Below are 72,089 nucleotides of genomic sequence, written 5' to 3' on the forward strand. Positions count from 1 at the left end.
CGCCCCTGCTCTTTGCGCTAGCCATACGAGCCATTTGCCCACACCAGTCAGAGCCCACAACCAAATAAAGGGGTTTCAGAGAGACAACAAGGTAGAGAAAATTCAACTCTATGCGGATTGACACCCTAGTTTTACTTGGGGGATAGGAACCAGTCATTGTGTTCTCTAATACAACTTACTAATTTGTTTGGTCGGGTGTCGGGCCTACAAACGAATACTTCCAAATCAGTACTATTTCTAGTGGATGACCCAGCACAGGGTGAGGTACTAACAGAAGCATCCTTTACAGGTGGTGGACCATTTACTTATCTAGGACTCCAAATTGCAATTACCAATCCCGTCAGTTTCAAGCTTGAAACATTGATACACTTATCAGGTGGACCCAGGGACATTTAAGAACATGGGAGTCACTCCCGAATTGTCCTGCTGGCAGAATACAACTAGTTAAAATGTTCGAGTTTACCCAAATGGCTATATAATACTTACCCTCATGGCACTCACCCATGTACCTACCTAAAAAAATATTCAACGGAGTAAACGGTATGATGAGTAAATTTATTTGGGGTTCCTCCCGACCAAGGTTGAGAATGGCCACCCTGATGCGACCAAAGGACGAAGGGGGTATGGCCCTTCCTGACTTATATATCTATTTTATTGCAGCGCAATTGGCGCATATCATGCCAATGGTACATCAGGACATCTCGCCACCACTATATAACCTGTGGGCAGTTACGGCCAAAAACCCTTGTACGCCCTGGGTCACTCTACTGGGGAACGACTCCCGAAAAGTTAAGTCACCTATGCTTACATTACAATCCAAAATTTTGAGAATAGCACATACACTGGTAAAATATAAAATGCTGGCCCCGCAGACCCCGATTTGGACAAATTTGGAGTTCCCTAGGCTGGCGTCTTGCCCCCCTCCGGGGACCTGGCTCAGACTTAGCCTAGTAACGGTAGCAGATGTGTGGGAGGAGGATCATATTATTCAGTTGCAAAAACTACAAGAAGATAGGGACCTTCCAAACACTCAATGGTTGGTGCATCGCAGGATCGGCTCATCTCTGTCAGAGTTCTTTAGACAACCCAATCGAGTTGTAGGTAACTCTCCAGTTATCGACGCTCTGGTTGAGTTGACTCATAGGAAGAAAATTTCTACTCTTTACAAACTATTAAGTAAACCTTTGTATGTGGATAGCGAGATACGAGCTCGGGGGCTTGGGAGACAGATTTGGGTCCTATATCTGACGACCAATGGGAGGGGGTGCTCCGTACCCCTAAAATAGTATCCCACTCTGATAGACATGGATTGATCCAATTATACCTAGTGCACAGAGCATACTACACGGTTCAGAGACTATATGCTATGCAAGCAGTGCCATCCCCCCTTTGCCCCAGATGTAAGGGGAAATAGCCACCTTGGTACATACATTATGGGGCTGCCCTGTTGTATTGAAGTATTGGGAAGAGGTGGCTTTATGCTTAGATAACATTATCCCGGACTGGGGTGAAGGCAACGCCAGAAATTGCCTGTTTGCACTCGACATCAATGAGTCACTAGATTTACATACCAAACTTTTTATTATCAAAGCACTGTTTCAAGCAAGACGCCTGCTTACACTTCACTGGAAGGACTTGCATGCACCCTCCCTGCAGGAATGGAGGAAAGCCATGAATGACTTGGCTGATTTTGAGCGGGTTATTTTGGACAGAAGAGGGCAAATGCTGAAACATATACAAATATGGAGACATTGGAATGGTTCACTACACCTAAATGCTACTTGAGGGGGGAAGGGTAAGGTGACCTGTGGGGATAAAATGTTGTGCCGTTAATGTGCACTTGCCTGTATGTACAATCACTGAAATGCAATGCTCACGTGTGCTGGAGATATATTTTGCTGTTTCTCTGTTTCAATAAAATCTTTCTTTGAGAAAAAAAAAAATAATAAATAAATAAACATGAACAATAACACGGCAAAAGAACATTTACCAATGGAGAAGTAACAGCAGCTGGGAATTAAGGATTTCCATGTATCCGAGTGTAACAGTGTGTTTTTAATTCCCACAGCACAGTTGACATTCCTGAGTTCAGATAATGAGTTATCAGACATACGTGCAGCGGGGAAACCTTGCTATGAACAGCACATCTAAAAAATGAACAGCTTTAATACTACCCAGACCTGCAAAACCTGTTGCTCTAGATGTTTCCTAGAGAGAGAAAAACCTACGGTATAATAAGATCTTTCCTGTCTCTTAATGATGATTACTGCTGAAAGAAGCAATAATTTCAACAGTAAGAATCTTATAAAGCTTTATTTAGGGGAGAAAGTAAAACAACAAATGCTCCTTCTCCTTTAAGAACCAATTCCCTGTCAGAACCCGACACAAGCTTAGAGGATTTCTGCACATAGGACACAATGGAATTCAGCAGTTCTATCCTGACAAACATTTCCAGCCAATGAGCAAAGTGTAAGCACTTAAAGGAGAAGGAAAAGGCTAAACCTAAATAAGCTTTATCAGAAAGGTCACCAGTAAATCCTCCAAAGTAGAAGTCCTCTGTCAAAAGAAACCTTGCATTTCTTTCATTCTATTGTGTACACATGCGGCTATCTGTATCAGACGTCCTGTTTTGAGCTTAAACCTCCAGGGCTCAAGGCTTGAGAGTTTGCTCCTCTCCTGCTTGCCTCCTCTCCCCCCCCCCCTGCTTTAATCTAAGCCCCAGAGCCTATGACAAGAGCAGGGAGAGACTCAGGCAAGAGTCGATGTCACACCAAGCCTAATATGGCCAGCTGCTATCCTAAACAAATATAGTGTTCTCACATGCATTATTGTGGCTAATCTATTGGCAATAAACTGCTTCATTAGCTTTCCTTCTCCTGTAAATAACTCATTGCTTGCTATTGGGTTATTATAATCATGTAAATTTGCACGCTATAATAAAATTATGAAGGCCACACTGTTTTTCCTGGCAGCACCACTGGCAACATGGAATGGTTAAAGGAGAGGAAAACTTTCCAGCACATTGCCATCTGGTATCATTCTCCTGGGGATTTCTTGTGTCGCATTAGGTGGGTGTCTGCATTGTATAGACATTTTTCTGACTTTACTATAGTAATATAGGGAATGAAAGATTATAGTACCACAGTGCTCTCATAGAAAAAAACACTGACCTGGGATAGAAATTAAGCAATTTTGTAACCCATCCCCAACTGTGAATATGTCTCCTTCTCCTTTAATTATTCTTATGGCAACAAAACACAGGGAATTGTAATGGACTCTTCTACATCATAGTCAATTGGATTTATCTGCAGGTAGAGAACCAAGCCAAACCCTCCCTCCACAGGACAATAAATGCCTGTGTGCCCCGCTCACTGATTATTCATACTTCATTGGAAACACTCAGATACAATAGAACCATCAGTTTAAGCTTTTCAGGGGACCACGAAAAATGATGTAAAATCTGGGAAAATGTAAAACCAGGGAAATGTGTTAAAACAACCTTTTCTTCAAGTACTCAAAGGATATAAGCACAGCAGTCGTCTTCCATTTGAAATACAACATTTACTGTGTTAATAACAAGGGGCATTATTATTATACTATGGGGGCGTGTGCAAGGCCTCTCTGATAGTCACATAAACAACCTAAAGCAATAAGTGATTAGTGAAGGACTGTATGAGGTGCAGACTAATTGGGACAGGCTACTTACAGACAGAATGTGGCAAAATATACATCTGGTTAGTATTTAAAAACCCATGACACTAATAATAACTAGGGATGCAATAAATCCACTATTTTGGATTCGGCCACAGCCCAGAATCCTTCTCGAAAGATACGGCCGAATACCGAACTGAATCCAAATCCTAATTTGCATTAGTATTCGGTCGGGCCTGGCAGAAAGATTCGGCCGAATCCTGCTAAAAAAGAAAGACTCCCGAACGGAATCCTGAATTCGGTGCATCCCTAATAATAACATTCTTAGAGGACAAACGGCAATTTTTGGACAAAATTGTTATATAAAATCCAGGAAAACAGTATTAGTATCAAGGAAAGCACCAATTAAAGTGCATTATAAATTGGTGGGACCACAACAAATTAACATAAAATGCAGGATAACGTAAAACCAGGGTATGTAAAATTGAGGGTTCACTTAATATAAAATGACACCACAGCCGGGCCAAGGAGTATGGGCTAGAGTCCTGCGCGGGTCCATTTTTTGGAACCCGTGCCCGCAACCTGCATTCTTTCCCACTTGGACCTGCAACCCGACCCGCAAGTACCTTATCCGCAATCCAGACCCGCTGACCATCAAGGATCAGGACTGCAGGGCTCTAACTTGGGCACCCAGGACAAGGGAAGTGATGTAGGGGCCACACTTGTGACACTGCTGCAAATTTGTGCCCTAAGAATTAAGGGAATTCATTTACAAAGCACATGACACAAGCCAAGAAACTTTGATGTTCTACAAGGGGTTGTGTATTTTATAAGAGCTGCTGTAGAGAGTCTCACCCTAACAACCCCCCACCACACAGGCACAATGTTATTAGAGCAACATTTCCAACGATTGACATATAATTTTAGGCAATTACATTCAAGGGAGAGTAAATCCCCTCACTATAATATGTGTTTCACTATTAATACCAGTGACATGATGGTATAACTCCTCCCCCCACAATACATTACCTCCCAACATTTTGGAAGTAAAAAGAGGGAACAACATTTTTTTTTCCCGCAAGTAGCGTCAGCAATTTTTTGACCACACCCCCTTTCTGTGGCCACACCCCCTAATTACCATGTTTGTTTTACAAAATTGGGCAGGTTATGAAAGTTTGAAAATATTTCTCCTTCTCCAAACTGTGTTTTTGTGTCTCAAAATTGTTACAAAGTATCTTATTTGGCACCTGTTAGCTGTTCTGGGCTCTCTGCTAAAAGCCAATTAAAGTGAGAAACTTTGTTTCTTTTTCTGGGCTGTTCAGTGCAGAGAAAAGAGGGACTTTCCTAGTACAAATGAGGGACTGCGGGGTTGAGCTGTCAAAAGAGGGGACTGTCCTCCGAAAAAGGGACAGTTGGGAGGTATGACATAGTTATGTAACTAAGAGCAGGACAAAATATGAGATACTACATGTTCATATAAACGTTAACTTCCCCTTTAAATTCTCCCCCAATGTATGTTGTTCGTATTAAAGTCTCTCTGGCACTGCCCGGGGAGAAACGTTTCCTAATAAAAGATCAGTAGCTATTAGGGAGCCTCTCACGCCGGCCATTATCGCCACATTGCCCAAAACTCGCAGCGATCACCGAGCTCAGAAGCAGCGGCACCACAGAGCTCAGCTGCCCCATCCCGTTGTCTGACTGGGGGCGGGGTTAGGGGGGACTGACCGAGATAAACGTCATGGCGCCGCGCTGTTCTTTCCACTGTACACGCAGCCCGGATACGCGCGGAACGATCTAGCCAATCAGAGTGTGATAACGTAATAGCCTAATCTGATTGGTAGTTGGTAGTGTTTACTTTCTCGCTGGCGCGTGGAGGAGAAGTAGTTGTGACAGGGACTGGAGATGGTGTACGTACTGCTCCTGAGTGCGCTTGGAACCTCCAATGGGCCTCCACACATAGGGGCAAGGGAGGGCACTTGCCCCCTGGAGCAGTAACATTAAAACATTTTATCAAAGAAAATCTGTGACCAGCTCGCCTGTGTGCGCGCCCCTGACGCAGCGCTGTTCCTCCAGCACCGGAAGTAAGCGCACAGCACCGGAAGTAAGCGCACAGCAGCCAGGAGGAGTAAGGCCGTGCTGGCTGGGGAGAGACAGTCGGCAGAGCGTCTGAACAGCTGTGGTGAGAGGGAGGGAGCGGCTAGACAAGGGAGGCTGCCGTGAGAGAACGGCCAGGAACTTCTCTGCCATCTCAGGAGTTACATATGGCTCCCCCCCAATTCTGACACAGTAAATGAATTGACTTTGCCATCAATAAGTAAATCGCCATGTGTTGCTCTTTCACTGCTCGGTCCTAAACTTAATAAAGTAAAATAGCTTATCATTGAACCAATAACCACCTTGAAGTATTGTTTTCACCAGACATTCTGGTAACCCCATCCCTTACTCCAAAGTATAAACAGCTGCCACTCACAAATCCCACACACGGGCACATGCACAAAATAATCTTTATTCCAAAAACATGTCAGACACAAGTTTAGGGCTGTAGTTAGGGTTACCACCTTTTTTGGAATAAAAATACCGGCCTTCCTATATATTAGATTATTTCCTATTAATAACATTGGGGGTCAAGCATCGTTTTTTCCTGGTCAAGCCGGTAAAATACTGGCCAGGTGGCAACGCCTAGCTGTGGCGCACTGGTGTTCTGACTTGGGTTGCCACCTTTTCTGGAGACAATCGCAGCCTTCCTATAGTTGTGATGTTTTTTCCTATTAATAAGCATCATTTTTACGGCCGGGAACCAGGTGGCAACCCCTTCTGACTGGTTAAATTGTGTTCATTTATGGTTTTCTATGACGGAACATGGCTATAAATGTTATCCCATCTGTAACCTCAGAGCAAGCTATGACTCTGTACCTATAACACCCAATATTGTCACATATTGAGCCCTATATGATTTTTATAATAAAGGATGCCTGTTCATGGGAAGTGTCTGCTATATATTTTTTTGGAGTAAGAAATTAACTCTGCTGCCAAACAATGTTAATATAATAAATGTGTAATGCAAGCGCCCACTCTTCCAGTCTCAAGGTAACACAACAGTTTATCTCAATTCTTCAGAATTGTGTGGCGTCAAAGTGATCAGTCAGGCATAATGAGTTGGCTAATGATCTCTTTGCTTTCTCCACCATTTCTTATTGACTGTTATACTCTCAGCCACTGTATTTCTGTCTTGTGCTCCCTGTTGCTAAACAAAATAATCTCGTTTCCATCGAGTTTTTGTCATCTTAAATGACATTTTATATAGGGATGAAAACAAACAGTTTGGACCAGTAGCACGTAGGATGCCTGTACCACTGCTTCTGTCCCAACTTGAAGCGCATGTCAAAATACCAAAAAAAAGAGGTGTGGTAAACAGGCTCATAAGCCACAGATACTGTGCTACAAGCTTTATTATAACAAACCTGTTAAAATAAACCTTGCAACACAGTATCTGCTGCTTCTGAGCCTGTTTTCACACTCTCTTTGGTATGTTTTATAGGGATGCACCAATCCACTATTTTAGGTTTCGACTGAATCCCCTTTGTAAAAGATTCAGCCGAATACTGAACCGAACCCCCCGAGACTGATTTAAAAACGTTCATGATATCTTAAAAGGGTTGTTCACCTTAACTTAAAGGGAGTGGTTCACCTTTAAGGTAACTTTTAGTGTGTTTATAGAATTACCAATCCTAAACAACTTTTCAATTGGTTTTCATCATTTATTTTTTGTAGGTTTTTAATTATTTGCCTTTTTCTTCTGACACTTTGCAGCTTTCAAACGGGCATCTCTGACCCCCTTCGAAAAAGCAAATGCTCTGTAAGGCTACAAATGTATTATTATTGTTACTTTTATTACTCATCTTCATTTCAGGCCTCTCCTATTCATATCCCAGTCTCTTTTTCAAATCAATGTGTGGTTGCTAGGGTAATTTGGACCCAGCTACCAGATTGCTTAAAATGCAAACTGGAAAGCCGCTGAATAAAAAGATAAATAACTCAAAAACTACAAATAATAAAAAAATGAAAACCAATTGCAAGTTCTCTCAGAATATCACTCTCTACATCATACTAACCGTTATCTCAAAGGTGAACATCCACTTTAACTTTTAGTATGATAGAGAGAGTGAAATTCTGAGACAATTTGCAATTGGTTTTTATTATTTGATCACCCTAGCAACCATGCATTGATTGAATAAGAGACTGGAATAATAAACAGGCCTGAATAGAAGGAAAAAAAAGTAGCAATAAATACATTTGTAGTCTTACATTTGTTTAGATGGAGTCAGTGACCCCCATTTGAAAGCTGGAAAAAGTCACAAGAAGAAGGCAAATTATTCAAAAACTATGCAAAAAAAAAAAGTCAAGGCCATTTGAAAACTTGCTTAGAATTAGCTGTTTTATAACAAACAAACAATTCACTTAATAGTGAATCACCCATTTAGACATTGTGAGAGCGACACCTCACAATATCATTCATTGATGTGATTTGGATAAAGCATGGCATGTGGAACAGACAGGACCGGATTTACATAGCATCCCCAGTGTTTCTGAACCAATGTGGGTGTGGTTGGGCAGCATGCCGCCCCCTTAAATCCTGCCGCCCTAGGCCCGGGCCTTTGTGGCCTCTCCACAAATCCGGGCCTGGGAAAGAGTTGTCAGTGGAACATCAAACACTCTGTGTGTGCCATAGGCTTTAAATGTCCAACCCTAGAGCTGAGTGAACAGCGGGGGGAGCTGGGGCCTTACTTCCCAGCCATGCAGAATTCAAGCAGCTTTGTTTATGACGATCCCTAAGCAGCCCAGACCACACTGAGCATGTGCACAATCTTAGTCTTGCAAATATGTTTAATAAAATTACAAGATGATGACCCCCTGTAGCCAACTTTGAAAGCATAAATGATTTGTTTGATTAGGCTTGTGGTGCAGTAAGTTCACGTTTATATTTAGTATACAAAATACAGCATAGACTTTACATGCCCTTTAACTTATGTCACCAAGATGTGTCCTTATGGTAGAAAATATGTATATAATGCAGCCTTCGGTCTGCACTGCAATGCTGGCTCTCACATGGCATTTTGCAGGTGTGACCTTTGGAGTGTTTGTGTTGGCCTGCACTGTGACGGGCCTGTACCTTGGAGCAACCTTTTACTGAGAACACTGACTTATGGTACAAGCTGGACAGAACACGTCTCCCTTGTGTGTTATTGTGCACGTGGACAGCTTTTCAACAAGGCCACTGCGGAGCAAGATTTCTAATGAGTTAACTATTTATATAGAACACAATTACTGAGGAGCAAATAACAGCAACAACGTGAATCTCTCCCATGTTTTATCTGTAAGACAACCAATAATAATAGATTAGCATCCAGCTGTTTAAGCTTTTTGTAACCTCTGCATCTCATTCCCTTGTGATCCCTTGGGTATGAAAATTGTCCATATTAGGAGATACTGAAGTGGGTTCCTTACCTAAAGTAATGGGATTTGGAGAATATCCTCCGGGCATTCCTGACCCAATTGCTATCACTATCCCTTCTGCCTGCCCAGTATTATACTGTCCTCAATGTGAGATTTCAATGCCACCAGCTTAATTGGCGAATAGTATCTAGAGATGGAAAGAATCTATCATTTTTGGATTTTGCCAACATGGAACTGAATTGAAAGCCTTGTTTGCATATTCAATGTGAGAACATTTAAAAAACGGAAAATATTATTAGCAAAAACTTGTCATATTTCAGTTGTCCAGTGGCAGTTAAGCCACATGACTTTATGGTTTGGATTCTGTATGAAATCTTGCAAAAAAATGCTAGGATTCAGCCAGATCCAACATATCCATAATCAGGTGCCATCCCTATTAAATATATCTTTGGTGACATAGGTAACAATGGATAATAGATGCGGCTTTAACTTAACTATTAGTTATGTTATAGAATGTGCCATTTTTAGCCACTTTTCAAATGGTCTTCCTTTTTGTGTTTTATTTGCCACCTTCCTGTCAAATGGGGTCAGTGAACCCATCAACAACAATCATACTGTTCTGTTAGGATTCAATTTTTATTGTTATTGTTACATTTAATTGTGTATTTTTTCTGTTCAGACCCTCTCCAAACACTTTCCAAAACATTACCTGTATTGATCGTGATGTTTGTTACTCCTTATATTCTATATATGTTAATTCATGATGTAGTTGTATAATCACATTTACTTTAACAGTGCCAACGCAATATGTTGGCGCTAATATAAATACATGTTAATATAATAATAATAATAATAATAAACATACCAGGTTATAATGGTATATAGAACCCCAGAAAGCAGCTTCTGAAACTCTAAACTAGAGAGCTGCTTATTAAAACTACATGCATTAAAAAAATCTACATCCCAGAAATGTATAATGATATTCTCTGCATTCTAGATTACATTTGGAACATATTTTATGCATACTGCTGTACAGGTTTGGGGACTGGTTTTCGCGACCTGGGGTCTTCCGGATAAGGGATCTTTCCCATAATCTGGCTCCTCCTACCTTAAGTCTACTAAAAAAGACAATTTAAACATTAAATTAACCCAATAGGAATGTTTTGCTTTCAATGAGGATTAATTAAATACTAACTGGGATAAAGTACAAGTTATTGTTTAATTATTACAGAGAAAATGGAAATCATTTGAATAATTTTAAAAAATGGAGTCTATGGGAGATGGCCTTCCTGTACTTCGGAACCTTTCCTCACACATGGGTTTCCAGATAATGTATCTATCTTTTTAAATACAACCCTTGACTTGTTTCAAAGAAGGAAACCTGTAAAGTAGTCATTTCTTCCTGTACATTCACCCAGTCCCCTAAACAAGAGATGTTCTATGTATCACTCAGCAGGAGCACTGGGATAAAGGCTAGAACTGCAGGCTGCCTTTAAACACAAACATGAATCATTGTTAAAATAATTTGACGCAGGAAGAGTTCAACCTTTTTCAAAAACCTGAAACCAATCATTGTGTAGCTGAGCCTTTAAATAAATAAATCATTTGCCTAAGTAACTCAAATAGAAATGTTTTGAATTGGATGTAAGATTCAAGGACAGGCAAAAGAGAGAAAACAAAAGCAGATTCCTCTTGTAAAGTGGACAGACTATGCTACTGGTGATTGGCCTAAATTGCCTGGTTGGACTGTGGGTCATGGTGATCCTGCTTGGTGTACTTTCCAGGTATATGTTTTTTAACTAAGAGGCAGGCAGAGAACAGAAATAGAGATGATGAAGAGGAGGATGTTTTTGGAGACTTCTGGGAGTCCCATCCTGGGGGTACACAAGCTGATCTACAAACCCTCTGCTCTTGCTAACTGGTTGCCTGAGAGATCTTCAACGTCAGTCATTGCTACAATCAACGGATTGGTGGATGAGGAAATGGCCTCATATTCAGACAATTATTCAGAACTTGCTCCCGGCTGACAAGATATTGGAGTTGGCCCGGGATCATCTGCAGCTGGCTGATGGTGAAATAGTTGCCTTGGACTGGGTAGTTGGACCAAGAGGTATTTCAGGAACTAGAAGAGGCACCAATACAGCCGGAAGCCCGCCGTTGCTCTTTATCATTCCAAACCCATTTGGAAAGTTGACAAAAAACACTGAGCAATTTTGCCTTCGGGCATTAGAAAAAGGCTTTTACCCAGTAATTTTTAATAGGAGAGGGCAGAATGGTGCCCCTTGGGTTACAGTGAAGCTCCAAGCTTTTGGGGAGCCAGCAGATCTGACAAGAGGCTGTGAGTTATGTACGTTTTAGGCACCATCCTCCTTGTTGTTTCTGATCAGTGAAGGGTTAGGATCAGGCCTTCTGCTTTCCTACCTGGGGGAATGTGGTTTCTCCAGCTACATCACAGCGGCCTCATGCATTTCTCCAGTCTTTCGTTGCCAGGAAATGGTTTGAGACTGGGCTACCCATGGCTGTACGACTGCCTCCTGGCTTTCTATCAGAAATTCCATCTCAGTAGGTAGGTGCATTAACGGAAAGAATACATTATGGGTGCATTTTCTTTGGTCAGCATTATTTTTAGCAAAACAAATAGAATAGTTTTTACTCGTATATAGTTTTTAGTAATAGTTTGTAATGTAATAGTTTGTAATAGTAATAGTTTGTAATGTAAAAGTTTTTACTCAGATGTTACTCATCTTCAAGTTCTCAACACAGCGGACCGATCTTTCACTTTGACCCATTGCTTATAAACAGTACTGAATGGGGAAGGAATTATTTCTATAATTCTATAGAGCTTGTCATCAAACCTGTTGCTTATTTGGCTCTGTTGTATATATGTTACAGTAAACTGCACATTCAATATATGCCTGACTATGCAAACATAGATACCCTAGAGCAGGGATCCCCAACCAATTGAATCCGTGAGCACATTCAGAAGTAAAAGGAGTCGGGGAGTAACACTTGCATGAAAAATGTTCTTGGGTGACAAATAAGGGCTGTGATTGGCCATTTAGTTGCCCCTATGTGGATTGTCAACCTACACTGAGACTCTGTTTGGCAGTACACCTGGTTTTTATGCAACCAAAACTTGCCTCCAAGCCTGGAATTCAAAAATAAGCATCTGCTGTGAGGCCACTGGGAGCAACATCCAAGGGGTTGGAGAGCAACACTGCCCTAGAGACAGGTGAAATTGCAACCATTTCTATGCTGTAGTGGCATATTTGCCATGTAAACCATGGGCATAGAGAGCATGTTGATGGTTACCTTGGACACTACTACCACTGTGTCCATTACCACAAAGGAAATAATTTGTCATCGTGGTCAACTATGATTTAAACGGTTGTGGAACCCACTTCCATGGAAACAATGGTGAGAGGTTGGTGACCATACTGAAGGCCATTCTTCTCCTTATAGGGCATGTACAGTCTAAAATAGAATAAGGCTAGAAATGCTGTATTTTGTATACTAAATATAAACATGAACTTACTGCACCACAAGCCTAATCAAACAAATGATTTATGCTTTCAAAGTTGGCTACAGGGGGTCACCATCCTGTAACTTTGTTAAACATCTTTGCAAGACTAAGACTGTGCACATGCTCAGTGTGGTCTGGGCTGCTTAGGGATTGTCATAAACAAAGCTGCTTGAGTTCTGCATGGCTGGGAAGTAATGCAGGGCTCCCCCTGCTGTTCATAAGTATGATTGTTTCCCTGCTCAGCAGTTAGGGACCATCTGACAATTCCTATCCACAGCAGTAAATAAAGGGGAAATTTCACTGCATACAGTCAGGTTTCTTATAAAAACGGTACACATTTTTTAATTAAAGTATATTGGAGATAGGTTTCTTTTTTCATTAAAGCAAGTAACAATGGGATTTTATTTTTTTGCCTTTACATGCCCTTTAAGAAAGCACTGGTAAGAACCCATCTACAATATACAGTTTAGTTTTGGTTTCCAGTGCTCAATAGTGACATTATATTAATAGAGAAAGTCCATACAAGAGGGACTAAGTGGATAAAGGTTTGTGAAGGTGATGGGCTGATCTAAAGTCAATGGTATCATTACTATCATTACTTACCTATGGTTGTTTTCTTTATTGCAGATATTCCACAGCCCTGGCAGATGTTTTCCCCATGGAGAGAGTTTTGAAGAGCAGTTCATTACAGGAGCTCCACCAAGTACTATTTTGCCAGTGCAAAGGTGAAAACATTAGCTGGGATGAATATTGGGAACACAATGACCCCCTGCGGGACGTGGATGAAGTTGCTGTGCCTGTCATGTGCATCTGTAGCACAGATGATCCCATTCGAGGACCTGCTGAGAAGACGCTTCCCATTGAGCTTTTCAGGACAAACCCATATTTTTTTTTGTCGCTGACGCATTATGGAGGACACTGTGGTTTTCTTACAAAGTCAGATGTATCGTGGAGCCACAAGGTTACTTTAGACTATTTTAGCTCTATAACAGAGTTCTTTCAGATAGAAGAGAAAGCAAGTGTCCTGCCTAGAGGTCGCAGTTCTGTCACGATAAACCGGCGAAGAAGAGGAACGCTGCAAAGGCGCGATAGGTCTGTCACTGATCTACATGAAATGTTTAGTTGGAAAAGGTCCTATACCAGGTGACATATTATAGTAAGAGACGGTATGATCCAACAATAAACAGCAACGGGTTAAAAAGGAGACAAGCCTGACGCATTACATGCATAAGCTAGAGATTTGTCCTAATAAAGAGCTGTCCAGCTTAGGCACACAATTTGTCACTCTTCTCTCATTTTTTGACATATTTAAACAAATTGTGAGATTATACTGGTGTGTCTGCTTCCTATAAATATTCCAGAAATATTTTTGTTTCCTCCTTGAATTGCCCATCATGGCACATGTTGGGTGAGAAACGAATACATAAATACACCTGGTGATAATGCAATTTAAAAGGCAAACTATCACTCCACGGTAAAACAGACTCCTCCCACATTTGCAGTGGCATGGTGGATCGCAAAACTTTCAGACAGTCGTATTCACCAGCACGTCACTAAGCCAAATCAAACCAACTTGTGTTTCAATTTATACTAAAACCATTCCATACACAAAAAATAGATATGAATTTAATATTTAACTTAATACAGGAATGAGATCTGTTATCCAGAAAACTCGAAATTACAGTCTTCCATAGACTCCATTTTATATGAATAATTATTTTTACTTTGCTGTAGGGCACCAGTGTTATCCACATTGTCACCCTGTTGCCTACAAGTATATTTATTGTAAGTAAGGAGACTCCTGAGGTCATTGTTTTTTATTTGCAGCTTCACACTATGGAAATTTACATTATTGACTGCCTCCGTCCTCTTCAAATGTCCTATATTGCACAAGAAATATTTAATTCTATAGTTCTGTTGAACACTGCCTGGCATTTGATCCGCGTTTAGATTTCTGCCTGGAGTGTTGTGGACATAATAGTTAGAAATTTGGCCATGTCCTTTAGTACCTCTTAATACACAAGCAGTCAGCAAACCTAATGCCTTTCACTGCAAATTGCGAAGAATAATATTTTTGGGGAAAAACGATACAGGGGCTCTGGGTCCTTCTATTGCAGCACCATGCTGGGATTCCCAGTCATCTCAAGGATAGACATGGATGCAGATTTAACAAGACTTCAATTTCAAATAAAAAAAAACTTCTCAATTGCAAGAATATTTTCAACCCCCCAAACCTGTTGAAACACACTTTAAAATCACATTCTGTGCATGGATTTTCAATGAGTCTGCAAAACCTCAAATCTCTTTTTAAAAACTTAAATGTGATAATAGCTGGAATTTTTAAAATATACCTCCCATGTACTTCTACGGCAGTTCACCAGGCTTGTGTTTGTAACTCTTGATATTAAAGGGCATGTAAAGTCTAAAATAAAATAATTGTTAGTCATTGTTATAACTAACAATGAACCCATGGTGGATACACCTATCTATACGTCCCTCCAAATTTCTTCCATCGGCTTTGTTGCTGTTGTACCAAACCAAAGTACAAAAAAAACCAGGCTAAATATTTGGGGCTATATCATGGCGTCTGCACCTGAAAAAAGCAGGGACATTCTGCACCATGTAATAAAGTGTTTTATACTTTAACTGGTTGGAGTTCTTGCCACTTAGGGAAAAAAACATTGAACATGGGGAGTCACATTTATCAAGGGTCAAAATTTGAATTCATGTTTTTTTTTTTTAAACTACCATACGCTCCCATAATTTGAGCAATCAAAATTTATTAATAAAATCACATTTTATGAACTCGGGCTAATTGAATTGACCCGAAAACTCGAATTCGATTTAACAAAAATTATTTATTTTTCCAAAAAAAACTAGAATGTGAGGAAGGCTCCAAACATCACCAAATTGATCCCTGGACCTCTCCTATTGACTTATACAGTAATTCGGCAGGTTTAAGGTGGCGAATAGTCGTATTCGAGTTCTTAAAGGGCCAGAATGTGATAAATCTCAAAATTAAAATTGAATTGAGTTTGGATAATTCACAATTCACAATTTGCGAGTTTTGACCAAAAAAAAAAAAAATTTACAATTTCACTTAGACCCTTCAAACAATTCGTTGTTTTCAGATAGGTCACCAGAAATTACGACTTTTTCCAATGACTTTCTATTTTCGATGTGTGACTGTATTTCTAATATTAAAGTGTCATTGTTCGCCTTCTGGAGCAGCTCTGAGGGGGGGGGTCGCCGACCCTGCAAACTGTTTTAAATGGATACATTTAGTTGATACATTTCCTATCTTTGAACCTGCTGAGCAGAATCTCTGGGTTTCATTACAGGCAGCTGTTAGAATTGATACAAGAGTTGCTGATACTCCAGAGATACTGCTGAGAAATGTATCAACTAAATGTTGCAGAATTGTAACAGTTTAGAGTCTGCACCTGAATTACTGAAACACCAGAGACACGAACATTCAACTTTAAACTTTTTGAGAAAACAGAAAAAAATATTGGAAAGTAATTGAAAAACGTCGTTATTTCCAGGGAATCTGAAAACAACTGAACTGAAAAATGTGTTTGGAAGGGGAACTCCCCCTTTAATAAATCTGCCCACAGTGTGTAATGTGGTTATGCACAAAAATGTGTGGCTTTTGCCCTAATGCATTTGGGGTAATTATCCACCTGTCACAGCTTCTCATAGAGACGTAGAGGAAAAGAAGACGCGCAGTGCCCATCTGCAGCCCTTAGTTTGTGCTTTTAGCCTACACAGCCTGCTGGTGAGACTGAGGCATCATACATTTGTACCTTATAGGTATTGACAATGAACACTTTTGTCATTGTGATTTTGTAGTAACAAAACAAAGCAGCGGACCCACAATGTGTACTAAAATTACTTTATTACAGTTGATTTTTTTTTTTTAACATTTCCTTTGCTATGGTACAAAGGATAATTACAAACAAAATATTACATAGGATTTATTTTCTTTCCTTTTTCTGACAACTCCGTAACAGCTTTAAATGCACAATCTATACAATTAATACAGGTTATACAATATATTGTGAGAAGAATACCAGAATACTGACATTACACTGTACAAATGAAACCCTCGCTGTACAAGAGCTCAGTGGGCTCACTCCCTGCAAATACCTTGCACACCCGCAGAAACAGCTAGAGAGGATGCCAATGGGTCTAGGGACTGTGCTCATTGGGTGTCATTACAAGACATTTTGGGGGTTACCATGAAACAATCTCGAGATTAAGAAGCTGTGAAGAGTCTATAGCACATCTATTCCGATTTATTTTGTCCCTCGTGGCTTTGTTGGGATAAAGAATAAAAACTGCAGTGATGGCGTCACTGTGCCAGATGCAAATATGTGACCATGAGCAAAATGCAAAGCTGGGAGTATGTGTATAGTTGTCACTGTATGAAATAGAAAAATAGAATTGAATCTGCTCGGTACCGAGGGACGCTCTTGTGGCTACAATCGTGGCCTTGAGGACGTTTTTGCTATGTAAAGTGGATATAAGGCACGGCAGTGGGGGGTCAGTAAGCGACACTCTTGCATCACGCAATACAAAACTGCACCCTGTAGAGCGTTCACTATAAAAGACCAGATCAAAATGGAATAGAACGTTGCACCTTTTAACTCCCACTGAAATGAATCTGGGTCTTAGAAGTACAACATATTAAAGGTGTTCCCTATTGGTCGGAAAGGATTTCTCTCTCTAAACACCATCACTTCCCGAGGGAGGCTGAAATCTTCATAAATAAACGCAGAGGTGAATGTTTTCCTGATATCAGTTTCTCCGTAGCCTTGGCTGATGCACTGTGCAAATATATATATATATATAATACACAAAAGCCATGAATATCCTGTAAATTACATCCTTATAAACGGTGAGTTCTGATGTCATCAGTTATAAACGGTGAGTTCTGATGTAATTTCTGTCACATGACTCACTGAAATTTGTGTATTATAATAAATAAAGTACCCCCAGTTGCAAAATATGAGGATATTAGAAGTTACCTTGGAGTTTCCTGACCTGTATAATATGGTCATGAAACTCCTCGGTAACTTATAATATCCTCATATTTTACAAAAGGGGGTACTTTATTCACTATATAATATACTACAGAAGCTGGAGAAGGATAACCAGATACCAGCTAGGTCTGTGTGCCCCACTGCTTCTATATTTAGGGCTATGACACCCATCAATTTGATTTGCTGCAATCTTTTCATTCAAAATACCTTATATATCGGGGAATTGCTTTCTGACACCCATAAAGTGTATCAGGACACCAGGCTGTAGGCTCTGTGTTTCCCCATACATTATAATGACAGGAGGAATTCCTGAGAAGGTTGCAGAAAGCAAATTGACGTGTACGGGTTATTTATCATCTAGAGCAATAAAATGGAGCAAAGACACATTCAAAGATGCTTTTAAATGAAGGGGTGCTCTACTTCCATATTCATGATATTAGCAGTGTAAGAATTGGAGCAGCTCCTGCTATTCAGCCCAACCTGGAAGCGTCTCCCTTCTTAGATGTATCTCACAATGTGGCAGGAGCAATAGAACTGAGCAGGGATCCATCAGAAGATGCTTCCTGATTCCATAAATTAAGCCTTTGACCTTCTAGGGTCAAACCGAAGGGGCCACTCTGGTTTGACATTCATGACTTTAGTAAAAACAGCAAATATAAAAAAACCATGTAAATTGAAATAGTGCTCAAAGAAAGAAGTAGGTATTTGTCCCCTTTAATCCCTTTTGCACCAGAGAGCTTGTTAAAATGTGGCGTCTATATAAGATGGTACCCTCCAGTGCAAAAAGGTTAAAGACAAAAGAACCACCAGATTAAATGAATGGAAGCAGGCCGGCTTCATTCGGTAGAGATAACTTTTTAGAATTCATATTAGTAGTTATGTTATAAAGCTCAAGCTTTTATATATATATATTGCCATCTGGTATCATTCTCCTGGGGATTTCTTGTGTCGCATTAGGTGGGTGTCTGCATTGTATAGACATTTTTCTGATTATAGTACCACAGTGCTCTCATAGAAAGTGTCCCAGCCCATTTTAAAGAAAAGAACACTGACCTGGGATAGAAATGAAGCAATTTTGTAACCCATCCCCAACTGTGAATATGTTTCCTTCTCCTTTAATTATTCTTATGGCAACAAAACACAGGGAATTGTAATGGACTCCTCTACATCATAGTCAATTGGATTTATCTGCAGGTAGAGAACCAAGCCAAACCCTCCCTCCACAGGACAATAAATGCCTGTGTGCCCCGCTCACTGATTATTCATACTTCATTGGAAACACTCAGATACAATAGAACCATCAGTTTAAGCTCGAAAAATGATGTCAAATCTGGTAAAATGTAAAACCAGGGAAATGTGTTAAAACAACCTTTTCTTCAAGTACTCAAAGGATATAGGCACAGCAGTCGTCTTCCATTTGAAAGACAACATTTACTGTGTTAATAACAAGGGGGCATTATTATTATACTATGGGGGGCGTGTGCAAGGCCTCTCTGATAGTCACATACACAACCTAAAGCAATAAGTGATTAGTGCAGGACTGTATGAGGTGCAGACTAATTGGGACAGGCTACTTACAGACAGAACGTGGCAAAAAAAGGGATTTATACTTACGATAAATATTTTTCTAGTAGGCCCGAACTGTCAGTGCAGACGTATGGGTTATGTCCAGGTTCACCTCTGGAGGCAGGACAGAAGAATTGGTCTCTTGGCCCCTCCCTCAGGATATATAGGCTGGCTCCACCTCTGTTCCTCAGTTCTGTTATAAAGCTCAGTGAGGTGGTTGAAGAGACAGCAGATATGAAGGAAGGTCAAGAGACAAAAGTAGGATCATAGAGAGATAGAGAGACAAGAGAATAGAGTCCACAGACCCATACTAAAATCAGCCTGGGTGGGACTTACTGCACTGACAGTTCGGGCCTACTAGAAAAATATTTATCGTAAGTATAAATCCCTTTTTCTCTAGTCGGCCCTCCTGTCAGTGCAAACGTATGGGACGTTCCAAAGCTGTCCCTCAATAATTTGGGTGGGTATAGCTGATTTAAGCCAAATGAATTTCAGACCTGTCTACCAGTAACTGCAGTGTGCAAAACTTTACGGCCAAACACGGCCGACGTAGAAGCAAAAACGTGTAACTGGTAAAACTTGATAAAAGTGTTGGGCGAAGCCCATGTAGCAGCCTTGCAGATTTGTTCTGGTGTAGCTGAATTCTGGAGAGCCCATGAGGTGCTCTGTGCTCTAGTAGAGTGAGCCAGCACTCTGAACGGTTTCTGTTTGTGGCTGAGCAGGTAGGCTTGGTTGATAGTCTCTACGAGCCTCCTGGCAATAGTGCGTTTGGACACCGCTAGGCCTTTGTGTGCAGGTGAGTAGGAAACCAAAAGAGAATCCGATCGGCGAAAACCAGCCGTTCGCTGTTTGTAAATTCGAATTGCCCTCACAACGTCCAACTTGTGAAGTTGACTCTCCTTGTCATTATGCGGATTCGGACAGAATGAGGGAAGAACAATGTCCTGATTAATATGAAAAGCCGAGACGACTTTAGGGAGGAAACCAGGAACAGTGCGACCTTGTCGTTGTGAATAACCAGCCAAGGCTCTTTATGCGACAATGCCGCTATCTCAGACACCCTCTTGGCGGAAGTGATCGCAATGAGAAAGGCAACCTTAAGAGTCAACCATCTGAGGTCACAGCTGTGAAGAGGTTCAAACGGCTCCTTTTGTAAAACAGATAAAACTAATGTCAGATCCCAAGGAGGCGTGGGGTTCCTAAATGGAGGCCGGGCCCTCAATGCCCCTTGGAAAAACTGCTGAATATCCGGATGATCCGCCCACTTCAATTGGAATAGAACAGAAAGGGCAGAGATGTGAGCCTTAAGAGTGCTAGGTGCCAAACCCTTTGCAAAACCTGCAGCCAGGAAGTCAGTAATGATCTGTGACGTGCTACTTTCCCATGATTGGTGATGGCTGGAGCACCAGGCAATGAACGTCTTCCACACTTTGTAGTAAGCTTTGGCTGTATTCTTTTTACGTGCTTGCAGCAGAATATCTATAGCCGCCGGGGAAAATCCCCGTTTGGACCACAACTTGGTTTCAAATGCCAGGCCGTCAAACGCAACAGAGGTAGATTGGGGTGACGTGCTGGTCCCTGCAGGAGAAGGTCGGACCGCATGGGCAGTCTCCAGGGTCTGGAAATGGACATGCTGATCAGATCTGAGTACCACAGTCTGTTGGCCCAGTCCGGAGCAATGAGGATAGTGGTCGACCCTTCCTGTTTGATTTTGGCAATGATTCTGGGTAGAATCGGAAACGGTGGGAAAGCATATACCTTGTGAAAGTTCCAGGGAATCACTAACGCGTCTGTGAACGCTGCTCCGGGATCTTTGGTTCTGGAGCAATAACATGGAACTTTGAAATTGTGTCGGGATGCCAGAATGTCGATGTCTGGTACCCCCCACTTGTTGGTGATTTGGGAGAACACCTCGGGATGTAAACTCCATTCCCCCTGGTCTAGTGTTTGTCTGCTGAGGAAGTCGGCTTCCCAATTGAGGACTCCTGGGATAAACACCGCTGAGATGGCCGGAACATGGAGTTCGGCCCAGGTCAGGATCTTGGCAGCCTCCAGCATCGCCTGTTTGCTGCGAGTTCCCCCTTGCTTGTTGATGTAGGCTACTGCCGTGGCATTGTCTGACTGAATCCTGACCGGGTGCGCCCGGAGGAGGCTGGTCCAGCCCTGAAGAGCCAACACAATTGCTCGAAGTTCCAGTACATTGATTTGTAGTTGGGATTCTTGGGGGTCCCAGCGACCTTGCAGAGTGTGTTCGCGGTAAACAGCTCCCCAGCCGAACAGGCTGGCATCGGTCGTCACCACTTCCCACTTGACTGGAGCCCAACTTTTTCCTGATTGTAGGTGCAAGCGGTTGGTCCACCAAGAAAGGCTGCTCCTGGTGTGAGGAGAGATGGGAATGGGTTGCTGAAGATCCTGATGATCTTTGTTCCAGCATTGTAAAAAATTGCGTTGTAGAGGACGCAGATGAAATCTTGCAAACGGAACTGCTTCGAGAGCGGATACCATGAACCCTAAGAGCTGAAGGCAATCGCCGGCCGTCACAGTGGTTTGCTGTAGAAGTTTGGTGGTATTGTTGACAAGATTGTTGATCTTGTCCTCGGGAAGCTGTACTATCTGGTGTTGGGAGTTGAATTGTAGGCCCAAAAAAATTATGCTCTGGGAAGGAAGGAGGGAGCTTTTGCGGTGATTTATTAGCCAACCGTGTTGTGACAGGGTTTGCAGAGTGATCTCTGTGTCCCTGACAGATTGCTCCTGAGTCGTAGCTTTGAGCAGGAGATCGTCCAGATATGGTAACACATGAATCCCCATTGTTCTCAAGTGAGCGATCAACGGTGCAAGCACCTTGGTAAACACTCTTGGAGCTGTACAAAGTCCGAATGGGAGAGCCACAAACTGGAAGTGTTGGTCGTTAACTGCAAAACGCAGAAAGGGTTGAGAACTGGGGTGGATGGGAACATGGAGGTACGCATCCTGGAGGTCGATCGACGTCAGGAAACAGCCGGGTTCCATGAAAGCTATGGCCGACCTGATCGACTCCATTTTGAATTTGTGGTTGTGAATGAATTGATTTAACCTCTTGAGGTTCAGTACTGGTCGGAAGGATCCCTCTTTTTTTGAAACCAGGAAGAGATTGGAATAGAATCCCTTGAATTTTTGAAGGTGTGGCACAGGGACAATAACTTGAGATTGTTGTAGGTCCAGGACGGCTTGTTGTAAGGCTTGTCGTTTGTGTGGAGGTACTACGGATGGAACAAATTTTCTTGGGGGCAATTTGGTAAAATGAATTCTGTAGCCATTCTGGATAATTTGCAGAACCCAATTGTCTAGGACGTGAGTTTCCCAGCATGACAGGAAGTTTGACAATCGACCTCCTACTTTGGATGCTGGGTCGAGGTGGGGGCAGTCAAGTAGAGGTGGGTTTAGTGGTGGTAGGCTTCCGGTGCCTACCCGGTTGTTGCCACTGCGTCTTGTTACGTCTTGCACCCTGGTCTGAGCCGGTGTTACGAAAGTTAGGCGAGCGAAAGGAACGAAAATTGCGGTTAGGAGTGGACCATGTCCGCCTAGTGGTGGATCTGTTGGGTTGATCCATGCGCCCTCTTTTTCCTGGTGGAAGGAAAGTACTCTTCCCACCGGTGACTTCCGTAATGATTTGCTTGAGGTCAGGGCCGAACAAGGACTCACCAGTATAGCACAGTTTCAATAGCTTATTCTTAGAGGCGGTATCCCCTGACCAGTGACGAAGCCAGAGAGCTCGTCTGGCCATCACCGAATTTGCGGAAGATCTTGCTGCTAGCCGAATAATTTCTAACGCAGCATCGGCTAAAAAGGAAAGGGCCGTGTTCAGTCTACTCATGTCCCCTGTTAACTCCTGGGCTGAAGTAGGAGGGTTCTGGGCAATTTCTTGTGCCCAGTGTCTAGCTGTGCGAGCAAGGCCTGCTGCCGCTGTGGCTGGTCTGAGGATTGCTGCCGACTGAGAATATGCTCGTTTGAGGGAAGACTCTAATTTTCTATCCATGGGGTCTTTAAATGCGGACTCTTCAGTTGGTAATGTAGTTTGTTTGGAGAGTCTAGAAATGGCCGAATCTACCCTAGGAGGCTTATCCCATACTTTGCGCTGTTCCTCAGGAACAGGGTAGGTGTCATAAAAACGTTTTGACAAGGTAAAACGGCGGTCAGGTTGTGACCATTCTGTATCAATAGTTTTAGTGATGGACGTAAAAATAGGAAATGCACGGGCTTTCTTTTGATGGACCCCCAGCACCTTATCTGCTTTTGAGACTGGCACAGTTTCATCTTTTATTTCTAAAGTAGCCATCATCTCTCTCAGGAGTTTCTTTGAAATATCAGGTTTAGCAAAAGTAGGCTGTTCAGTGTCTGAATCACTCTGTGAGTCTGAGCTCAACTCCCCTGATTCTGGTGCAATTGAGTCCAAACAGGACATGGCATCTATGCGGGAGGAAGGACCTGCCTCAGAATCTGAAGCATCAGGTGGTGAGTCCAGCGCCTTGGGCTTAGTGTGTTGAAAAGTGGGAGGCTGAAGAGCAGTCTTTACCCATTCTAAGAAGTCCCCTAGTTGTGGAGGAACTTGTGGTGCTGCGCTGCCTGTGGTTGGTGTATGAGGCAAAGAATTATCATTACTGTGTAATTCCAACAATGGTGAATTGCTATTTGTGAGCTGTTGAGGAGACAGGATGGGCGGCTCCATGGGGCTGCAGTCAGTACAGTATGTGGATTCTGACTTACGAAGTGTATGCTTACATTTCTTGCACTTGGCCCCTTTAACAGGCTTTTTAGCTGGTCTCTTAACAGATTTAGCAGTCTGGATATCCTCCCTGAGTTCTTTCAAAGAATCTGACCTCTCCATATTATAGAAATATGATGCCTTTACCAGACTCTGTGTGCTGTTGAAGCTGGTGGCTGCTGCTGTGACACTGCCAGATGCTGCTCCTAGCGTGCGCAGCTTAACTGTGTAGCTGGAAACACGCCAAAATAGGTAGAGGATACTGCGTGCCCTGCAGCTATGCGCTCGTGGTAAAACAAAATGGCAGCGATGACGTCATCGCGCCGCGCCATATATGGATAGGCGCATGTGCGCGACCTAGGCGCGCCAACCAAAGGCGCACTATGATCGCGTCATCAGCGAATGGCGCGCTCACCACGCCAGGGAATCCCAGAATGGCCTGGGTCGCTGTGGAGGGCGCGCCCTTAGGGAAAAAGGCACCATGCGATCTGCCAAGTGAGACATGAGCAGGGTTGATAGCCACAACTCCTACCTGCCAGGGCGCTGATTGAAGCAGCACCACTCCACTTGCTGGAAATGACAGCAAGGAGGGATAGGCAAACGAAGGAGGAGACAATCAGAGACTGTAGTCTCCTGATTTTACTTGCTGCAAACTGCCAGCAAGGATAGATAGGCATACCAGTGAGGAAATAGCCAAACAAACCCGATGGCTTGTGGCCCTCTGATTCCACTTGCTGCAATATGATAACAAGGAGGGAACAGGTATAGTGTTGATATATTGCCTGAATATATCCTTAGGATGTGTGGTCAATATTCCACTTGCTGCAATATGCCAGCAAGGAGGGAATAGACAAATGTTGGGAGACAGCACTGCATGCCTCCATCTGTAAAAGAAATAAAAATAAAAAAAGTAGTAGTGAGATTTCTATCCTTCACCTCCAAGGCAGGACAAAAGAACTGAGGAACAGAGGTGGAGCCAGCCTATATATCCTGAGGGAGGGGCCAAGAGACCAATTCTTCTGTCCTGCCTCCAGAGGTGAACCTGGACATAACCCATACGTCTGCACTGACAGGAGGGCCGACTAGAGAAATATACATCTGGTTAGTATTTAAAACCCATGACACTAATTATAAATAAGGAATGCACTGAATCCACTATTTTGGATTCGGCCACAGCCCAGATTGGTTGGGCCTGGCAGAAAGATTAGTCCGAATCCGAATCCTGCTGAAAAAGGTCGAATCCCGAACGGAATCCTGAATTCGGTGCATCCCTAATAATAACATTCTTAGAGGACAAACAGCAATTTTTGGGAACATTAGGACAAAATTGTTATATAAAAACCAGGAAAACAGTATTACTATCAAGGAAAGCACCAATTAAAATGCATTATAAATTGGTGGGACCACAACGAATTAACCCGTACCCGCAACCTGCATTCTTTCCCGCTTGGACCAGCAACCCGACCCGCAAGTACCTTATCCGCAACCCGGACCCGCTGACCATCAAGGATCAGGAAGTGCTGATGTTGTAAACCGAAAGTGACATCATTGGAAGTAGGCGTGGTCAGAAAAACCGAAGTAAAACAGTAAGGACTGTCAATGTAAACAGGAATTGACATCATCGGAAATAGATGGGAACAGAAAAAAGGAGTGAAAATCGCTAGTGAGAAGACCTGCGGGCCCCGCAGAACCGCGTCTATACCTGCACCCGGAATTTATGCTCGTAACCCGCAGGGTACTGCAGGTTTTTGCGGGTAACCGACCCACTGCAGGGCTCTAACTTGGGCACCCAGGACAAGGGTGGTGATGTAGGGGCCACACTTGTGACACTGCTGTAAATTTGTGCCCTAAGAATTTAGGGAATTCATTTACAAAGGCACATGACACAAGCAAGAAACGTTGATGTTGAAAAGGGGGTTGTGTATTTTATAAGAGCTGCTGTAGAGAGTCTCACCCTACAACACCCCACCACACAGGCACAATGTTATTAGGCAACATTTCCAACGGTTGACATATTGTTTAGGCAATTACATTCAAGGGAGAGTAAATCCCCTCACCTATAATATGTGTTTCACTATAAATCCAGTGAAATGATGGTATAACTCCTCCCCCACAATAGTAATGTAACTAAGAGCAGGACAAAATATTAGATACTACATGATCATATAAACGTTAACTTCCCCTTTAAATTCTCCCCCTCTGTATGTTGTTCGTAGTAATATCTCTCTGCACTGCCCGGGGAGAAACGTTTCGTAATAAAGAGAGAGGCGGGAGCTATTAGAGGAGCTGCGGAGCCTCTCACCCGGCCATTATCTCGCAGCGATCACTGAGTTCAGAAGCAGCAGCACCACAGAGCTCAGCAGCCCCATCCCGTAGTCTGACTGGGGGCGGGGTTAGGGGGGGACTGACCAAGAGACACGTCATAACAGTGCGCAGTTGTTTTCATTATACACGCAGGCCGAATAGGCGCGGCACGATCTATCCAATCAGAGGGCCACTGATGTGATAGCCTAATCTGATTGGGAGTTGGTAACGTTTAGTTTGTTGCTGGCGTGGGGAGGAGACGTGTGGGTTAGATGTGATGTGACAGGGACTGGAGATGTTGTACATCCTGGTTCTGAGGGCGCTTGGAACAAATAATGGGCAGTAGTTGAAGTCAACCTCTCCTTCCCCTGTTTATATTTACACAGCCAGTGGAGATGAATAAATGTATGAAGTGAAATGGCGCAGAGGCTGTTTATTAATAGTTTAAATGGAAATATGTATTTCTTATAAGCCTCTGGTTCCCTAATAGGGTTGCTAACTGTTATCTTGTTGGTTCTTTTTACCAGACATTCTGGTAACCCCATCCCTTACTCCAAAGTATAAACAGCTGCCACTCACAAATCCCACACACGGGCACATGCACAAAAGAATCTTTTATTCCAAAAACATGTCAGATGCAATTTTATGGCTGTAGGCTGTTCTGACTGGTTAAATAGTGTTTATTTACGTTATTATATGACTGAACATGACTATAATTGCTATTCCATCTCTGTAACCTCAGAGCAAGCCTATGACTCTGTACTATAACATATAATATTGTCACATATTGAGCCCTATATGATTTGTATAATAAAGGATGCTGTTTGTGGGATATGTAAGTGTCTGCTATATATTATATGGAGTATGGATTAACTCTGCTGTCAAACACTGCTAATATAATAAATGTGTCTCACAAGCGACTCCCACCTCCAGTCTCAAGGTAACACAACAGTTTATCTAAATTCTGCAGAATTGTGGGGGTCAGAGTGATCAGACATGTGTATGAGGCAGTTGGCCAGTGATCTCTTTGCTTTCTCCCACCATTTCTTATTGACTGTTATACATACCCCCCAACTGTCCCGTTTTCTGTGGGACAGTCCCGCCTTCATCTGCCTGTCCCGCTGTCCCAGGTTGTGGGCTCAATATCCCGCTTCCCAGTGGCTCATGAGCTCTTCCTGTTTGTGCTTAGTGAAGTCTCGCAAGAAGAGACCACGCCTCCCTGACGCGCTACGTTGCCTCCTTTAGGCGTCAGGGGCCCCGGCAGAAGTGGGGGTGGAAGGAGCAGGAGACAGAGAGGCCGCAGTCAGACAGGAGCAAGGAGTAGAGTTATGGCTCGGCGGGCGCTGTTGGTGCTGGAGCTGTACAGCGGGGTCGGAGTAATGCACTGCGGCCTGGGAGGTAAGGGGGATTGGGTGGAACGCAGAGTGGCGCGGCAAGTAATTGGGGATTGGGTGGAGCGCACAGGGGTGCGGAAGCTGAGGTGACAGGGAAATAATACAGTGAGGCCTTCCATGGAAGAGGGGCTGGGCCTGAGCCTGCACTTGTTAGTGTTTCTTTCCCAACACAGGCCGGACTTCGGGCCGAACCACTACTTTACATTCTTCCCACTAATCTCCACCCAAACCGCACTCCCTTATACTCTCTCCCTTCAGTACTTCAATCAGATCTTCAGCCTGCTGCAGCTTCTTGAGAGATCAGGAAACGCAAACTATAACTCCCAGCATTCCTCGCTGACTCCTACAAGGGGTTTAGCAGACACAGACAAGAATGTTACTGGCCGCACTCCTGCCTGGATATGCCACTTCTTTATGTTACTACAGTGAAAGTTCTGGAGATCTAGCAGCATCTCTGTCATGTCACTAGTTGCATCCCCAGTCCCTTAGCTTTGTTAGTTATTATCCTATTGGTTATACAGCACTATTTGCTTTTGGCAGAAAGTAAAATCCCTTAAAAAACCCTCCATATCTACCACCTGTCCCTTTTTTAGAGGGACAGTCCCTCTTGACAGTCGTATATTTTGTGATTGTTCTTGGCTATATGCAGATCTAACCCTCCTGTGTTGTACACAGTCTTTTGTGAAGGCTGGGGTCTGAGAAAACGTAGCTAATATCAGGGCTCCAGATAAAGACTTAGGAGACACATATAAAAAGTACACGCTCCCAAATAAGTGCTGCACATGGTGCTACTATAAAGCTAAAAGGTTCCCTCAAATGTGTGATTAATATGTGACTTTTACAATGAGTAATTAATTTAAATTAATAGGTTTTGTGGCTAATTGGGCTACTTTTGCACAAGCACAACCTTTAGCAGGTCACTACTGGGCTGTATACCTCCCAACTGTCCCGTTTTGAGTGGGACAGTCCCGCTATTAACAGCTCAACCCGCTGTCATGAATTTGTACTGGTAAGTCCCGGGTTTCTCTTTGATCTGCTGCACTGAATAGCCAGAAACAGATACAAGGTTTCTAACTTAATTGTGTCTTGACAGACAGCCCAGAATACATACTTGACATAATTTTGTGACAGTTTGATAAGATAAGAACTTACTTACAGCTTAAAGGGCAATACACCTTCATTTGCAAAACTGTAATAACATAAAAACCACAGAAATGTGTTCAAACTTTCATAACCTGCCAAATTATGTAAAATGAGCATACTAATTAGGGGGCGTGGCCACAAAAATGGGCGTGGCACAACTTTTTGTCCCTCTTTTGATTTCCAAAATGTTGGGAGGTATGTGTTATACCTCTGAGCCACCGTATTTCTGTCTTGTGCTCTTAGCCTCCCTGTTGCTAAACTGAATAATCTTCGTTTCCATCAAAGTTTTGACATCTTAAATGACATTTAGTATAGGGATGCACGGAATCCATTATTTTAGGTTTCAGCCGAATCCCAAATCCTCTGTGAAATGTTTGTCTGAATACCAAACCAAATCCGAACCCTAATTATCTTATGTAAATTAGGGAAACGAGGGGGAAAGAGAACCGCACCTGGTAAAACATTTTTTTACTTCCTTGTTTGTGTGATTAAAAAGGCAAGTTATTTTTCACATTCGGTTGGCCAGGCTCATGGATTTAACCAAATGAAAAAGGGCAAATCTTCACCGACTCCTGGATTCGCTGCATCCCTAATTACGTAGTTGGTTCATCCCATTTTATTTGTATGTATATCAACATCATTAAACAAACAAACATAAAAATTATGTCAAGGCAGTGGCGTAACTGTAAACTCCGCAGCCACAAGGGGGCACATAATGAGGGGTCTGCTTCTTCTATAGTTCTAAAGAATTCCACTTTCCCCAGCCATTCTCTCACTGGTGTGTGGGGGAGTCAAGCAGAAATTTCATATTTGGAAGACTGAAGCTACACGGGTTATATCACCAGCAATTCACATTATTGCCTATGGGAAAGCTTTTACTGGAGATTAGTCGCCCACAGTAGAAGAGATTTATCACTGGCAATTCATCTCCTGGTGTGCCATTGCACTAAAATGACTGGCAGTTAATGCTACCTGCTGATTGGTTGCTATGGGTTACTGCAAATGGGCAAACTTAGTGTTTTTATTTACTAAAGGGCGAAGTGACCAACGTTAGCGAAAACTCACCAGTGTGACGCAGTGGGCCAGCCCAGATCCACTTCTAAGTGGCGCAACCCCTCTTTGTCGGGGGTCGCGGTGAATTAAAAATTTTGCGCGTGCGCACTGATGTCACGCTGCGCGCATACTTAGAAACCCGGCACCATGTGCTCCCATGGACAGATGCGACGCGGCACTCCGAAAGGCGAAGGGGGCCCTGCGGCTGTAGCCCCGGTGGGCCCCAAGCCCCCCAGTCCGACCCTGTTGTGACATAATTTCGTGACTTCAAATGGGTGCAGACGTAACTTTGCTAGAGAAGGAGATAGACTGCCTTACACCTGGTAATTTGCTCCCTTACACCTGGCGAAGGTACGTAACTACGAAAATTCACTAAGATCTGTATTTTACTGAACGTTACCTCTTGCGCCAGACTTGCCTTCGCCACCTCAGACCAGGCGAAGTGCAATAGAGTAGATAGGACTTCCACAAAAAATTGTTTGTTTCGCTTGCCGCAGTAACGCTAATGCTACTTCACAAGCGTTCGGTGCCCTGGACGCAACTTTGGATTTTAGTGAATTAGCATTGTCCTGGCGAATCTAAACCTGATGAAGTGTTGCAATGTGTTACTCATATATATATATTCCACCACTTCCACCATGAAAACTGAAAAGAATAGATCAGAATGACTCATGAACACTGCACAAAGCTGGAATATATTAAGTAGTAGGAGGTGAAGGCACTTTGTATACTATAAATAATAACATGTTAGAATCAAGTCTCACAAGTGGTTGAATTAGCACATGGTTACCCATGTGAGCAGTAACGCCACGTCAAGGCTTCAACTCTTGTTACTGTCCATTCACACATCTATTGCAGCAAATGGCTCACCCTATCACTTGCTGCAATAGTTTCCTCTCTGGTCCTGCATGGAGTGACATAAACTGTCATGGGACCTTTCCTCTTCAGCAAATACTGAGAGGTATCTGACTAGTCACACACACACATCATTGGCTTTTACATATTTACATTTACTTTTACTCAAACATATTTAGATTTAGTTTAAAATTTTGATTTTTAGGTTTAGATGATATATACACAGTACTGATACAGGAATCATGATGGACCTATTTAGCTGACGTTTGTTCCTAGTTGGCATTTTGGGTCATACACCTCTGCCCAGTCTGTTTATGAACCTTTCCCCCCATCCTTGAGCTGACCTGCAATTTATTCTAAATATGGACCTGGGTTTTTTGGACTAGTTGTTACAACAGAGCCAATATTCACATTCACACACACATATCTCACACAACCATACAACATTCCTACACATTCCAGAATATCACACATGCTATAATTATTAAGTTCTTCTTTTAGTAGCCTCTTCAAGAACCCTGCTCCCCTCTAACTAATGGTTTATAAGAGTCAACCTGGGACATCCCTATTTAATTTAGTTTTTGACATGCCTTTTTCATTTTCGTGGGGTTGTATTAAGGTTATATTTATATTTTAATGGGCAATTATTTGCAATTAAATAAATTTAGATGATCCAGAGGAAGGCAAAAAACCCCCTTCTGAGGCGGTCTCCAATCTGCCTCAGAAGGGGAAAAAAATTCCTTCCTGACTCCAAAATGGCAATCGGACATGTCCCTGGATCGACAGTAGCCTTGTAAAGGAAATACAATGCCACATAGGGAGTGTACGGGTCCAATTCTATTGCTCCCGTATTGGCATGCCATTAATGAAGCACCAGGTTATAAAAATAACCTGATACTAGTGACTGATTCCTTGAAAGGGAGAACAGGTCATTTCCAATACAGAAATGCCTGCGGATTCCAAAAGGGAATTCAACTCAGTGTTCTCCTGTTCAAGGAATGGGTGAGCATTGCAAATAGCTAATTCAACTGATGCGCACACACACTCTCACACACACACACACTCTGTCTCTCTCTCACACACAGACACACACACACTCTAACACATACACATGCACACTCACTCACACACACTCACTCTAATACATACACACACTCACTCTAACACATACACACACACACACATATATATATACAATGGTAATAACAAGAAACCCCTATATAATCAGGTCTCCAGGGGGTATACTTACCACTACTTACCATTAGGGAGCTCAGCAGCTGCTGAGTGATAACAACCCGCCCTTCCTTCCCTAAAAGAAAATGATTTTAGATGTATTTTAAGAGAAGTTTCTATAGAGCATATGTTTTCTTTTCTACCTTATTCTAGATGCTTGCCTGTCAATAGTTATATAATATCTATTATCCTGTCAATAAACTATTGTATAACATTTTATCTAAAGACCTAAAACCAGCCTAATCTTTTACATTACTCTACACTGTCTCATTTCATATAACATTTATACTCACGATGGTTAACTCTTCCGTTCTTTCTTTTTCTCTTCTCCAAGTCAAAGCCAGGGATCCCGTGTGGTGGCGACATTGATGGCAGACGCAGGTGGATGAGTTGTTGAGAGGTGCAGCTTGCCATAGAGGGTATGATGTCAATTGGCCCAGGTTGTTGCTATGTCCAGGCAGTATTGATGTTTTCCCATATTAGAACCAATGCCTTACTCCTGCCAACTCCAGCTGGGATCCACGTGGGAGAAATCTGCCAAGTTGGTTTCCTCGTTCCGAATTTGAGAGGAGAATGACAGCGGGATTTCAGTGAAGTCATCTGCTGATGGCTATATGAAAGGAAACAAGGTGCTTCTTACATACTTCATTTCACTCAAGATAAGTCGTAACTTAATATGTGGCTTTAATTATCTGTAAAAAGTGATTACTGGATTCAGATATTAATGCCCAGAAAAATGAGAAGCAGGGGAAAGTTAAAATCAGACTAAATGAATAATGGACCCATTAACCTCACTATGGACACGTGATTATCTGTCCTTGTTACAGTGATTACCACAGTGCAGACCAAGCTGAAGTCCAGTTTGGGTGAAGTCTGAAGGTGAATTGTGTTTTTTCAGTCTTGGATACTACTAGTACTTTGGGAAAGTTACTGTTAGCAATATGTTTTATTATCTAAGTGAAGCCCAACCCAATGTGTGAGAGTGGGTGGATGTATCATATATAGCACATGTATTTACCATTCCTGGCTGGAAAGGGGTCTTCACTCTCCGGTTCTCCAGCTCTTCCCACTTCACTGTGCTGTAGAAAGCGTGCTCCCTGATGTTTCCGTTGACACCGATCCGCTGATTCTCATCCATCTCCAAAAGCTAAAAAGAAACATGAACATGAATTCTAATATTGCAGGTGCTATGTCATGTACCTCCTAGCACTAGGGCCCGGGCCTAGGGTGGCAGGATTTTAGGGGGCGGCATGCTGCCCAACCACACCCACAATGATTCAGAAACACTGGGGATGCGCATGAGATACAATAGTTTTTTTTAAATTTCCTGTGCGCCAATCCCCATTGCTCTGGTGAAAAAGATGAATGATGATGAAGGATGAAAATCTGAGGGGCGTCTGCTATGTAAATCTGGCTCTGGATATTTACCTTTGGCAGGAGGTCCAGCATTTCCTTGCTCATATAATATGGGTAATACGGCGTATTCTTCTTTATTGCAAAGAATTGCCTTAAAATACTGCCTGATGGTGAAAATGGCAAGCTGCCCGTGGCCATTTGGTACATGGTAATCCCAAAAGACCACCAATCCACGCCTGCGTTATACTCTGCCTTTGATAGAACCTATGAAACAAAATGATTACAGAGAAAACATGAGTCATGAACTTGATAGGCTACTTGCAGAACACAAAATAACATGATATTTCCATATTAAATTGCAGATGGATTACATTTAACTTCTGTATTACTATTAATATATTAATAATATTAATTAATATTAAATTAGCACAGATCAAATACGTGTGGTATTATCAGAGATGCTGTTTCATTTAAATGGGTTGTTTTTCCCCTTCAGGTCAACTCTTAGTATGTTATAAAACATTACATTCTTAGCAACCTTTGCCTTGGTCTTAGTTTTTTATTTTTTATAATTTTTCAATTATTTGCCTTTCTCTCCAGCATTCAGATGGGGGTTAATGACCCCCTTCAGCCAAAATCATATTGCAGTGTAAGGCTACAGTTTTGTTGTTACTGAAACTTTTATTATTTATCTTTATAGTCAGGCCCATTCATTTTCATTTCCCAGGCTCTCATTCAATTCAGCACCTGGTAGCTAAGTTAAATTGAGCCCTAGCAACCAGATAGCTGCTGGAACTCCAAAATAGAGAGCAGCTGAACAAAAAGCTAAATCATTCAAAATGAAGACCAATTGCAAATTGTCTCCGAATATTTCTGCATGAGACTAAAGGTTAAATTAAAGGTGAATATGTTTGTATTTTAAATGTTTGTTGTCACCTCTGGTGCGCGGTATCCAGGGGTTCCTATTACTCCGTTGGTTCTTGTCTGGTCGAAGATGTTCTCTGCGGCGAGGCCAAAGTCGCAGATCTTGATATGGCCGTATCTGTCCACCAACACGTTGTCAGGTTTCAGGTCACTGTAGGATAAGAATTAGGAGCAATTTAAATAGGTAACAGTTCTCGGGACCAACATTGCCCTCCACTGCCCCTATAAGTAGGCTGCCATCAGAGTGGGGATCCTGCAGGGGGCCCATAGTAACAGAGAACCCAAGGAAATGTGAAGGTACAATTCATAGAATAAAAAAGATATTGGACCTGCAGAGGGAATTAGTAGCATTTGGGTGGGGACAGGGCAGCCATCAGGGGGGGACAGGGGGGAGAGTTGTATGGGGCCCCGAGGGTAAGGGGGGCCCGGCCACGCCACACTTACTTGATTAGCCGGGCCCCCCTGCTTTTTGAGACCTGTTGACTTCGGGAAGGCATGGACGTTTAAGGGGCCCTGACCACCAATTTTCTTATAATGTGGGGGGGGGCCTGGCCACCAATTTTTTTTTCTCATGTTGGGTCCTAGCCACCAATATATTTTTATGGGGGGCCCTGACCACCAATATCTTTTTATTTTTTATTAACATGTGGGAACCCTAGCCACCAATATTTTTCTTGTTTTTTTTACTGTGTGGTGGGGAGGGCGGACCTTTAGGTGGGGCTTGCGGTGGGCGCAGCCCAGGGGGCCCAGGAAATGTTGTCATATGGGGCCCTGTGATTTCTCATGGTGGTCCTGGGTGGGGATGTTGACATGTTTGAGCAGAACGGAGTGAGTGTTCTGTAAAATATTCTACATTCTTTTAATTGGGGCCATGTTCTACTTTGTTGGATTTGCCCACCTCCCACAGGGGTGAGGGGCCAACCTGGCAGTGGGATAAAAACCTGGACTTGTATGGGGGAGTTCTATGTAGTATGGGGGTCTCATGACTTCTAACAGCACCCTGCAGTCTGACTGTGTAAGTGCTTTCTTGTATTGACTAATTTAAAAAGGAGTTGGGAGAGATGAGTAGCTACTATGGGAAATGCTTGCCTACAGCACATGTAGTGGTGACAGTCCATCATCACTCAGTGAATCTATGTGTCAGAAAGCACATAGAGACATCACAATATACTGAGAATTTACTCACCGATGAATGATGCCCTTAGAGTGCAGGAACTGGAGGGCAACCACCATCTCCGCTGTGTAGAACCTTTTACAAAAAGAAAATCATCATCGTTCCTATATCACATTCATTACATAGGATTTGTTACAGTTAACTATAGAGTTGCCTCGCAGTGTTCTCTGTGCTTGCATCTGATGCAAATATCTAAGTGTAACATACAAAAGGGTGCAGAACACATCTTACTGACAGCACAGGCAAACATGCTACATATGTAACTTGTTATGGGAACAAATTCAGCCCATTCAAGTGCCCAGCTCTAGTAACACTGTCCCAGAGAAAATCCATTAAAGTGATCCAAGTAAAATTCCTTAAAAACTTTTCATGTTCTTATTAATAAGGTTAAACCAAAGAAATGAAAAATGGGCCATTGGTTGGGGCGCTGGGAGGGGTGATATTGTAAGTCTATGGCATCTTTTAGCAACTCGTTTCGCATTGGCCAGAATCTCAAGATTGCCAGTCTGGGCCTGACAATATGCAGCAGAACACAATTCATTAAGTGGGCAGCTTATACAGACAAATAAGTACTACATGGACCTTTGGAATATGTACCCCAATTTCTCTGTAATAACAATTAATATAATTCAGGTACAAAGCAGCCCTGTACTTATCTATGGCAAGGGTACAGGGCCAGGCCGCATCTTGCACCCACTTAACTAGAGCACCTGAATGAAACACAAGTTAGGGTGCAGGAAAGGGGACACTGCTACTCAAGCTTGTCCCTCAGTAATACACTGCTGCCATTGTGGAGAACAAAGACCTATTAAGGACTAAGAGGTAGGCAGTGAGCAAAGTATGAAAAACATGGTGGGCTGCACCTATTCTTTCCAGTTTGCTCCTTATCCCATGTAATGTAAATGGGTTCTAATGTCACTTACATGATTCTTGCCATTGGCAGATTTCCTTTGCGAAGAATCATTTGCATTAAAGATTTCCCGCTGGCATACTCCAGGACGAAGAAGGATTCCAGCTGTTAAAGAGAGAATAGAAGAAGGTGAGACCTAGAACAGGGATCCCCAACCTTTTGAACCCGTGAGCAACATTCAGAAGTAAAAGGTGTTGGGGAGCAACACAAGCATGAAGACTGTTCCTGGGGTGCCAAATATGTGCTGTGATTGGCCATTTGGTAGCCCCTATGTGGATTGTCAACCTACATTGATGATCTGTTTGGCAGTGCATCTGGTTTTTATACAACCAAAACTTGCCTCCAAGGCTGGAATTCAAAAATAAGCTCCTGCTTTGAGGCCACTGGGAGCAACATCCAAGGGGTTGGAGAGCAACATGTTGCTCATGAGCTACTGGTTGGGGATCACTGACCTAGAACATCCAGCCTCCCATCCAAAAACTTTAAAACTGTCTGAATAGAAGTGGTAATGTGAATAAGTGGAAAGCAACATCTTGGCGCTCCATGGAGATATAGAAACGTGTATGAGGAGCAAATGAGACCCCACCGCATAGTTTGTCTAACACTGGTCTAATCATGCTAAAAGTTCATATAAATGCTAGATTCCCTTTAAAGAGATGATATGCAATTAATAGCAGTATTTACCTCTGATTGAAAAGCTGCGTAGGAATGGCATAAAAATGTGCTTCCTCTAGCGACCGACAGCACTCGGGCCTCCTTCATCATGATGTTGAAGTTGTTCTTGTCTGGACTTTTCTGCATGATCTTTACTGCTACCAGTTGCTTCTTCGGTGTAAACGAAGCCAACATCACCTAATAACGAAGGGCAAATATTAGATATGACATGGTGTATGTAAAGGTAAACGCTAAACACTGAGAGGCTAAAATGAAAAAGTTATCTGTTTTCACTTTACACCATAGGTGGAGAATAATGAAGATTTCGGGAGGTTTAGTCTCCCCAATTAATTAGAAATAGTATTTTCCAGTGATTCCTTCCCCAACATAAATGTCCCATTCTATATCACCACTTTATAATGATCTTCTCAGAACTGTATTTACAAAACAGTGAGTAATAATACTAAACTACTTTATTCTCGCCTATGTTTTCTGCTTCCCTATGATTCATACCAAGAGAAATCATTCCTGGGAAGCCTTTCACTTCATCATCATTTATTTATTTAGCGCTGTCAAGATACGCAGTGCTTTACTGTAGTTATAGCAAACAGGGAATAAATGGTGGATAACAGACAAGGATTACAGAGTACAATAGGGTTTACAAACTAAAAGGTTAGGGTACAATTCACTTACCCGGCCAAAGCCTCCTTTTCCCAGCTCTGAATAAAACCTGTAGTTCTTAATATCCAGGGGGACAGGTCTGCTGATATCCACACAGAGTTTCTTCGCTGCGCTTCCACCTAGGAAAAAAACTCCATTAGTACCTTGTATTACAAATAACCTGTACATAGCATATATTAATAAACCCATCAGCAAGCACAAGGCAGGGCTCCTTAATATGAGGCAGCACAAGGGGACTGGAGAGGGGACACCTACACCTATGTGCCTCCCCCAGATGCCCCCATGAATACATCTCCCAGAAAACTTAAACCCTTGATTATATATTGAGAAATGCTGGAAGCCTGGGTTTCTGACATATTGACACGGCAGACCATTAGTGATAGTGATGTTCATCAGAATCAATCAGTAATTAGATTTGAACAGTTACATCCAAGGTAGAAGATGAAAGCAGTTCTGATTGGTTGACATTGGCATCATCACTGATATTACTAATTTCCTATACAATAGAAAACCAGCCCTGATTGGTTGATACTGGCAATATCACTGGTGATTTTTATTTTCCCTTATAGTAAACCAGCCCTAGTTTCATACCAAGATTAAAAAAAGAAGAAAGAATGAATAAATAGATGGGTAATTTTTAATCAGAACAAGACCTTGGGTAAATCAGCAAGCTATAAACATCAGGCAAACAAATTAATTGCAGAAATCCTGATAAAAAGACATCCCAGCAAGTTAGGGCAGATAGATCCTATGGGGCTACTTCTTATTAGAAAGTTAGGGGAGAGATTAAGCATAAAAGCTGCAACTGTGTTTTCTTACCTTCTAAGGGATCCTCTGGACTTCTTGATTTTTGATCCTTATTCACTCCTTCACTGGTCTTTTCCAACTGACTTTTCTTTTCTTCTAACTGTAACTTTTGACTCTTCTCTATGGGGCTTTTCTCCTTGTCTTTTAATTCACTCCTCCTGCTTTTATTGCTCCCATCTTGACGGGTCTTCTTTTCCATGGGGTGTTTCTTCTGCTCTTCTAACTCATCTCCACTCCTTCTCCTTTTATTTCTCCCATCTTCACTGGTCTTCCTTTCCATGGGGCTTTTCTCCTTTTCTTTTACCTGTCCTTCACTCCTTCTCCTTTTACTGCCCCCATCTACACTGATCTTTTTCATTTGACTTTTCTTCTGATCTTCTAACTCACCTTCACTCCTTCTATTATTGCTCCAATCTCCAGAGTTCTTCCTTTGTATGGGGCTTTTCCTCTCTTCTATCTGTCCTTCACTGCTTCTCCTGCCCCCATCTTCACTGGTCTTCCTTTTCACCAGGCTTTTCTTCTTGTCTTCTAAATCACCATCACCCCTTCTGCTATTGCTCCTATCTCCACTGGTCTTCCTTTCTTTGGGGCTTTTCTTCTTCTCTTCCAGCTCTCTTTCTCTCCTTCTCCTTTTACTGCCCCCATCTTCACTGGTTTTCTTTTTCACCAGGCTTTTCTTCTTCTCTTCTAAATCTCCATCACTCCATCTCCTTTTCTCACCTTGTCCTTCCTCCTCCGAATTCCGACTCCTCTTCTTTCTCACCTCCATGTTAATCTCTCCTCCTATACTGTTTTTTTAAATTTTATTTAAGCTCTATCTCAATTTATCCACTTTTATCGATCGCCACTCTCACTCCATGTCTCTTCTCCTCACTGTCCAAAAGGCAGTTGGCCTGAACCAACTGAACAGGTAACTGAACTAGGTGAGTCATGTGACCACCAGCAGTATCATGAGCAGGCAACATGGAGTGACATGCAAGCACTAGAGAGCCATTGGCACTACAGAGGACATTGCTATGGCACTACAGAGAAGGAAAACTTCTCTAAGAGCAAATGTTTTAAGTTGATTGGGAGTTATCAAGTTGAGAATATGATTTATTAGTAAAACATTAAGGGGCAGAGCTGAAATCCCTGCAGTCCACAAGGGTTATCAAATGGAACTGCTAACAGAGTTGTATTACATCTACACTGATTGATTCTAATTGTATCAAGAGTTCCAGAACTGTGCTGAGATTCTGTATTCACTTCAGCTCCTTCAGAGGAAATTGGAAGTTGCTGATTACCTCAACAGTTCCCACATATTAGTAGGCTGGTGGCCATTATCTGGACAAACACCAAGTTGTTGCTTAGAGGAACTTCTATTTTAAATGGCACCTATCTATGCTGCCAGAATTCCAAACCTTTTTGGAGGTTTAGTGGGACGTATGTCTTTATTGAAGCATGATATGCTGACAATTATCTACATTCTTTATCTATAGACCCTTCTTCACCATTTCCATATTTCACTGCACTGCATTGTAAACTCCTAAATAGAAAGATTTATAGACACTGATAAATGTAACAGCTCTATATATTTTTGCACTGATGTAAAAAATAAAGCGCTAAACAGAAGCAACTTATTGTGAGTGCCATGTATAGGTGGCTCTGCTTTGTATTGCTTCTTCTTTTTCCCAGTTAATGTTAATGTGTAATGTGGAAAACTGTATAGGGCAAATGCTATATAAATACAGCACCTCTTAGCAGCTAATATTATATATTATCCATCTGAAATGTGTGACCATTACTTTTTAACTGCATCAGGAAATTCCATGCATTCAATTCTCACATAGTAACATAGTAGATGAGGTTGAAAAGAAAAAAATGTGTCCATCAAGTGCAACATGCACAACTGCTATTGAATCCAGAGAAGGCAAAAAAAACAACCAATCTGAAGCCTCACCAATTTGCCCTGGGGGTGGGGGGATTCCTTCCTGACTCCCAGATGTCAGTTGGACCAGTCCCTGAATTAAGTTTGGATTAAGAACTGTTTTCAGAAACCTTGTGTTTTATCCCTTGCTTAAAAGCCATCCAACACCTGTAGGGCACAGAACTGATGGAGAATGGCTGAAGTGAAGGATCATGGAGGTAGGAAAGAGATGCAAGGAGGGCAGTGGATGAATACAAGCTACATACAAAAGCCATGCAGTGTTTCAGCACTGACTGCCCACTTAGCTCATGAAGCACACAAGAGGGCAATGTAATAATTATTAGTCTACTACCCCATTAAATAACTGCACTTTACATTGGTTTACTGTGCCAAATCCATTGCTGTTGTTGCATTATAGATGTACTCAAAAGAGCAAAAGTGGTCTTTGTTACTTGCAAAATCCAAGCTAAAGCAATAGATAAAGAAATTTGGGGGTCTCCATATCCCTTAACTTCCCTAGACAGCATGATAGAACGTTTAGGAGACATAAATTATCTCCTCTTCCATCTTGGGATCTCTGTAGGAAGTGTAAGGAAGACGGGAGACCAGGCAGAAACAACTTTGTTATACCTTGATGTTCCCCTGTCATTTTCATGCTTAGTCAGTACCATCTGAATATAGGATTGCAATACCCGAATGTAATTTTTATTATATGTTAAGCACACAAAAAAAGCATAAAAACAACAAATAATTGTAGCATAGACAGTAGGTTTATTTATTAAACTATACAATAAGCAATCATGTTACAATACATTTACAAACAATATAAAAATAAATATATTTATAAATATTTACCTAAAATTTAGATCTACCTACCGTCTACATACAGAAAGATATACAATTATGGGCTGCTGTATAGAACCACCTGCTACAGATTTTGCCATTTTGTACTGAAGCCACACAGAGCACCTGGTATAAATGATTGGCTGAGAGAGTATGCAGGGGCGGATATGTAAAAGGTGGGTACAGAAATGTACATTGAGAAACAAGCACCATAGGGAAATGATTTGGCTCAGACTTTGCATGGCACAATAATTAAATGAAGGCAGTCTATACCAAAAGAGCCTGTGATGGACAAGACTCTGAGATACTGTTCAGAAACGTTATATTCACTTCATCATTCTTTACACACAGCTGTAGATTCCTGGCATCTAACTAAAAGTGATACATGTCCGATTTTAGGAGACAGAAAGAAAAAAAAATCCAAGGTTCTCCATTGGCTTCGATTACAGACTTCATTCTGGATCCCTCAGTTACGATGCCCTTTACCAGAGTGCAGTTCACCCAATGATGTAAAGTGCATTTGTACAGAGTAGTCAAAGATATGAAATACTCTACTCTGAACTCTCACGTAAACTTTCATATAGAAGCACTGGTGTTTTCTTGTGTTTAATCCACTTCTTCCTCTTGGAGTGACCTGGCATCAGCCTCCTCTTAACAACAGCTGCCGGATAGAATTAAAGAAAACTGGTTAATTGGAGCATCTTTCCATTAAAAGTACTATGGGCAAACAGATGAAAAGCCAGACTCGCTTACAGGTTCATGTCGATAATATTAGCCTTCCTTAAATAAGACAAACTAGCAGCATTACACAGCAGCAGTTTATACACAATTCTTTCCAACACATGCTGGGAATATCCCAACCCAACACATATGTGTAATAACACTGTTAAACATTTTAGTTTTCTGTAAATCTTCCTTTTAAGGCGTTGTTCACCTTTCGGGTAATTTTTTATTCTGGTGGTTTTTCAGTTATTTAGCATTTTTTTAAAAAAATTTAAAAGAATACTAGGAGTTAACAAGGATTGTTTCTCCACCTGCCACGCATGGAATTAGGCTAATGTGTTATATAGTGAACAGATTATAAATTCAATCCACCCTTATTGCCAATTATCCCAATGCTCAGATTCTCTACTCACAAGCCACAGTCTCTGTCTCAGCTGCAATTCCTTCTGGGGGCCAATACAGACTTTGGCTCTTGCGGAACTTCTTGTAGAGTTGTGTGTACAAAACAGACAAAGTCAACAACACAAATAGGAAAGTGAGACATGCAGCTGCCCATGCTGCCTCCTCTGTTCGTGGGGTAGACACAAACAAATCTGAGGCTTTTATTTGTCCAACACCAGAAGCCTTCTGTGCTGCAGCCGATGCCTCTTTTGTTGGCTCGTGCTTGCAACTGCACTCTTCTTTTTCTTCTATAACGGTAGCAGTTGGTTTGGTAGCAGTAGTAGATGAAAGGCCCACAGGAGGCTCAGGAATCTTATATTCTTGTTGGGTGGTTGTTGCAGTACCTGGGCCCTCAACAGTAGTTTTTCCTGCAATGCTATTGTTGTGGGTTGTCGAAGCGCCTGACTCTTTTTGCATGGAAGTTGGAGATGGCACAGTCTGGCTGCCCCCTAGATCATTGGATGTGTTCCTGCTCTGTACAGTTGGAGAATTCAAGTTCATGTCAGGTGAGCCTTTGGAAATATTCATGAAGGTGGATTCTGGTAGTAAAGCAGAAACATTGCTCTCCATATAACGGCTTCCATCTGGATCTACAAGGTAATCTTTTTTTTCGGACACACCAGACGGATCTAATTTTACGTGAACCTTATCTTCAGATGTTGAAGATGATAAAGTAGTCCTCAATACTGTGTGTGAGATTACAGGCTGACTTTTATTGGCATCAACTGCTGTTTGTTCTACTGACACTGCAGTACTGTTCATTATTCTTGCACTGGCATTATAAATAGGAGTGCTTGCTAATATATGGGCAGAACCAAGTAATGCAGAGTCCCTTCTTCTTCTCTTCAAACCACAGTTTTCTTGCTTAAGATATAAAGAAAAGTAATTTTATATGAGATGTATGTTCTTGTATACAAATATGTGTTATACATTAATTAAAAGGCTCACTCTTTTGATATAAACAGTATTATAATTACTGGTCACAACTAGTACAAGCTTGCAGACACTATGGTCTATTCATCAAGAACAGACTTTATAAGAGTAGAATGTTCTTCTAGACCTGACCTGCAGGTAATTCAACCCACATCCTCTCCATACTTGCACTCTATTGCCAATAACCTGCTCAATGCCCACCTACCATTGTGGATACCCACGGCTATCTGAATCACTGCATGGCCCAAACATGGGGAAATACAATATTAAAATAACCTGCTAAGATCAGTAGTAAGGTGTTATTTCTGCCTTAGCCAGGACTTTGCATTGAAAAGCTCTGTGAAAATCTATTGGCGAAACTTGAGATTTGTTTCTTACCTGGCAGCAAACTTTGGGGCAAAGCTTCTTGTCATGTTTATCAAAGAACACTGACGATGGCCGGACAAGCAAGTCCTGATCCGAACCATCCATGTCCATTTCTCGTTCTCTAGTTCTGTCCATGTTGGCCGTTAGCCAGTTTCTAACTTCACAGAGATCTATATGTGACATCTCCAGAGTGGAGCCCCAGGTGACCAGGGCAAGAGGCTGAAGAAAGAACACAACAGGCCAGAGCATAATATGATAAGACATAAACGCTTCATTGAAAGCTACAAGGTAATTCATACAACCCACAGCAAAACCACCAATGTCAGTAATAGGCCAAGTATTAAAGGCCGTTCCTGTAAAACTGTAACAAAAAAAAAGGAAGACTGATTCTACCCTAAAGAAATAATGCACATATAGGTTTTATAATAAAAGGAGAAAGAGCATCATGACAAAGTGCTTGTATATCCTTCCATCAAAAAAGTATACAAAATAAATATGCAAATGACAGGGTTACTCCAGCAATGAAATTTGAAGGATAAAATGCAACCATAGATGTGCATTTCATGCACATATTTTAAAAATAAATTCCAATATGACAGGCCAATAGATCATCATTCTCAGTGCTGGGACTCCCTTAAAGTCAGTAAAAACAAATTCCATACCGTTCAGTTGAAAGGTTCATGTGAGGGGTGATTATGTGCTTGTATACGCAGGAGCGAGCTCCATGGACAAGTGCTTTTTTCAGCTTGGGGTGAACACAGGGATGGTACAAGAAAACAACCCCTCCATGCTGCAAGACATAAAGGTAGAGAGAATTCAACACCCCCAAACTTGTAAATATCTTTATGCTAACAGGAATCCTACCCTATCAATTCTATAATTGCTCTGTACTGGCCAGGAACTGATCAGACTGAGTGTGTGACTCCCACGGCTGACTATACACCAATAACAAAAACTGGAGCAGATCCACATAAAAAAAGAATGAATATGCACTGCCCTGCAGTATATTATCTGTGGATAGTATAATGGGACATGTGGTTAACTTACAATTTTTTCTGTTTAACTAAAACACTAAGATTACAGCTCTCTATAATCGCACCCTGTTCTCTTTTAGTATGGAATTCTAAGTTGTACTGCAATGTTATTAATCATATAATTCATTCCCCATAAAGCTTTATAAAATCACAATATGTCCTACCTCAAGGTTATGCAGCCAGCGCTGTGGGGGACAATACGCATACTCTCCATATCTGGCCCATTTTGGACGGTGCACGCCACTTTTAAAAGCAAATATATAGATTGTGTGACAATAGGATTCATATAGATATATATTCCTTATTACATTTGGACATTTCCCTTTTAAAAATATAAACATACATTAAACACTGTATTATATCAACCAGTCTCTACTTTGTGTACACTTGGGAAAGGCTCCCATCTATCTGGCAGACACAAGAAACGATTTAACCTGTTGGGAATCGGGGTTGCATACACTATCTCAGTGTCCATACAGGCGCCGTGTGACTTCTACAAGAAAAGAGCAAATTTCGGTGATCTGGCAACTGACTGTACCTCTTTTCTCTACATCCACAAAAGTTCCCGGTTAAATAAAAAGGAATCTAGAGCTAATGATGAAGGTTACAATGATAAAGCTGAGCTTGCTGTACCCCTATAAAGTAGAATTTGCAGATGTATGTACATGTTATGAATCCTGGATGTGAGCCATTGTTAGTTTGTATTACCGTTTTCTCCTCCCCTTGAATTAAAAATAAAAACCTAATTTAAAAAAAAGGGAATCTACAACTAAAATAGTAGTGGTACTTATACAACAGACTTGTAACAAGAAGTATCCCTGCCAATATGCCTTCATTTACCAACACTGAGCTGGAACCCACAGATACCAATAATATTTTTACTTTCACTGCTCTACCTGCCTGAGTACTCTGTGATCTCACCTCTGGTTCATAATGAGTGGTAATGCTTGGAAACACCTGTGGGGAGACAGACAACTTTACTATTATAATCCTTTATTTACAATGCACTCAAATATTCTGCAGCCCACTACAGATATTATACATTATTCACATCAGTCCCAGCCCTAGTGGAGCTTACAATCTAAGGCGCCTATCGCATTCACACACATTACGGTCGGTTCTATCAGGCGCCAATTAACCAGGGGAGAGCATACAAATTCCTCGCAGACAGTGTTCTGGCTGGAATCAAACCAAGGCCCAGCGCTGCAAGACAACAGGGCTACTCACTGTGTCACTATGATGCAAATGCTAAACACAAGTTATTTAAACTGAGAGTAGAAACACATGCTACCTGAATGGAACAAACACCCACAGAGCTTTATCAGTGCTTTTTCTTCAGGCTACTTTGATATTTTTTATCCCAACCCATAATTAAATAGTAACATTTGTTAGCTGTTGTTAGCTGGGCAGAGACAGATGAGAAGATTTGGGGAGATTAGTTGCCCGGCGACAAATCTCTCTTCTTCGGGTGACTAATCTCCCTGAATGGCCTCCCCATCGTCTAGAATCTAAATTGAGGCAACTTCGGGCGACTTTGGAAAACGAAGGTGCTCCAAATGCCATCCCGCCGGCAATTTAGATTGTAGCCGGCAGGGAGGCAGTTCAGGGAGATTATTGCCCGAAGAAGAGCTATTTTTTCGCCGGGCGACTAAATCTCCCCGTATCTTTTTGTCTGTCTCAGCCCTAAATCTGTAGAAAAACAATACTTTCTGTTAAAAAAAAAAAAAAAAAAGTAGCACATTCCGCATTGGAAGCAAAGAAGCTCAGTTTATTTCTGTAATGCAAACGCTGGAAGATGAAAATATTGCAGAAGTGAAGTGAAAGTAACACTGAGTGCAGTCAGTCCTGTACAAACTGCAGAAATACTGGAGAATTTCATACCTGAACTGGAAAAGGCCAGTGTCTCCCGGGACATGTATACACACTCTTGTCTGGAAGGTCCACATGAATATTCAACTGCAATGAAAAGAAATCCGATAAGTCTAAAGAGCAGAATAAAATCACTTACACCACCGTATATTCATTATGGCAGCACTTTGGTTATGGAATCCTAATCCGGAAACCCAAAATCCAGAAAGTTCGGAATTGCAGGAAGCCCATCTCCCATAGACTGCAATTTAAGAAAATAATTTTAATTTTTAAAAAGAATTTCCTTTTCTCTGTAATAATAAAACAATAGTTGTACTTGATGGTAACCAGGCTGCATGAATCCATATTGGTGGTAAAACAATCCTATTAGGTTATTTAATGTATAAATAATTAGACTTAAAATGTTGCGGTTCAATTTACCAAGAATCCTTTATGCAGAAGTACCATGCATTGTGGATAATAAATCCTATACCAGTATATTTTATTAAAGTGGTTTATGTGCAATGCCAATAAAGGACAATGGTTTAGGGGCTGAAGTACCAAGAAGCAATAGCACAAGGGCTCTCTGGCTACTGCAGTTTGCTAAAGGGAGTTAAGTTAACTTTTAGTATGTTATAGAACGGCTAATTCTAAGAAACTTTTCAATTGGTCTTATTTATATTTATAGTTTCTGAATTATTTGCCTTCTTCTTCTGACTCTTTCCAGCTTTTAAATGGGGGTCACTGATTCCATCTAAAAAAACAAATGCTCTATAAGTCTAAAAAAATGTATTGTTAATGTACTTTTTATTACTAATCTTTCTACTCAGGCCCTCTGCTATTCAAATTACAGTCTCTTGTTCAAATCAATGCATGGTTGCTAGGGTAATTTGGACCCTAGCAACCAGAGTGCTGAAACTGCAAATTGGAGGTCTGCTGAATAAAAAGCTGAATAACTGGGTGAATTGATAATCCAATATAAAGGTTGATGGGGGTCAGCAGTGATTCTGAAAAAGGACTGAACCACAACAAGTGATCTCATTGAAAGGCATTTACCAAATAATTGGTATTGATACAACTTTCCTATCCACAGAAGTGGCCAAATTTCCCATGATCTCTCGGATGTCAGCTGAATCCTTACTTGGTATAGAAAATAACTAATGACCTATATAGTTAAATATTATCTCACAGATGTAAAATAAGACAAACAGGTCATACGTCTCCATAGCATTATATACTGTACCAACTGCTATTTCAAGAATGTGTTCTGAATATTCTAATAAAAATAAACATGAACAATAACACGACAAACGAACATTTACCAATGGAGAAGTAACAGCAGCTGGGAATTAAGGATTTCCATGTATCCGAGTGTAACAGTGTGTTTTTAATTCCCACAGCACAGTTGACATTCCTGAGTTCAGATAATGAGTTATCAGACATACGTGCAGCGGGGAAACCTTGCTATGAACAGCACATCTAAAAAATGAACAGCTTTAATACTACCCAGACCTGCAAAACCTGTTGCTCTAGATGTTTCCTAGAGAGAGAAAAACCTACGGTATAATAAGATCTTTCCTGTCTCTTAATAATGATTACTGCTGAAAGAAGCAACAATTTCAACAGTAAGAATCTTATAAAGCTTTATTTAGGGGAGAAAGTAAAACAACAAATGCTCCTTCTCCTTTAAGAACCAATTCCATGTCAGAACCCGACACAAGCTTAGAGGATTTCTGCACATAGGACACAATGGAATTCAGCAGTTCTATCCTGACATAAACATTTCCAGCCAATGAGCAAAGTGTAAGCACTTAAAGGAGAAGGAAAGGCTAAACCTAAATAAGCTTTATCAGAAAGGTCACCAGTAAATCCTCAAAGTAGAGTCCTCTGTCAAAAGAAACCTTGCATTTCTTTCATTCTATTGTGTACACATGGGCTTCTGTATCAGACTTCCTGTTTTCAGCATAAACCTCCAGGGCTAAGGCTTGAGCATGCTCAGTTTGCTCCTCTCCTCTCCCCCCCTCCCTGCTTTAATCTAAGCCCAGAGCTATGAAAGAGCAGGGAGAGACTCAGGCAAGAAGTGATGTCACACCAAGCTAATATGGCAGCTGCTATCCTAAACAAATATAGTGTTCTCGCTTGCATTATTGTGGCTAATCTATTGGCAATAAACTGCTTCATTAGCTTTCCTTCTCCTGTAAATACTCATTGCTTGCTATTGGGTTATTATAATCATGTAAATTTGCAGCTATAATAGAATATGAAGGCCACACTGTTTTCCTGGCAGCATCACTGGCAACATGGAATGGTTAAGGAGAGGAAAACTTTCCATCACATTGCCATCTGCTATCATTCTCCTGGGGATTTCTTGTGTCGCATTAGGTGGGTGTCTGCATTGTATAGACATTTTTCTGACTTTACTATAGTAATATAGGGAATGAAAGATTATAGTACCACAGTGCTCTCATAGAAAAAAACACTGACCTGGGATAGAAATTAAGCAATTTTGTAACCCATCCCCAACTGTGAATATGTCTCCTTCTCCTTTAATTATTCTTATGGCAACAAAACACAGGGAATTGTAATGGACTCCTCTACATCATAGTCAATTGGATTTATCTGCAGGTAGAGAACCAAGCCAAACCCTCTCTCCACAGGACAATAAATGCCTGTGTGCCCCGCTCACTGATTATTCATACTTCATTGGAAACACTCAGATACAATAGAACCATCAGTTTAAGCTTTTCAGGGGACCACGAAAAATTATGTCAAATCTGGGAAAATGTAAAACCATGGAAATGTGTTAAAACAACCTTTTCTTCAAGTACTCAAAGGATATAGGCACAGCTGTCGTCTTCCATTTCAAATACATTTACTGTGTTAATAACAAGGGGGCATTATTATTATACTATGGGGGGGGGTGTGCAAGGCCTCTCTGATACACAATCTAAAGCAATAAGTGATTAGTGCAGGACTGTATGAGGTGCAGACTAATTGGGACAGGCTACTTACAGACAGAACGTGGCAAAATATACATCTGGTTAGTATTTAAAAACCCATGATACTAATAATAACTAGGGATGCACTAAATCCACTATTTTGGATTCGGCCACATCCCAGAATCCTTCTTGAAATATACGGCCGAATGCCGAACTGAATCCAAATCCTAATTTGCATTACTATTCGGTCGGGCCTGGCAGAAAGATTCGGCCGAATCCTGCTGAAAAAGAAAGAATCCGGAACGGAATCCTGAATTCGGTGCATCCCTAATAATAACATTCTTAGAGGACAAACAGCAATTTTTGGACAAAATTGTTATATAAAATCCAGGAAAACAGTATTAATATCAAGGAAAGCATCAATTAAAATGCATTATAAATTGGTGGGACCACAAAAAATTAACATAAAATGCAGGATAACGTAAAACCAGGGTATGTAAAATTGAGGGTTCACTTAATATAAAATGACACCACAGCCGGGCCAAGGAGTATGGGCTAGAGTCCTGCGCGGGTCCATTTTTTGGAACCCGTGCCCGCAACCTGCATTCTTTCCCACTTGGACCTGCAACCCGACCCGCAAGTACCTTATCCGCAACCCAGACCCGCTGACCATCAAGGATCAGGACTGCAGGGCTCTAACTTGGGCACCCAGGACAAGGGAAGTGATGTAGGGGCCACACTTGTGACACTGCTGCAAATTTGTGCCCTAAGAATTAAGGGAATTCATTTACAAAGGCACATGACACAAGCAAGAAACTTTGCTGTTTACAAGGGGGTTGTGTATCTTATAAGAGCTGCTGTAGAGAGTCTCACCCTACAACACCCCACCACACAGGCACAATGTTATTAGGCAACATTTCCAACGGTTGACATATATTTTAGGCAATTACATTCAAGGGAGAGTAAATCCCCTCACCTATAATATGTGTTTCACTATAAATCCAGTGACATGATGGTATAACTCCTCCCCCACAATAGTAATGTAACTAAGAGCAGGACAAAATATGAGATACTACATGTTCATATAAACGTTAACTTCCCCTTTAAATTCTCCCCCAATGTATGTTGTTCGCATTAAAGTCTCTCTGCACTGCCCGGGGAGAAACGTTTCGTAATAAAGAGAATCAGTAGCTATTAGGGGAGCCTCTCACCCAGCCATTATCGCACACTTGCCCAAAACTCGCAGCGATCACAGAGCTCAGAAGCAGCGGCACCACAGAGCTCAGCTGCCGCATCCCGTTGTCTGACTGGGGGCGGGGTTAGGGGGGACTGACCAAGATACACGTCATGGCGCCGCGCTGTTCTTTCCACTGTACACGCAGCCCGAATACGCGCGGCACCATCTATCCAATCAGAGTGTGATAACGTGATAGCCTAATCTGATTGGTAGTTGGTAGTGTTTAGTTTCTCGCTGGCGCGTGGAGGAGTAGTAGTTGTGACAGGGACTGGAGATGGTGTACGTACTGCTCCTGAGTGCGCTTGGAACCTCCAATGGGCCTCCACACATAGGGGCAAGGGAGGGCACTTGCCCCCTGGACCAGTAACATTAAAACATTTTATCAAAGAAAATCTGTGACCAGCTCGCCTGTGTGCGCGCCACTGACGCAGCGCTGTTCCTCCAGCACCGGAAGTAAGCGCGCACAGCACCGGAAGTAAGCGCACAGCAGCCAGGAGGAGTAAGGCCGTGCTGGCTGGGGAGAGACAGTCGGCAGAGCGTCGGGACAGCTGTGGTGAGAGGGAGGGAGCGTCTAGACAAGGGAGGCTGCGGGGAGAGAACGGCCAGGAATTTCTCTGCCATCTCAGGGGCTCCCCCCCCAATTCTGACACAGTGAATGAATTGACTTTGCCATCAATAAGTAAATCGCCATGTGTTGCTCTTTCACTGCTCGGTCCCAAACTTAATAAAGTAAAATAACTTATCATTGAACCAATAACCACCTTGAAGTATTGTTTTCACCAGACATTCTGGTAACCCCATCCCTTACTCCAAAGTATAAACAGCTGCCACTCACAAATCCCACACACGGGCACATGCACAAAAGAATCTTTATTCCAAAAACATGTCAGACACAAGTTTAGGGCTGTAGTTAGGGTTACCACCTTTTTTGGAAAAAAAATACCGGCCTTCCTATATATTTAGATTTATTTCCCTATTAATAACATTGGGGGTCAAGCATCGTTTTTCCTGGTCAAGCCGGTAAAATACTGGCCAGGTGGCAACCCTAGCTGTGGCGCACTGTGTTCTGACTTGGGTTGCCACCTTTTCTGGAGACAAATCGCAGCCTTCCTATATTTGTGATGTTTTTTCCTATAAATAAGCAGGTGGCAACCCTTCTGACTGGTTAAATTGTGTTCATTTATGGTTTTCTATGACTGAACATGGCTGTAAATGTTATCCCATCTGTAACCTCAGAGCAAGCCTATGACTCTGTACTATAACACCCAATATTGTCACATATTGAGCCCTATATGATTTTTATAATAAAGGATGCTGTTCATGGGAAGTGTCTGCTATATATATTTTTTGGAGTAAGAATTAACTCTGCTGCCAAACAATGTTAATATAATAAATGTGTAATGCAAGCGCCCACTCTTCCAGTCTCAAGGTAACACAACAGTTTATCTCAATTCTTCAGAATTGTGTGGGTCAAAGTGATCAGTCAGGCATAATGAGTTGGCTAATGATCTCTTTGCTTTCTCCCACCATTTCTTATTGACTGTTTTACCTCTCAGCCACTGTATTGTCTTGTGCTCCCTGTTGCTAAACAAAATAATCTTCGTTTCCATCGAGTTTTTGTCATCTTAAATGACATTTTATATAGGGATGAAAACAAACCAGTTTGGACCAGTAGCACGTAGGATGCCTGTACCACTGCTTCTGTCCCAACTTGAAGCGCATGTCAATATACCAAAAAAAAAGAGTGTGGAAAACAGGCTCAGAAGCCACAGATACTGTGCTACAAGCTTTATTATAACAAACCTGTTAAAATAAACCTTGCAACACAGTATCTGCTGCTTCTGAGCCTGTTTTCACACTCTCTTTTGGTATGTTTTATAGGGATGCACCAAATCCACTATTTTAGGTTTCGACTGAATCCTTTGTAAAAGATTCAGCCGAATACTGAACCGAACCCCCCGAGACTGATTTAAAAACGTTCATATATCTTAAAAGGGTTGTTCACCTTTAACTTAAAGGGAGTGGTTCACCTTTAAGGTAACTTTTAGTGTGTTATAGAATTACCAATCCTAAACAACTTTTCAATTGGTTTTCATCGTTTATTTTTTGTAGGTTTTTAATTATTTGCCTTTTTCTTCTGACTCTTTGCAGCTTTCAAACGGGCATCTCTGACCCCCTTCGAAAAAGCAAATTCTGTAAGGCTACAAATGTATTATTATTGTTACTTTTTATTACTCATCTTTCATTTCAGGCCTCTCCTATTCATATCCCAGTCTCTTTTTCAAATCAATGTGTGGTTGCTAGGGTAATTTGGACCCAAGCTACCAGATTGCTTAAAATGCAAACTGGAAAGCCGCTGAATAAAAAGCTAAATAACTCAAAAACTACAAATAATAAAAAAATGAAAACCAATTGCAAGTTGTCTCAGAATATCACTCTCTACATCATACTAACAGTTATCTCAAAGGTGAACATCCACTTTAACTTTTAGTATGATAGAGAGAGTGAAATTCTGAGACAATTTGCAATTGGTTTTTATTATTTGATCACCCTAGCAACCATGCATTGAATTGAATAAGAGACTGGAATAATAAACAGGCCTGAATAGAAGGAAAAAAAAGTAGCAATAAATACATTTGTAGTCTTACATTTGTTTAGATGGAGTCAGTGACCCCCATTTGAAAGCTGGAAAAAGTCACAAGAAGAAGGCAAATTATTCAAAAACTATGCAAAAAAAAAAAAGTCAAGGCCATTTGAAAACTTGCTTAGAATTAGCTGTTTTATAACAAACAAACAATTCACTTAATAGTGAATCACCCATTTAGACATTGTGAGAGCGACACCTCACAATATCATTCATTGATGTGATTTGGATAAAGCATGGCATGTGGAACAGACAGGACCGGATTTACATAGCATCCCCAGTGTTTCTGAACCAATGTGGGTGTGGTTGGGCAGCATGCCGCCCCCTTAAATCCTGCCGCCCTAGGCCCGGGCCTTTGTGGCCTCTCCACAAATCCGGGCCTGGGAACAGAGTTGTCAGTGGAACATCAAACACTGCTGTGTGTGCCATAGGCTTTAAATGTCCAACCCTAGAGCTGAGTGAACTGCAGGGGGAGCTGGGGCCTTACTTCCCAGCCATGCAGAATTCAAGCAGCTTTGTTTATGACGATCCCTAAGCAGCCCAGACCACACTGAGCATGTGCACAGTCTTAGTCTTGCAAAGATGTTTAACAAAATTACAAGATGATGACCCCGTGTAGCCAACTTTGAAAGCATAAATGATTTGTTTGATTAGGCTTGTGGTGCAGTAAGTTCACGTTTATATTTAGTATACAAAATACAGCATAGACTTTACATGCCCTTTAACTTATGTCACCAAGATGTGTCCTTATGGTAGAAAATATGTATATAATGCAGCCTTCGGTCTGCACTGCAATGCTGGCTCTCACATGGCATTTTGCAGGTGTGACCTTTGGAGTGTTTGTGTTGACCTGCACTGTGACGGGCCTGTACCTTGGAACAACCTTTTACTGAGAACACTGACTTATGGTACAAGCTGGACAGAACACGTCTCCCTTGTGTGTTATTGTGCACGTGGACAGCTTTTCAACAAGGCCACTGCGGAGCAAGATTTCTAATGAGTTAACTTATTATATAGAACACAATTACTGAGGAGCAAATAATAGCACAACGTGATCTCTCCCATGTTTTATCTGTAAGACAACCAATAATAATAGATTAGCATCCAGCTGTTTAAGCTTTTGTAACCTCTGCATCTCATTCCCTTGTGATCCCTTGGGTATGAAAATTGTCCATATTAGGAGATACTGAAGTGGGTTCATTACCTAAAGGTAATGGATTTGAGAATATCCTCCGGGCATTCCTGACCCAATTACTATCACTATCCCTTCTGCCTGCCCAGTATTATACTGCAATGTGAGATTTCAATGCCACCAGCTTAATTGGCGAATAGTATCTAGAGATGGAAAGAATCTATCATTTTTGGATTTTGCCAACATGGAACTGAATTGAAGCCCTTGTTTGCATATTCAAATGTGAGAACATTTAAAAAACGGAATATATTATTAGCAAAAACTTGTCATATTCAGTTGTCCAGTGCAGTTAAGCCACATGACTTTATGGTTTGGATTCTGTATGAATCTTGCAAAAAAATGCTAGGATTCAGCCAGATCCCAAACATATCCATAATCAGGTGCATCCCTATTAAATATATCTTTGGTGACATATATATCTAGTAACATGGATCATAGATAAGGCTTTAACTTAACTATTAGTATGTTATAGAATGTGCCATTTTTAGACACTTTTCAAATGGTCTTTTTGTGTTTTATTTGCCACCTTCCTGTCAAATGGGGGTCAGTGAACCCATCAACAACAATCATACTGTTCTGTTAGGATTCAATTTTATTGTTATTGTTACATTTAATTGTGTATTTTTCTGTTCAGACCCTCTCCAAACACTTTCCAAACATACCAGGTTATAATGGTATATAGAACCCCAGAAAGCAGCTTCTGAAACTCTAAACTAGAGAGCTGCTTAATAAAACATTAAATGCATCATTAAACATTAAATTAACCCAATAAGAATGTTTTGCTTCCAATGAGGATTAATTAAATACTAACTGGGATAAAGTACAAGTTATTGTTTAATTATTACAGAAAAAATCGAAATTATTTGAATAATCTTCAAAATGGAGTCTATGGGAAATGGCCTTCCTGTACTTTAGAACTTTCTCAACAAATGGGTTTCCAGATAATGTATCTATCTTTTTAAATTATACTCCTTGGCTTCTTTCAAAGAAGGAAACTGTAAAGTAGTCATTTCTTCCTGTACATTCACCAGTCCCCTAAACAAGAGATGTTATATATATATATATATATATATATATATATATATATATATATATATATATATATATATAAAGGCTAGAACTGCAGGCTGCCTTTAAACACAAACATGAATCATTGTTTAAATAATTTGACGCAGGAAGAGTTCAACCTTTTCAAAAACCTGAAACCAATCATTGTGTAGCTGAGCCTTTAAATAAATAAATCATTTGCTAAGTAACTCAAATAGAAAACGTTTGAATTGATGTAAGATTCAAGGACAGCAAAAGAGAGAAACAAAAGCAGATTCCTCTTGTAAAGTGGACAGACTATGCTACTGGTGACTGGCCTAAGTTGCCTGGTTGGACTGGGGGTCATGGTGATCCTGCTTGGTGTACTTTCCAGGTATATGTTTTTAACTAAGAGGCAGGCAGAGAACAGAAATAGAGATGATGAAGAGGAGGATGTTTTTGGAGACTTCTGGGAGTCCATCCTGAGGGTACACAGCTGATCTACAAACCCTCTGCTCTTGCTAACTGGTTGCTGAGAGATCTTCAACGTCAGTCATTGCTACAATCAACGGATTGGTGGATGAGGAAATGGCCTCATATTCAGACAATTATTCAGAACTTCCTCCCGGCTGACAAGATATTGGAGTTGGCCCGGGATCATCTGCAGCTGGCTGATGGCGGAATAGTTGCCTTGGACTGGGTAGTTGGACCAAGAGGTATTTCAGGAACTAGAGGAGGCACCAATACAGCCGGAAGCCCACCGTTGCTCTTTATCATTCCAAACCCATTTGGAAAGTTGACAAGAAACACTGAGCAATTTTGCCTTCGGGCATTAGAAAAAGGCTTTTACCCAGTAATTTTTAATAGGAGAGGGCAGAATGGCTGTCCCTTGGTTACAGTGAAGCTCCAAGCTTTTGGGGAGCCAGCAGATCTGAAAGAGGCTGTGAGTTATGTACGTTTTAGGCACCCATCCTCCTTGTTGTTTCTGATCAGTGAAGGGTTAGGATCAGGACTTCTGCTTTCCTACCTGGGGGAATGTGGTTCCTCCAGCTACATCACAGCGGCCTCATGCATTTCTCCAGTCTTTCGTTGCCAGGAATGGTTTGAGACTGGGCTACCATGGCTGTATGACTGCCTCCTGCTTCTCTATCAGAAATTCCATCTCAGTAGGTAGGTGCATTAAGGGAAAGAATACATTATGGGTGCATTTTCTTTGGTCAGCATTATTTTTAGCAAAACAAATAGAATAGTTTTTACTCGTATATAGTTTCTAGTAATAGTTTGTAATAGTAATAGTTTGTAATGTAAAAGTTTTTACTCAAGATGTTACTCATCTTCAAGTTCTCAACACACAGACGATCTTTCACTTTGACCCATTGCTTATAAACAGTACTGAATGGGGAAGGAATTATTTCTATAATTCTATAGAGCTTGTCATCAACCTGTTGCTTATTTGGCTCTGTTGTATATATGTATACAGTAAACTGCACATTCAATATATGCCTGACTATGCAAACATAGATACCCTAGACTAGAGACAGGTGAAATTGCAACCATTTCTATGCTGTAGTGGCATATTTGCCATGGAAACCATGGGCATAGAGAGCATGTTGATGGTTACCTTGGATACTACTACCACTGTGTCCCATTACCACAAAGGAAATAATTTGTCATCGTGGTCAACTATGATTTAAACGGTTGTGGAACCCACTTCCATGGAAACAATAGTGAGAGGTTTGGTGACCATACTGAAGGCCATTCTTCTCCTTAAAGGGCATGTACAGTCTAAAATAGAATAAGGCTAGAAATGTTGTATTTTGTATACTAAATATAAACATGAACTTACTGCACCACAAGCCTAATCAAACAAATGATTTATGCTTTCAAAGTTGGCTACAGGGGGTCACCATCTTGTAACTTTGTTAAACATCTTTGCAAGACTAAGACTGTGCACATGCTCAGTGTGGTCTGAACTGCTTAGGGATCGTCATAAACAAGCTGCTTGGGTTCTGCATGGCTGGGGAAGTAAGGCGGGGGCTTCCCCCTGCTGTACATAAGTATGATTGTTTTCCCCTGCTCAGCAGTTAGGGACGATCTGACAATTCCTATACACAGCAGTAAATACAGGGGAAATTTCACTGCATACAGTCAGGTTTCTTATAAAAACGGTACACATTTTTTAATTAAAGTATATTGGAGATAGGTTTCTTTTTTCATTAAAGCAAGTAACAATGGGATTTTATTTTTTTTGCCTTTACATGCCCTTTAAGAAAGCACTGGTAAGAACCCATCTACAATATACAGTTTAGTTTTGGTTTCCAGTGCTCAATAGTGACATTATATTAATAGAGAAAGTCCATACAAGAGGGACTAAGTGGATAAAGGTTTGTGAAGGTGATGGCTGATCTAAAGTCAATGGTATCATTACTATCATTACTTACCTATGGTTGTTTTCTTTATTGCAGATATTCCACAGCCCTGGCAGATGTTTTCCCATGGAGAGAGTTTTGAAGAGCAGTTCATTACAGGAGCTCCACCAAGTACTATTTTGCCAGTGCAAAGGTGAAAACATTAGCTGGGATGAATATTGGGAACACAATGACCCCCTGCGGGACGTGGATGAAGTTGCTGTGCCTGTCATGTGCATCTGTAGCACAGATGATCCCATTCGAGGACCTGCTGAGAAGACGCTTCCCATTGAGCTTTTCAGGACAAACCCATATTTTTTTTTGTCGCTGACGCATTATGGAGGACACTGTGGTTTTCTTACAAGTCAGATGTATCGTGGAGCCACAAGGTTACTTTAGACTATTTTAGCTCTATAACAGAGTTCTTTCAGATAGAAGAGAAAGCAAGTGTCCTGCCTAGAGGTTGCAGTTCTGTCACGATAAACCGGCGAAGAAGAGGAACGCTGCAAAGGCGCGATAGGTCTGTCACTGATCTACATGAAATGTTTAGTTGGAAAAGGTCCTATACCAGGTGACATATTATAGTAAGAGACGGTATGATCCAACAATAAACAGAAACGGGTTAAAAAGGAGACAAGCCTGACGCATTACATGCATAAGCTAGAGATTTGTCATAATAAAGAGCTGTCCAGCTTAGGCACACAATTTGTCACTCTTCTCTCATTTTTTTGACATATTTAAACAAATTGTGAGATTATACTGGTGTGTCTGCTTCCTATAAATATTCCAGAAATATTTTTGTTTCCTCCTTGAATTGCCCATCATGGCACATGTTGGGTGAGAACGAATACATAAATACACCTGGTGATAATGCAATTTAAAAGGCAAACTATCACTCCACGGTAAAACAGACTCCTCCCACATTTGCAGTGGCAGGGTGGATCGCAAAACTTTCAGACGTATTCACCAGCACGTCACTAAGCCAAATCAAACCAACTTGTGTTTCAATTTATACTAAAACCATTCCATACACAAAAAATAGATATGAATTTAATATTTAACTTAAAACAGGAATGCGATCTGTTATCCAGAAAACTCCAAATTACAGTCTTCCATAGACTCCATTTTATATGAATAATTATTTTTACTTTGCTGTAGGGCACCAGTGTTATCCACATTGTCACCCTTGTTTGCCTACAAGTATAATTTATTGTAAGTAAGAGGACTCTGAGGTCATTGTTTTTTATTTGCAGCCTTCACACTATAAGGAAATCTACATTCATTGATGCCTCCGTCCTCTTCAATGTTCCTTATTGCACAAGAAATATTTAATCTATAGTTTCTGTTTCGAACATGCTTTGGCACTTTGATTCCACGTCTTAGATTTACTGCCTGGAGTGTATGTGGACATAATAGTTAGAAATTGGCCAATGTCCTTTAGAACCTAAACACAAGCAGTCACAGCAAAACCTAATGCCTTTCACTGGCAAATTGCGAAAATAATATTTTTGGGGAAAAACGATACAGGTGGGCTTGGGTTTCTTTCTATTGCAGCCACCATGCTGGATTCCCAGTCATCTCAAGGAAGACATGGATGCAGATTAACAAACTTCCATTTCAAAATAATAAAAAACCTCTCAATTGCAAGAATATTTTCCAACCCCCCCAAACTGTTGAAACACACACTAAAATCACATTCTGATGCAGGATTTTTCAATGAGTCTGCAAAACCCAAATCTCTTTTTCACACACACCTTAAACTGTGATAAATAGCTTGGACATTTTTAAAATATACCCTCCCAATGTACTTCTACGGCAGTTCACCAGGCTTGTCGCTTGTAAACTCTTGATATTCAAAGGGCATGTAAAGTCTAAAATCAAATAATATGTTAGTCATGTTTTACTAACTAACAATGAAACCATGGTGTATACACCTAATCTTACGTCCCTCAAATTTCTTCCATCGGCTTTGTTGCCTGTCTGTATACCAAAACCAAAGTACAAAAAAACAAACCAGGCTAAATAATTTGGGGACTATATCATTGGCGTCTTCGCACCTGAAAAAAACGCGCAGGGACGTTCGCACCATGTAATAAATTGTTTTATACTTTAACTGGTTGGGAGTTCTTGCCACTTAGGGAAAAAAACATTGAACATGAGGAGCAATTTATTCAAGGGAGTCAAAATTTGAATTCATGTTTTTTAAAACTACCATACGCTCCCATAATTTGAACAATCCAAATTTATTAATAAAATCACATTATTATGAATTCCGACTAATGAATTGACCCAGGAAAACTCGAATTCGATTGAAAATATTGAGGTTTTTTTCATCCAAAAAAAAACTAGAATATGAGGAAGCTCCATAACATCACGAAATTGATCCCTGGACCTCTCATTGACTTATACAAGTTAATTCGGCTAGGCTTTAACAGGGTAGCGAATAGGGGTCGTATTCAAGTTATTAAAGGGCCAGAATGGTGATAAATCACAAAATTCAAATTTAAAACTTGAATTGAGTTTGGCATAATTCACAATTCTAGATTTGCGAGTTTTTTGACAAAAAAAAAAAAAATGGTAAATTTCACTTAGACCCTTCAAACAATTAGTTGTTTTCAGATAGATCAATCAGAAATAACGACTTTTTCCAATTGAACTTTTCTAATTTTCTATCTTTGGAACCTGCTGAGCAGGGAGGATCTCTGGGTTTCATTCCGCGCCAGCTGCCCCTCCTCAGCACCCCACTCGAGGTACAATAGTTACTAATAATCATTAGATACTGCTGAGAAATGTAAACAAATGTTGCAGAATTGTAACAGTTTTAGGTCTGTGCCTTAATTACTGAAAACACCAGAGACAGAACATTCAACTTTACACTTTTTTGAGAAAACAGAAAAAAATATTGGAAAGTAATGAACAAACGTCGTATTTCCTAGGACTGAACAAATTGAACTGAAATATGCGGTTTGGAAGGTGAACCCCCCTTTAATTATCAATCTTCCCACAGTGTGTAATGTGGGTTATGCAAAAAATGTGCTGGCTTTGCCCTTGATGCATCTTTGGTCCGTAATTAGTCCACCATGTCACAGCTTCTGCATTAGAGACGTAGAGGAAAAAGAAGACGATGCTAGTGCCCATCTGCAGCCCTTAGTTTGTGCTTATTAGCCTACACAGCTGCTGGTGAGAAACCTTTTTGAGGCATCATACATTTGTACCTTATAGGTATTGACAATGAACACTTTTTGTCATTTGTGATTTGTAAGTAACAAAACAAAGCAGCGGACCCATAAATGTTAGCTAACTCTCACTCTCTCTCTCAGTTGATTTTTTTTTTTTTTACATTCCTTTTGCTATGGTACAACAGGAATAATTACAAACAAAATATTACATAGGATTATTTTCTTCCATTTTTTCTGAAACTTCGTAACAGCCTCTCTCAAATGCACAATCTTACAATTAATTTACAGGTCTATACAATATATTGTGAGAAGAATACCAGAATACTGACTTACACTGTACAAAATGAAACCCTCGCTGTACAAGAGCTCAGTGGGCTCATCCCTGCAAATACCTTGCACCCCGCAAAACAGCTATGAGAGATGCCATGGGTTCTGGACTGTGCTCATTGTGGTGTCATTACAAGACACTTTTGGGGGTTACATGAAACCATCCCGAGATTAAGAAGCTGTGAAGGCTATTAGCAACTATTCTTATTTCCTATTTATTTTGTTTCTCGTGGCTTTGTGGGATATAAGGAATACAAAACTGCCAGTGATGGCAGTCACTGTTGCCAGAATGCAAATATGTTGACCATGAGCAAAATGCAAACTGGGAGTATGTGTATAGTTGTCACTGTATGAAATAGAAAAATAGGAAGATCTTGGCTCCGTACGAGGACACCTTGTGGCTACCTGCCTTGAGGACGTTTTTGCTATGTAAGTGGATATAAGGACGGCAGTGGGGGTCATTAAGCGACACCTTGCATCACGCAATACAAAACTGCACCCTGTAGAGCGTTCACTATAAAAGACCAGATCAAAATGGAATGAACGGTTGCACCTTTTAACTCCCACTGAAAATGAATCTGGGTTAGAAGTACAACATATTAAAGGTGTCCCTATTTGGTTGGAAAGATTTCTCCTCTAAAACACCATCACTTCCCGAGGGAGGCTGAAATCTTTCATAAATAAAGGCATAGGTGAATGTCATTCTTGATGTCAGTTTCCGTTAGCCTTGGCTGATTGCACTTGTGCAAATATATATATAATAATATACTAGAAGGCTGCGAGAAGGATAAACGATACAGCTTAGGCTGTGTGCCCCACTGCTCCTATATTGGGCTTATGACGCCATCAATTTGATTTGCTGCAATCTTTTCATTCAAGAAATACCCTTATTATCGGGGAATTGGCTTTTTCTGTACACCCATAAAGTGTATCAGGACACAGGCTGTAGCTCATGTTGTGCCATACTATAATGGCAGGAGGAATTCCTGGAAGGGTTGCAGAAAGATATTACGTGTACGGGTATTTATCATCCTGAGAAGATGGTGATTCCCTGAAGGATCTTATTTGCTGGAAATGCATCAAATCCGAGTGGGATTTTGAGCAACCAGTATAACGTGCTGACACTCGGCAGATGAAAGGACCTGAGCATTTTAATGCACAATAACAAACTCATCACATTGCTGAAAACCTAATTTATATGCTGGGGAGCCACCTACAATGTATTACAAGAATATGACAGCAATGAACAATAATCTGGTATTTCCACTTTGGGTGAAGAGATCTCATATTTGATCTGCCATCTGCAAACCTGGGCTCTATGCTGGGTCCAAATTGCCTTGGTTTCTGGCGGCGTGTACGGTAATATTACCATCCTAATAGTTAACACTCACTCACTCTCTCTTTATTCAAATAAAAAAAAAAAGTTGATTTTGGCCAAAGACTATTTTTGTCCCTACTGTGGCAAATGTACACATGTGAGAGTAGGAATACCAGATTCAGACAATATCAAACTAATGATTTCCTTTTAACTTCAACAAAAAAATCAAATGTGCAAATATAAGGGCACGAAGAACATGCCGGGAGCATGGAAGAACCCTGGAAACAAGGAGAATGTAAGGATGAGATAAAAATAAGATAGCCCAGAGACAGCAGGAATGTATTTTACAAAATAAAAAACACAACTGTGGCATACGTACTCGTGTGGCTCAATTCCAAATGCCGCTCACATGTTGGCGGGCAGTGAATTTGGTGATATTAACAGGCCCCGATTTGTAGAGAGGCCACCAAGGCCCGGGCCTAGGGTGGCAGGATTTTAGGGGGCGGCATGCTGCCCAACCACACCCACAATGATTCAGAAACACTGGGGGATGCGCATGAGATACAATAGTTTTTTTAAATTTCCTGTGCGCCAATCCCCATTGCTCTGGTGAAAAAGATGAATGATGATGAAGGATGAAAATCTGAGGGGCGTCTGCTATGTAAATCTGGCTCTGGATATTTACCTTTGGCAGGAGGTCCAGCATTTCCTTGCTCATATAATATGGGTAATACGGCGTATTCTTCTTTATTGCAAAGAATTGCCTTAAAATACTGCCTGTAGGTGAAAATGGCAAGCTGCCCGTGGCCATTTGGTACATGGTAATCCAAAAGACCACCAATCCACGCCTGCGTTATACTCTGCCTTTGATAGAACCTATGAAACAAAATGATTACAGAGAAAACATGAGTCATGAATTTGATAGGCTACTTGCAGAACAAAATAACATGTTTATTTCCATATTAAATTGCAGACGGATTATATTTAACTTCTGTATTACTATTAATTAATATATTAATAATATTAATTAATATTAAATGAGCACAATCAAATACGTGTGGTATTATCAGAGATGCTGTTCTCATTTAAATGGGTTGTTTTTCCCCTTCAGGTCAACTCTTAGTATGTTATAAAACGTCACATTCTTAGCAACCTTTGCCTTGGTCTTAGTTTTTTATCTTTTATAATTTTTCAATTATTTGCCTTTCTCTCCAGCATTCAGATGGGGGTTAATGACCCCCTTCAGCCAAAATCATATTGCAGTGTAAGGCTACAGTTTTTGTTACTGAAACTTTTATTATTTATCTTTATATTCAGGCCCATTCATTTTCATTTCCCAGGCTCTCATTCAATTCAGCACCTGGTAGCTAAGTTAAATTGAGCCCTAGCAACCGGATAGCTGCTGGAACTCCAAAATAGAGAGCAGCTGAACAAAAAGCTAAATCATTCAAAATGAAGACAATTGCAAATTGTCTCCGAATATTTCTGCATGAGACTAAAGGTTAAATTAAAGGTGAATATGTTTGTATTTTAAATGCTTGTTGTCACCTCTGGTGCGCGGTATCCAGGGGTTCCTATTACTCCGTTGGTTCTTGTCTGGTCGAAGATGTTCTCTGCGGCGAGGCCAAAGTCACAGATCTTGATATGGCCGTATCTGTCCACCAACACGTTGTCAGGTTTCAGGTCACTGTAGGATAAGAATTAGGAGCAATTTAAATAGGTAACAGTTCTCGGGACCAACATTGCCCTCCACTGCCCCTATAAGTAGGCTGCCATCAGAGTGGGGATCCTGCAGGGGGCCCATAGTAACAGAGAACCCAAGGAAATGTGAAGGTACAATTCATAGAATAAAAAAGATATTGGACCTGCAGAGGGAATTAGTAGCATTTGGGTGGGGACAGGGCAGCCATCAGGGGGGACAGGGGGAGAGTTGTATGGGGCCCCGAGGGTAAGGGGGCCCCGGCCACGCCACACTTACTTGATTAGCCGGGCCCCCTGCTTTTTGAGACCTGCTGACTTCGGGAAGGCATGGATGTTTAAGGGGCCCTGACCACCAATTTTCTTATAATGTGGGGGGGGGAGGCCTGGCCACCAATTTTTTTTTCTCATGTTGGGTCCTAGCCACCAATATATTTTTATGGGGGGCCCGGACCACCAATATCTTTTTATTTTTTATTAACATGTGGGAACCCTAGCCACCAATATTTTTCTTGTTTTTTTTACTGTGTGGTGGGGAGGGCGGACCTTTAGGTGGGGCTTGCGGTGGGCGCAGCCCAGGGGGCCCAGGAAATGTTGTCGTATGGGGCCCTGTGATTTCTCATGGTGGTCCTGGGTGGGGATGTTGACATGTTTGAGCAGAACGGAGTGTGTGTTCTGTAAAATATTCTACATTCTTTTAATTGGGGCCATGTTCTACTTTGTTGGATTTGCCCACCTCCCACAGGGGTGAGGGGCCAACCTGGCAGTGGGATAAAAACCTGGACTTGTATGGGAAAGTTCTATGTAGTATGGGGGTCCCATGACTTCTAACCGCACCCTGCAGTCTGACTGTGTAAGTGCTTTCTTGTATTGACTAATTTAAAAACGAGTTGGGAGAGATGAGTAGCTACTATGGGAAATGCTTGCCTACAGCACATGTAGTGGTGACAGTCCATCATCACTCAGTGAATCTATGTGTCAGAAAGCACATAGAGACAACACAATATACTGAGAATTTACTCACCGATGAATGATGCCCTTAGAGTGCAGGAACTGGAGAGCAACCACCATCTCCGCTGTGTAGAACCTTTTACAAAAAGAAAATCATCATCGTTCCTATATCACATTCATTACATAGGATTTGTTACAGTTAACTATAGAGTTGCCTCGCAGTGTTCTCTGTGCTTGCATCTGATGCAAATATCTAAGTGTAACATACAAAAGGGTGCAGAACACGTCTTACTGACAGCACAGGCAAACATGCTACATATGTAACTTGTTATGGGAACAAATTCAGCCCATTGAAGTGCCCAGCGTTTTCCACTTATAAAAGAGCTCTAGTAACACTGTCCCAGAGAAAATCCATTAAAGTGATCCAGCTAAAATTCCTTAAAAACTTTTCATGTTCTTATTAATAAGGTTGAACCAAAGAAATGAAAAATGGTCCATTGGTTGGGGCGCTGGGAGGGGTGATATTGTAAGTCTATGGCATCTTTTAGCAACTCGTTTCGCATTGGCCAGAATCTCAAGATTGCCAGTCTGGGCCTGACAATATGCAGCAGAACACAATTCATTAAGTGGGCTTATACAGACAAATAAGTACTACATGGACCTTTGGAATATGTACCCCAATTTCTCTGTAATAACAATTAATATAATTCAGGTACAAAGCAGCCCTGTACTTATCTATGGCAAGGGTACAGGGCCAGGCCGCATCTTGCACCCACTTAACTAGAGCACCTGAATGAAACACAAGTTAGGGTGCAGGAAAGGGGACACTGCTACTCAAGCTTGTCCCTCAGTAATACACTGCTGCCATTGTGGAGAACAAAGACCTATTAAGGACTAAGAGGTAGGCAGTGAGCAAAGTATGAAAAACATGGTGGGCTGCACCTATTCTTTCCAGTTTGCTCCCTGTCCCATGTACTGTAAATGGGTCCTAATGTCACTTACATGATTCTTGCCATTGGCAGATTTCCTTTGCGAAGAATCATTTGCATTAAAGATTTCCCGCTGGCATACTCCAGGACGAAGAAGGATTCCAGCTGTTAAAGAGAGAATAGAAGAAGGTGAGACCTAACCCATCCTAAAACTTTAAAGCTTTCTGAAAAGAAGTGGTAATGTGAATAAGTGGAAAGCAACATCTTGGCGCTCCATGGAGATATAGAAACAGCCATGTATGAGGAGCAAATGAGACCCCACCGCATAGTCTATGAACTGGTCTAATCATGCTAAAAAGTTCATTTAAATGCTAGATTCCCTTTAAAGAGATGATATGCAATTAATAACAGTATTTACCTCTGATTGAAAGCTGCCGTAGGCAATGACATAAAAATGTGCTTCCTCTAGCGACCGACAGCACTCGGGCCTCCTTCATCATGATGTTGAAGTTGTTCTTGTCTGGACTTTTCTGGCATGATCTTTACTGCTACCAGTTGCTTCTTCGGTGTAAACGAAGCCAACATCACCTAATAACAAAGGGCAAATATTAGATATGACATGGTGTATGTAAAGGTAAACGCTAAACACTGAGAGGCTAAAATGAAAAAGTTATCTGTTTTCACTTTACACCATAGGTGGAGAATAATGAAGATTTCGGGAGGTTTAGTCTCCCCAATTAATTAGAAATAGTATCTTCCAGTGATTCCTTCCCCAACATAAATGTCCCATTCTATATCACCACTTTATAATGATATTCTCAGAACTGTATTTACAAAACAGTGAGTAATAATACTAAACTACTTTATTCTCGCCTATGTTTTCTGCTTCCCTATGATTTATACCAAGAGAAATCATTCCTGGGAAGCCTTTCACTTACCCGGCCAAAGCCTCCTTTTCCCAGCTCTGAATAAAACCTGTAGTTCTTAATATCCAGGGGGACAGGTCTGCTGATATCCACACAGAGTTTCTTCGCTGCGCTTCCACCTAGGAAAAAAACTCCATTAGTACCTTGTATTACAAATAACCTGTACATAGCATATATTAATAAACCCATCAGCAAGCACAAGGCAGGGCTCCTTAATATGAGGCAGCACAAGGGGACTGGAGAGGGGACACCTACACCTATGTGCCTCCCCCAGATGCCCCCATGAATACATCTCCCAGAAAACTTAAACCCTTGATTATATATGAGAAATGCTGGAAGCCTGGGTTTCTGACATATTGACACGGCAGAACCATTAGTGATAGTGATGTTCATCAGAATCAATCAGTAATTAGATTTGAACAGTTACATCCAAGGTAGAAGATAAAAGCAGTTCTGATTGGTTGACATTGGCATCATCACTGATATTACTAATTTCCTATACAATAGAAAACCAGCCCTGATTGGTTGATACTGGCAATATCACTGGTGATTTTTATTTTCCCTTATAGTAAACCAGCCCTAGTTTCATACCAAGATTAAAAAAAGAAGAAAGAATGAATAAATAGATGGGTAATTTTTAATAAGAACAAGACCTTGGGTAAATCAGCAAGCTATAACCATCAGGCAAACATATTATTTGCAGAAATCCTGTTAAAAAGACATCCCAGCAAGTTAGGGCAGATAAATCCTATGGGGCCACTTCTTATTAGAAAGTTAGGGAGAGATTAAGCATAAAAGCTGCAACTGTGTTTTCTTACCTTCTAAGGGATCCTCTGGACTTCTTGATTTTTGATCCTTATTCACTCCTTCACTGGTCTTTTCCAACTGACTTTTCTTTTCTTCTAACTGTAACTTTTGACTCTTCTCTATGGGGCTTTTCTCCTTGTCTTTTAATTCACTCCTCCTGCTTTTATTGCTCCCATCTTGACGGGTCTTCTTTTCCATGGGGTGTTTCTTCTGCTCTTCTAACTCATCTCCACTCCTTCTCCTTTTATTTCTCCCATCTTCACTGGTCTTCCTTTCCATGGGGCTTTTCTCCTTTTCTTTTACCTGTCCTTCACTCCTTCTCCTTTTACTGCCCCCATCTACACTGATCTTTTTCATTTGACTTTTCTTCTGATCTTCTAACTCACCTTCACTCCTTCTATTATTGCTCCAATCTCCAGAGTTCTTCCTTTGTATGGGGCTTTTCCTCTCTTCTATCTGTCCTTCACTGCTTCTCCTGCCCCCATCTTCACTGGTCTTCCTTTTCACCAGGCTTTTCTTCTTGTCTTCTAAATCACCATCACCCCTTCTGCTATTGCTCCTATCTCCACTGGTCTTCCTTTCTTTGGGGCTTTTCTTCTTCTCTTCCAGCTCTCTTTCTCTCCTTCTCCTTTTACTGCCCCCATCTTCACTGGTTTTCTTTTTCACCAGGCTTTTCTTCTTCTCTTCTAAATCTCCATCACTCCATCTCCTTTTCTCACCTTGTCCTTCCTCCTCCGAATTCCGACTCCTCTTCTTTCTCACCTCCATGTTAATCTCTCCTCCTATACTGTTTTTTGAAATTTTATTTAAGCTCTATCTCAATTTATCCACTTTTATCTATCGCCACTCTCACTCCATGTCTCTTCTCCTCACTGTCCAAAAGGCAGTTGGCCTGAACCAACTGAACAGGTAACTGAACTAGGTGAGTCATGTGACCACCAGCAGTGTCATGAGCAGGCAACATGGAGTGACATGCAAGCACTAGAGAGCCATTGGCATTTCAGAGGACATTGCTATGGCACTACAGAGAAGGAAAACTTCTCTAAGAGCAAATGTTTAAAGTTGATTGGGAGTTATCAAGTTGAGAATATGATTTATTAGTAAAACATTAAGGGGCAGAGCTGAAATCCCTGCAGTCCACAAGGGTTATCAAATGGAACTGCTAACAGAGTTGTATTACATCTACACTGATTGATTCTAATTGTATCAAGAGTTCCAGAACTGTGCTGAGATTCTGTATTCACTTCAGCTCCTTCAGGGGAAATTGGAAGTTGCTGATTACCTCAACAGTTCCCACATATTAGTAGGCTGGTGGCCATTATCTGGACAAACACCAAGTTGTTGCTTAGAGGAACTTCTATTTTAAATGGCGCCTATCTATGCTGCCAGAATTCCAAACCTTTTTGGAGGTTTAGTGGGACGTATGTCTTTATTGAAGCATGACATGCTGACAATTATCTACATTCTTTATCTATAGACCCTTCTTCACCATTTCCATATTTCACTGCACTGCATTGTAAACTCCTAAATAGAAAGATTTATAGACACTGATAAATGTAACAAGTCTATATATTTTTGCACTGATGTAAAAAATAAAGCGCTAAACAGAAGCAACTTATTGTGAGTGCCATGTATAGGTGGCTCTGCTTTGTATTGCTTCTTCTTTTTCCCAGTTAATGTTAATGTGTAATGTGGAAAACTGTATAGGGCAAATGCTATATAAATACAGCACCTCTTAGCAGCTAATATTATATATTATCCATCTGAAATGTGTGACCATTACTTTTTAACTGCATCAGGAAATTCCATGCATTCAATTCTCACATAGTAACATAGTAGATGAGGTTGAAAAGAAAAAAATGTGTCCATCGAGTGCAACATGCACAACTGCTAGTGAATCCAGAGAAGGCAAAAAAACAACCAATCTGAAGCCTCACCAATTTGCCCTGGGGGTGGGGGGATTCCTTCCTGACTCCCAGATGTCAGTTGGACCAGTCCCTGAATTAAGTTTGGATTAAGAACTGTTTTCAGAAACCTTGTGTTTTATCCCTTGCTTAAAAGCCATCCAACACCTGTAGGGCACAGAACTGATGGAGAATGGCTGAAGTGAAGGATCATGGAGGTAGGAAAGAGATGCAAGGAGGGCAGTGGATGAATACAAGCTACATACAAAAGCCATGCAGTGTTTCAGCACTGACTGCCCACTTAGCTCATGAAGCACACAAGAGGGCAATGTAATAATTATTAGTCTACTACCCCATTAAATAACTGCACTTTACATTGGTTTACTGTGCCAAATCCATTGCTGTTGTTGCATTATAGATGTACTCAAAAGAGCAAAAGTGGTCTTTGTTACTTGCAAAATCCAAGCTAAAGCAATAGATAAAGAAATTTGGGGGTCTCCATATCCCTTAACTTCCCTAGACAGCATGATAGAACGTTTAGGAGACATAAATTATCTCCTCTTCCATCTTGGGATCTCTGTAGGAAGTGTAAGGAAGACAGGAGACCAGGCAGAAACAACTTTGTTATACCTTGATGTTCCCCTGTCATTTTCATGCTTAGTCAGTACCATCTGAATATAGGATTGCAATACCCGAATGTAATTTTTATTATATGTTAAGCACACAAAAAAAGCATAAAAACAACAAATAATTGTAGCATAGACAGTAGGTTTATTTATTAAACTATACAATAAGCAATCATGTTACAATACATTTACAAACAATATAAAAATAAATATATTTATAAATATTTACCTAAAATTTAGATCTACCTACCGTCTACATACAGAAAGATATACAATTATGGGCTGCTGTATAGAACCACCTGCTACAGATTTTGCCATTTTGTACTGAAGCCACACAGAGCACCTGGTATAAATGATTGACTGAGAGGGTATGCAGGGGCGGATATGTAAAACGTGGGTACAGAAATGTACATTGAGAAACAAGCACCATAGGGAAATAATTTGGCTCAGACTTTGCATGGCACAATAATTAAATGAAGGCAGTCTATACAAAAGATCCTGTGATGGACAAGACTCTGAGATACTGTTCAGAAACGTTATATTCACTTCATCATTCTTTACACACAGCTGTAGATTCCTGGCATCTAACTAAAAGTGATACATGTCCAATTTTAGGAGACAGAGAGAAAAAAAAATCCAAGGTTCTCCATTGGCTCCGATTACAGACTTCATTCTGGATCCCTCAGTTACGATGCCCTTTACCAGAGTGCAGTTCACCCAATGATGTAAAGTGCATTTGTACAGAGTAGTCATAGATATGAAATACTCTACTCTGAACTCTCACTTAAACTTTCATATAGAAGCACCGGTGTTTTCTTGTGTTTAATCCACTTCTTCCTCTTGGAGTGACCTGGCATCAGCCTCCTCTTAACAACAGCTGCCGGATAGAATTAAAGAAAACTGGTTAATTGGAGCATCTTTTCCATTAAAAGTACTATGGGCAAACAGATGAAAAGCCAGACTCGCTTACAGGTTCATGTCGATAATATTAGCCTTCCTTAAATAAGACAAACTAGCAGCATTACACAGCAGCAGTTTATACACAATTCTTTCCAACACATGCTGGGAATATCCCAACCCAACACATATGTGCAATAACACTGTTAAACATTTTAGTTTTCTGTAAATCTTCCTTTTAAGGCGTTGTTCACCTTTCGGGTAATTTTTTATTCTGGTGGTTTTTCAGTTATTAAGCATTTTTTAAAAAAAATTTAAAAAGAATACTAGGAGTTAACAAGGATTGTTTCTCCACCTGCCACGCATGGAATTAGGCTAATGTGTTATATAGTGAACAGATTATAAATTCAATCCACCCTTATTGCCAATTATCCCAATGCTCAGATTCTCTACTCACAAGCCACAGTCTCTGTCTCAGCTGCAATTCCTTCTGGGGGCCAATACAGACTTTGGCTCTTG

At 41.2% G+C, this 72,089-nt stretch overlaps 4 protein-coding genes and 2 pseudogenes across 4 annotated transcripts in view; 2 read left to right on the forward strand and 4 right to left on the reverse strand.

Moving 5' to 3' along the window:
* The first annotated feature begins 10,774 nt into the window (after positions 1-10,774).
* Positions 10,775-13,880, forward strand: LOC121399840 (annotated as a pseudogene).
* Positions 13,881-32,342: 18,462 nt separating this feature from the next.
* On the reverse strand, positions 32,343-39,320 carry LOC121399842 (protein kinase C delta type-like). The gene is made up of 9 exons (XM_041581687.1): positions 38,481-39,320; positions 37,674-37,780; positions 37,011-37,178; positions 36,340-36,431; positions 35,429-35,491; positions 34,255-34,393; positions 33,391-33,582; positions 32,981-33,109; positions 32,343-32,572 (listed from the first exon to the last, which is right to left on the reverse strand). The coding sequence occupies exons 1-9, from the start codon at positions 39,235-39,237 to the stop codon at positions 32,456-32,458; spliced, it is 1,764 nt and encodes a 587-aa protein (XP_041437621.1). The 5' UTR covers positions 39,238-39,320; the 3' UTR covers positions 32,343-32,455.
* Positions 39,321-41,768: 2,448 nt separating this feature from the next.
* Positions 41,769-50,796, reverse strand: LOC121399694 (tumor protein p53-inducible protein 13-like). The gene is made up of 7 exons (XM_041581228.1): positions 50,713-50,796; positions 45,636-45,671; positions 44,343-44,470; positions 43,987-44,041; positions 43,693-43,899; positions 42,354-43,026; positions 41,769-41,878 (listed from the first exon to the last, which is right to left on the reverse strand). Exons 1-7 carry the CDS (start codon positions 50,794-50,796, stop codon positions 41,769-41,771), a joined length of 1,293 nt encoding a protein of 430 aa, XP_041437162.1.
* A 5,059-nt stretch (positions 50,797-55,855) lies between these two features.
* LOC121399843 lies at positions 55,856-58,720 on the forward strand (annotated as a pseudogene).
* Positions 58,721-63,399: 4,679 nt separating this feature from the next.
* Positions 63,400-69,133, reverse strand: LOC121399695 (protein kinase C beta type-like). The gene is made up of 8 exons (XM_041581229.1): positions 68,155-69,133; positions 67,349-67,455; positions 66,937-66,998; positions 66,829-66,841; positions 66,484-66,575; positions 65,555-65,617; positions 64,381-64,519; positions 63,400-63,708 (listed from the first exon to the last, which is right to left on the reverse strand). The coding sequence occupies exons 1-8, from the start codon at positions 68,909-68,911 to the stop codon at positions 63,598-63,600; spliced, it is 1,344 nt and encodes a 447-aa protein (XP_041437163.1). The 5' UTR covers positions 68,912-69,133; the 3' UTR covers positions 63,400-63,597.
* A 1,731-nt stretch (positions 69,134-70,864) lies between these two features.
* The window catches only part of LOC121399696, a 10,149-nt gene continuing 8,924 nt past the window's right edge, over positions 70,865-72,089 (reverse strand). Inside the window, exons 8-9 of the mRNA XM_041581230.1 lie at positions 72,028-72,089; positions 70,865-71,550 (exon numbers count right to left, since the gene is read on the reverse strand). The exon at positions 72,028-72,089 is cut by the window's right edge and continues 830 nt beyond it. Coding sequence (XP_041437164.1) covers positions 71,441-71,550; positions 72,028-72,089 — 172 coding nt within the window. The 3' untranslated portion in view covers positions 70,865-71,440. The remainder of the gene's footprint in view (positions 71,551-72,027) is intronic.

This window comes from Xenopus laevis, chromosome 2L, assembly GCF_017654675.1.
Source record: "Xenopus laevis strain J_2021 chromosome 2L, Xenopus_laevis_v10.1, whole genome shotgun sequence".
Lineage (NCBI taxonomy): Eukaryota > Metazoa > Chordata > Amphibia > Anura > Pipidae > Xenopus > Xenopus laevis.

Bases quoted from the DNA above. Each gene is read 5' to 3' on its own strand.
- LOC121399695 (XM_041581229.1), bottom strand. From the start codon at position 68,911: ATGGAGGTGAGAAAGAAGAGGAGTCGGAATTCGGAGGAGGAAGGACAA. The intron at 64,520-65,554 runs GTGAGTAAATTC...CTTATCCTACAG, and splicing joins TCTAAGGGCATCATTCATCG to TGACCTGAAACCTGACAACG. The intron at 63,709-64,380 runs GTGACAACAAGC...TTTGTTTCATAG, and splicing joins CTGGATACCGCGCACCAGAG to GTTCTATCAAAGGCAGAGTA.
- LOC121399842 (XM_041581687.1), bottom strand. From the start codon at position 39,237: ATGGAGGTGAGAAAGAAGAGGAGTCGGAATTCGGAGGAGGAAGGACAA. The intron at 33,110-33,390 runs GTAAATATCCAG...GTTTCTTTTTAG, and splicing joins TGCTGGACCTCCTGCCAAAG to CTTTTGGAGATGGATGAGAA. The intron at 32,573-32,980 runs GTAAATACATGT...CCTTTCATATAG, and splicing joins CCCCTTTCCAGCCAGGAATG to CCATCAGCAGATGACTTCAC.
- LOC121399694 (XM_041581228.1), bottom strand. From the start codon at position 50,796: ATGCGGCAGCTGAGCTCTGTGGTGCCGCTGCTTCTGAGCTCTGTGATC. The intron at 44,471-45,635 runs GTGAGATCACAG...TATGTCTTGCAG, and splicing joins CCACTCATTATGAACCAGAG to CATGGAGGGGTTGTTTTCTT. The intron at 41,879-42,353 runs GTGAGTAGAGAA...TCTATCCGGCAG, and splicing joins TGAGACAGAGACTGTGGCTT to CTGTTGTTAAGAGGAGGCTG.